The following is a 72,089-nucleotide window of genomic DNA, read 5'->3' as shown; positions in this document are numbered from 1 at the left end:
TGGCTGAGAATCCAAAAGGATATCTCAGCTGCAAAAGTGCTTTCTAAGGAGAGTGGGGTCTCAACCCTACACTGGGCTGACCAACACCCCCTTCAGGAGAGATGCACTAGCCCCCACCTCCAGAACTGTGGCAGCCCTGCTTTGTGGAGCTCACACCGTATAGATAAGTAAGCTGCCTGGGCTCACGATAAAAAGTTCATGGCAGACTTCAGAGGATGTCAGTGACTTAGTTGTGTGGTTCTGGGGTGAGGGCTCTACCCCTTACCTTCCTGAGCCTTATTGGTGCTTCCCTCTCATGAGAGATTCACTAGCTCAGCCCTCCTGATTCCCAGCAGCCCCATCCTTCCAAGTTTCAGCTTATTAAAACAGCCTGGTACTGGCATAGAAACAGACATATAGATCAATGGAACAGAATAGAGAGCCCGGAAATAAGCTCATGCCTTTATGGTCAAATAATATTTGACAAAAAATGTAATAAACTACAATGGTGTAAAGACAGTGTATTTAATAAATGGTGTTGGGAAAATCGGGCTGCTATTGTATACTTAGAAAAAAAATGAAACTAAATCACTTTATTACACCATATATAAGAATAAACTAAATGGATTAAAGATATAAACATATGACTTGAAACCATTAAACTCCTAGAAGAAAATATACTCAGTAAAATCGCATACATTTCTCTCAGCAATCTTTTTTCTGATATATCTCCTCAGGCGTGGGAAACAAAACAAAAATTAAAGAATTGGGACTACATCAGACTAAAAAGTTTTTGCATAGCAAAGGAAACCACCGACAAAATAGATGAGCCACTGAATGGGCGAACATATTCATCAATGCTATTTCTGATAAAGGGTTAATATTCCAAAATGTATAAAGAACTCATACAACTCAACACCAGTAAAACAAACAATCCAATTTAAAAATGGGCAAAGGAACTCAATAGACACTTCTAGAAAGAGGGCGTACTGCTGGCTAGTAGACATATGAAAAGATGCTTGATGTCAGTAATCATCAGAGAAATGCAAATTAAAACCACAATGAGATGTCACCTCACACCTGTCAGAATGGCTATCATCAATAAATCAACAAACAACAAGTGCTGGCGAGGATGTGGAGAAAAGAGGACTCTCATGCACTGTTGGTGGGAATGCAGAACTGGGACAGCCGCTGTGGGAAACAGTATGCAAGTCCTCAAAAAATTAAAAAATGGAACTGCCTTATGACCCAGCAATTCCACTTCTTGATATATATCTAAGTAAATCACAAACACTAATTTGAAAGAATATATGCACGCCTGTGTTCATGGCAGTGTTATTTAAAATAGTAAAGCTGTGGAAGCAACTCAGGTGTCTATCAATAGATGAGTGCTTAAAAAAAAAAAAAACCAGTGGTACATTTACACAATGGAATACTACTAGGCCATAAAAGAGCAAAATCTTACCATTTGACCACTTGGGTGAACCTAGAGGGTATTATGCTAACCGAACTATAAGTCAGTGAGAGAAAGACAAGTACCATAGAATTGCACCTATATGTGGAATCTAAACAACAATATAAATGAACAAACCCAACAGAAGTAGACTCATGGATACAGAGAGCACACAGATGGTTGCCAGATGGAAGGGGTTGGGGGACTGAGTGAAAAATGTAGAGGGATTAGCAAGTATAGATTGGTAGTTACAAAACCAATGTGGGGATATGAAGTACAGATAGGAAATCTAGTCAATAATATTTTAATAACTATGCATGTTTCCAGTTTGGTAGTGAAAATATCAGAGAGAATACTTTGTAAAGTATATGATTGTCTAACCATTATGCTGTACACCAGAAACTAATACAAAATAGTGAATTTAAACCATAATTTGAAAAATTATGAAATTATCTGCATCAGATATATTGGAGATGTTTTTCTAAATTGTTTTTTAACCGTGTTTATTATATTTTTATGCAAAGTAATTAAAAAAATGTCTTTTACACCTGAAACTAACAATATTGTATATCAACTATAATTGAAAAAAAAATAAACATAATAGTTTCATAATGAAAAATAATAATAAAATGACATGATCATTTTTGGCCATCAGGAAGATTAGTTCAGGAAGTGTATACTTTTTAAATTTTTCAATTACAGTTGCCATACAATATTATATTAGTTTCAGCTGTACACCCCAGTGATTAAACATTATGTAAACTTACTAAGTGACCATCCCAATAAATCTTATACCCATCTGACAACATACATAGTTATTAGAACATTACTGACTATATTCCCTATGCTGTACTTATATCCCCATGGCTATTCTGTAACTACCAATTTGTACTTCTTAATCCCTTCCCCTTTTCCAGCCATCCCTCTACCCTCTCCCATCTGGCAACTCTGAAAATGTTCTCTGTATCTATGAGTCTGTTTCTGTTCTGCTTGTTCATTTATTTTTATATTTAGATTCAATTGTTGATAGATATGTATTTATTGCCATTTTATTCCTATTTTTCTCCTCCTCCTCCTCCTCCTCCTTCTAGAAGATCCTTTATCATTTCACATAATACTGGTTTGGTGGAGATGATTATTCTAAATGATATGTGGAGAATCAATTTGCAAGGGAAGAAAGGAGGGGAGCATGAAAGTTGGGGGCTCTTCTTAGTCCAGATGACAAATTCTGAGTTGATGACCTAGAGGTAAAACAAATGAAAAGGGGGGAAGAAATTAGTTCTGTTTATAACCAGTTTGAAGAAGGGGGAGTGGTGGAGTTGTCCAGGATGATACCAGGATTTCTGACTTGAGTGGTTAATGAGATGATCGTGCTATTACAAAGATAGGGGATGTTGAAATAGTTAGAGTTTGAGCTAGAGTTAGAGTTTGAGCTCGGGGTAGGGGAATCATGTATTATTGAACATTTTCAGATGGGGTTGCTTGTTGTCCATTCAGGAGAAGATGTCTCATACATAGTTAGAAACATAAATACAAACCTTAGGAGACAAATCTGAAATTGGATACAGATCAAATGAGAATCTATTGAATGAAAAAGAACACAAGGATGAAGCTATGTGGAACACCATGGAAGGGTGAGCCCATATTGGAAGCTAAACAATAGCTAGAGAGGTGGCAGGCGAGATTTTCTCAAGGAACAGGATATATTTTGATTAGTTGTAAGCACCCAGAGAGGTTAACTATGTTCACGGCTTAAAATCATCTAGTGACTGTAGGATCTAAGAAGGCATCAGTGGCTCTTGTGGGAGCAAGTGGTTGGCATGGAAGTCAAATTACTGTACATTGAGGAATAAGTTGGTGGTAAGAAAGTGGGGAGGTCTAAGTTTAAAAAAAATCAAGTTGTCTGTGAAGGAAAGTAGAGAAAGAAAAAATAAGAGGGCAAGTAGGACCTAGAGAATAATTGTTGATACTACTATGGTTGTTGTTAAGGATGCTGAAGGGAAAGAGACAGTAGGAGGGAAATAGCAAGACTGTCAGGGAAGAAGAAGATGGGATAAGCAGTGGAGAAAAGGAATGATACTTCTTCAGTGAGCTGTTAAGACGAAAGGAGGAGAGAACGGCTACAGATGCAGACAACTTTGTAGGTGTCGAGGCAGGAAATCATGGAAGCTCCTACCTGATGTCCTCTTATTTTTTCTCAATAAGTAGGAGATTATGTCATCTGCTCAAAAGAAACAGCGGTTGTGGGGCTCTTATGGGCCCACGAGGAAGATCGGGAGGCCCCATTTCCCATTCCCCGTTCCCTGTTCCCCATGCTCCTACGGCCCCTTGAGTTGTTCCAGCAGCTGCCTCTCCCCTCCCCACTCCCCCCCTTTTTTCCTCAATAAACCCATTACGTGACCCCCCTCCCAGAAGAAACAGCAATTGTGATGAAGATTCAGAATTGGAATTAGTTATGAGGATAGTGGGAGAAGGAATGGACTGGAAGAATCTCGGAGCCGCACCGAAGCCTTGTTAGGCGGGCTCTTTAGTGGTCACTGTTTTCATGACTGCGCAGTTTTCTGCTTTGCAGCGCTCGGGACCTTGGGGTCAACAACAGAGAAGGAACGTGCTTAGACTGCCTCCGGGACAGGGGTTATAGCAAGGCAGATGTGATTCAGATGAAAGAGAAAGGGAGTTGAGAGTCCTGGGAAGGAGAGAACTCGAGGTCCGCGGTACCCAAACCATATACAGAATACAGAGAGAGACTAGCTGTGCGCTGGCATAAAGGGAGGGGCTAACTGACTGTAGGTCAGAGAATGTGAGTAGAAAAAGCCTTCAGAGAGCTGGAACGGGACTGTCTCAGGGACGCATCGGTGAGATGTCTGAATTTATGTTCTAGAGATGAGGCAGTGTTGCCCTATGACGATGTTCAGATATGGCCAAAAGGTCAGGGCTCTGAAACATTTTGTAAAAATTAATTGTCGATTTAAAGGTTAAAAAATCATCAAGCTAAAACCCTGGCTGCTGTGGCTCAGTGGCTTGAGCGTCGGCCTGTGAGCCAAGTGTCACTGGTTCGATCCCCAGTCAGGGCACATGACTAGGTTGCACGTCAGGTCCCCAGTTGGGGGCGCGAGTGAGAGGCAACCGCACAGTGATGTTTCTCTCCCTCTCTCCTTTCCCATCTCTCTAAAAATAAAGAAAGAAAGAAAACAACAAACATAAATTATTAATAAATAAATTATAAAAAAACTTTTAAAAACCAGGCTAAGGTAGTAGGTGGATTAGGATTAATTGCTTGGGCGTGGAAATATCTCTAGATGATATCAGCATTTAAAGTGGCAGGGTGCTCAGAACTAGTGTCTTCATAAAAGGACTGAGGCCGTGATGGACAGGTAGCAGCAAAGGGGACGGAAAGGGGGGGAGAACTGGAAGGCGTGCATCTCAAAATAGGAAAATATTAGTACCCGAGAAAGAGAGAGTTTTGGTCTGGAAGTGGCAATGGGAACAAGGAAACTGCTTGTGCCGCCCCCGAAGGTGTGTGTGGAAGTCACGGGATGACCCGTCACCTCTCATTAATGGAGGTTTGAGACTGACCTTTCATGTATCGTATTTGTTGATTAGAATTTGTTTTTCTGTTGTTCTCTTTACACACGGATAAAGAGTTTTATTTTGTTCTTCTAAAGAACAAACAATTTAAGCTGATGTGAGATTTTACAAAGATAATTTGACCAGGATTCAAAGATCTAACCTCTTGGTTCTAACATTTTGTGACCTTGGAAAATTCTTTTTTATTCTCTGAGGAATGTATAGTAGAATACCTCTAATGCCTCCTCCGGTTTTGTCACTTCGAATCTATTCCATTGAGTCTTTTTTATTTGAATGTGTTGGATTTAATCGTTATTGTATTTTTTCCATTACCGTTTAGTCCTCTTGTATCCTCTCCCCGAGCAACCACCACACAGTTGCCCATGCCCACGAGTCCTTTTTCCTTTTCTGCTCAGTCCCTCCGCCCCCATAGCTGCCAGCCTGCTCTCTGTCTAAGAGCCTGTCTCTGTTTTGCTTGTTAGTTGTTATTGTTTGTTCTGTTACAATTGTCCCCAAATTTCCCCCTTCGTCCTCCTCTGCCCAGCCCAGCCCCCTCTCTCCCAGTCAGTCCCCTCGCTGTTGTCCGTGTCCTTGGGTCCTTCATACATGTTCTTTGATTAGTCCCTTCCCCTTCTTTCCATCATGCCCCCCTCCTCCCTCCGCTTTGGCAGCTGTCAGTCTGTTCCGTGTTTCTATGTCTCTGGTTCTGTTTTGCTCATTAGTTTGTTTTGTTCATTAGGTTCCTCTTATAAGCGAGATCATATGGTATTTGTCTTTTGCCACCTGGCTCATTTCACTTAGCATAATAGTCTCCAGTTCCATCCATGCTGTAGCAAAAGGCAGGAGGTCCTTCTTTCTCTCTGCCGCATAGTATTCCATTGTGAAAATGTACCACAGTGTTTTAATCCACTCATCTGCAGATGGGCACATTGTATCTTTTTTTCATTTAATTTATCCTGATTTTGTGTTGTTGTTGTTCTGTGGACCCATGGTCCTATTCCTGAAATAAGGTGGTGTGTCTTTAGATGGCCCTAGTAAAATTCAAGCAAATACTAAAATTGGGAAGCGTAATATAGCATTATTATTCACAGAGTACACAGACTTGTAAATTGAAGTTTGGGAGGAGGCAAGAGAAGCCGACGTATATGAATGTACACATGAGGTGTTAGCAGGCTGGGGGGCAGAGGAAGGACAAGCCTAGTTGAGTAGTTTTGGTGGTAGTGGTGGGAGTAGGAGTGGCAAAGCAGCCAGGCTATATTTCCACGGGCTCTCTGTGGTGGTCAGTGTGAGGTCGCTTTGAAGGAAGGGTGATAAACTAAGCGTCTGCTGTGTTCAAGGCATTTAATATTCACCATGGCAGTTGAATCCTCACACCAGCCCTCTCAAGTGATTGTTATTAAGCTTGTTTTACAGCAGAAAAAGTACAAAACATCAGAAAAGTTAAGTAAAATGCTTAAGGTAACACAGCTCGTATGTAGAGCTAGGATTCAAATCCAGATCCATCTGAATTCAAAGCCCATCTTCTGAATCACTTCATCCTGGGATTCTGCATTAATACATCTGAACAGATTAAAGAGGAAGATTATACGGCAAAGGAGTAGAAAAGAAGAGTTCAGTGTGTGGACTCCGGAGCCCGACAGCTTGGACTGGAATTCCTGGTCCGCCACATGAATTACACAAACAGGCAGTCATTCAAGATCTCAGATGTTCACTTTCTTCTGCAAAATGAAGATGTCAGTATCTAGTTCACAGGATTACTGTGAAAATTTAATATTAATCTGTATATCTCACTGGGCACAATAACTTCTAGCTAATAAAAGAATAATCATAAATATTACCTCGTAAAAGAACCAGATCCCCCAGAACATTTTTATTTTAAATGACCAAGGTGTAAGAGGCCCCAGGAGAAACTTTCTCTGCTCCACAATTGTGATGCTGGTCAATACTTTTATAAAATTCGGAGTGCCAATTACCAGTGAGTGCTTCTTCTTCAAGGCATTTTTTTTTTCATCTTACCGTTGATAAACATTAGCAATTTGATTCTTGTCCTCTGTTTATAATAATAGACAGGAGCAAATATAATATAGGTGTCTTTGGTCTTACAGCTCTTATTAAATAATCAATTCAGTAAAGTGACTGGCCCAATTCCTGAAAAAAAAAAATAGTTGAATTGCTAATTTACACATCGAGTACTAGATCAATTAATAAATCAGAAAGGCAATGTGTAACACCCTAATTCTGTTAACTTTTTCACTTTTTATCCAGATAAGCTTCTACCGTGGTGAATTGGCTTCCATAATGTTTTCCTTTACTTTCACGTAATAAATAGCCTGTTAACTTTAGGAAGTCATTATAAGCAGCAATTGCCATATGTCTTGGGAAGAGGATAATAGAAAGAAGGAGGCCTGACCATACTGAAATTTGGACTCTGTGGGTCTGATGTATCTGAGGTCTTCAAAGAGCTCCTAGGGATTTCAGAATGTAAGAGAATTTCCCTTTTCATGTGAAAACAAACTGTTGCCACCCCACTGAGTCTGTGGAATCTGCCAGATTTTGCCAGCACTGGTTTATGATCTGAGCTCCGCACTCCGTGAGACAAGCTGGGACTCTGAGAGGAAAACTTAAAAAGTTTAAGTGTGTTTACCTTTCATTTTGGTGCCTTTGATGTTTGCTCTATATTTGGCTGAGCGCGGGTTAACTGACCTCATTAGTCCTCCTTCTCAGAGCTGATTCCTCCTAGAAACTGAGACCTGTATATGCTCTTTTTTTTTTTTTTTCCCTTGAGTGGGCAGGAACTTCCACAGGTGTGCAGCTCACTCAGTGTTTATTTCCACTTCACACATTTACAAACACTTACTAATTAAAAGCAGCATTTGCTGACTGAGTACAGTTTGAACCAGCCCCAAAATGCTAAGGAGAGATTCCATGGGACTGGTTCAGACTCATTTTCTTGTAGTCGGGTATAGAGGCTCTCCTACCCGATTCTACCTTCTGATTTTTGCTACTCTGCCTCATAATCCATCTTAGATCTACACAGTACTGAGGGATGGGACATATTAAACTTACATGTATGCCTTTCTCTTCAGCTGTACATTTTCTTACTTCAATTGAAGGAAAATAGACTCAATAAAATAGTTTTATCTGATACTTTAATACTGTATTTATTAAGCAGCAAACACTGTTGTTATCAGAGTGATCAGAGTAGATTAACTCTGTTCAATTCTCCCAAGTTCTGCACGGTCTTAAGACAGTTATGGGCCCAAGAAGAAAGAAAATCTTGGTTTCCCTTCCTGTAATCAAATTGGGAAAACGAGAAGAACATATGGACTACCCACAACTGGCAGTACATACTTAAGAGGTTTGGTTTTGACCATAATAAATAGAGTTGGAATAAAGAGAAGGGAGGTCTCAATGTGGAATTATTGAAGATTTCATGGAATAAGCTTCTTGTATAGATACCTCCCACTTTGTTCTTTTCCTTGGCTATTCGCAGTCTTTTGTGGTTTCATATAAATGTTAGGATTAGTTATTCTAGTACTGAGAAGAATGTCACTGGTGTTTTAACAGGGAGTGTACTGAATCTGTATGTTGCTTTAGGTAGTGAGGTCATTTTAGCAATATTAATCCTCCCAATCTGTGAGCATGGTATATCCCTCCATTCATTTATATCCCCTTCAGCTTCGCTCTTCAGTGTTTTATAGTTTTCATAGGACAGGTCTTCACCTCTTTGGTTAAATTTATTTCTGTGTTTTATGCTTTTGATGCAATTGTAAATGGTATTTTCTTAGTTTTTCCTTCTAATTGTTTATTATTGTATAAAAACAACAGATTTTTGTATATCGCAACTTTACTGAATTCATTTATTAGTTCTAATAGTTTTTTGGTGCCGTTTTTAGGTATTTCTATGTATAGTATCATGTCATCTGCAAATAATGACAGTTTTACTTTTTTCTTTAAAACTCAGATGACTTTTATTTCTTTCTCTTGTCTAATTGCTGTGGCTAGGACCTTAATTAGAAGTGGTGAGAGTAGGCATCCTTGTCTTTTTCCTGATCTTAAGAGAAAAGCCTTTAGCATTTACTGTTGGGTCTGATGCTAGATTGGGTTTCTTTCACATACAGTCTTTATGTTCACAGGTGTTCCCTCTATACCTACTTTGATTTAGAGTTTTTATTATAAAGGGATGTTGAATTTTGTAAAATGCTTTTTCTGCATCTATTGAGATATTCATATGCTATTTAGCCTTCATTTTGTTCATATGATGTGTCACGTTGGTTGATTTACAGATGTTGAACCATCTTTGCTCTTCTGGGATAAATCTCACTTGGTCTTGGTGCATAATTCCTTTAATGTATTGTTGAATCCAGCTTGCTAATATTTTGCTGACAATTTTTGCAAGTATGTCCATTAAGGATATTGGCCTGTATTTTTTAAATAGTATTTTTGTCTGGTTTTAGTATCAAGGATTCGCCTGTAATTTAAAAAAAAAATAATGGTTCTATCTGGTTTTGGTGTCAGGGTAATTATGGCTTCATACAGTGTATTTTAAATCATTCATTTCTCTTCAATTTTTTCGGGTCATATGGTAATTTCATTTTGAATTTTTGAGGAACCTCCATACTGTTTTCCATAGTGGCTTTTAAGTTGACATTCCCACCAGCAGTGAATGATGATTACTTTTATCTCCACAGTCTTTCCAACATGTTATTACCTGTCTTATTGGTAATAGCCATTCTAATAGGTGTGAGGTGGTATCTCATTGTAATTTTGATTTGCATTTCTGTAATCGCTAGTGAAGCTGAGTGTCTATTCATTTATCTGTTGGCCATTGGTATGTCTTCTTGGAAGAAGTGTCTGTTCTGGTCCTCTGCCCACGTTTTAATTGGATTGTGTTTTTTTTTGTTGTTGAGTTGTATGAGTTCTTTATATATTCAGGATATTAACCCCTTGTCAGAGCTGTTTACAAATATCTTCTCCCACTTGGTTGCTTGTCTTTTTGTTTTGTTGGTAGTTTACGTTGCTGTGCAGAAGAAGCTTTTAATTTGATATAGTTCCATTCATTAACTTTTGCTTTTACTTCCCTTGCCTTTGAGGTCAAATTCATAATAGTCCCTGAGTGGGCAGTTGGTTTGTCATATATGGCCTTTATTATATTTAGGTATGTTCCCTCTAACACCACTTTGCTGAGAGTTTTACTCATAAATGGGTGCTGGATTTTATCACATGCTTTTTCTGCATCTATGGATATGATCATGTGGTTTTTATCCTTCATATTGTTTATATGGTGAATCACATTTATTGACTTGCGATTGTTGTACCAACCTTGCATTCCTGGAATAAATCCCACTTGATCGTGGTGTATGATCATTCTGATGCATTGCTGTATTTGGTTTGCTAATACTTTGTTGAGGATTTTAACATCTATGTTCATCAGGAATATTGGCCTATAATTTTCTTTGTTTGTAGTGTCTTTATCTGGTTTTGGAATTAGGATAATGCTGGCCTTGTAAAATGAGTTTGGGAGCAAATATTTCAAAAATTTATATGGAATCATAAAGGCCCCACATAGCAACAGCGATCTTTTCTTTTTCTTTTTTTTAAGATATCTTATTATGTTATTTTAGTTGTCCCAATTTTTCCCCCCTATGTCCTCCTCTGCCTGGTATCCCCCTTCCCTCCAGCAATTCTCCCCCTTAGTTCATGTCCATAGGTCATATATATGAGTTCTTTGGCTTCTCCATTTCCCATATTATTATTGACATAACCATGTCTATATTGTTCCTACCAATTATGCTTTTTAATCCCTGCACCATTTCCCCATTTCTCCTCCTTCCCCCTCACAGCTAATAACCCTCCAATAATCTCCATATCTATGATTCTTGTTCTTGTTCTGGTTGTTTGCTTAGTTTGTTTATGTTCTTTTAGATTCAGTTGTTGACAGAGCCTTTTTAATGCTCATAGTTTTGATCTTCTTCTTTTTCATAAATAAGTCCCTTTAACACTTCATATAATAATGGCTTGGTGATGATGAACTCCTTTAGCTTTACCTTGTCCGGGAAGCACTTTATCTGCCCTTCCATTCTAAATGATAGCTTTGCTGGATAGAGTAATCTTGGTTATAGGTCCTTGCTTTTCATCACTTTGAATACTTCTTGCCAGTCCCTTCTTGCCTGCAAAGTTTATTTTGAGAAATCCGCTGATAGGCTTATGAGAGCTCCTTTGTAGGTAACTCTCTGCTTTTCTCTTGCTGCTTTTAAGATTATTTTTATTTTTAAGCTTTAGCATTTGAATTATGATGTGTCTTGTATGTTTTCCTTTGGGTCCAACTTGTTTGGGACTCTATGCTTCCTGGATTTGTATGTATATTTCCTTTGCCAAATTAAGGTGCGTTTTCAATTTTTCAGGTAAGTTTTCAATTTCTTGCTCTTCCTCTTTTCCTTCTAGCATCCCTATGATTTTGATGTTGGCACATTTGGAGATGTCCCAGAGGTTCCTAAGCCTATCCTTGTTTTGTTGAATTTTTGTTTCTTCTTTTTGTTCTGGTTGAATGTTTATCTCTTCCTTATGTTCCAGATCATAGGCTTGTGTCCTGGCTTTCTTCCCTTCTCTGTTGGCTTCCTATGGATTATTCTTTATTTCACTTAATGTTACCTTCATTTCTTCCTTTATTTTTTTGCCATACTCAGGGAGTTCTCTGAGCATCCTGATCACCAGTGTTTTGAACTCCGAATCTGATAGGTTGGCTATCTCCATTTTGCTTAGTTCTTTTTCCGTTTTTTTCTTTCCTGTTCTTTGTTATTTCTTTGTCTCCTCATTTTGGCAGCCTCCCTGTGTTTGCTTCTGTGTATTAGGTAGAGCTGCTTTCACTCCCTGTCTTAGTAGCATGGTCTGTGTAGAAAAAGCACCTACAAATTGTGTGGGGCATAGTCTTAGGTAATTGACAGGGGGCGAGGGGGCCTGCTTCACTGTGGGTTGATAATACTGTATTGGTATTTGAAAACTGTTAAGAGAGTAGATCTTAAAAGTTGTTATGAGACAAAAAATGTAACTATGTGCAGTGATGGATGGTAACTAGATATATTGTGGTGATCATTTTAAAAAATGCACATATACTGGATTGTTATGTCATACACCTGGAACTAATATAATATAACATTAATTATGCCTCTGAAAAAATTGTACAAAAAAGTGTGAATGTTAGAGAGAAAATGAGTGGGTATGTAAGCTGTGATGGTGAAGCTGGTATATGTTTCAATAGATCAGTAAAGGATCAGTCCAAAGTTCTTTGGATAACACAGTAAAAAACAAATCTGTCCCCTCCTTTTCATGATAACAAGGACAAAACAAAAATGTACTCTCCCGGCACCATGGCTGTTAGAGCAGAATTTCCTCGGCAGAGTCCAGCCTAGCACTCTCTGGTTTCGACTCTCGTGATTCCACTTGGGGCATCACAGCTTTGTTGGAGTTAGCAGCGCTCATTAAACCTGGATGATAAATATGCAGTCAGGGTAAGTTCTGGAAAGGAAGGGGTCCAGAACCAGTGTTTCTGCTGAGCTGATCCAGTGAAAGAACTCGTTAAAATAAGTTTCCATTCTGTTGAAAAGCCAACATAGTCACTTCCTTGCAAGTAAAAAGAGGTCTTTATGGTGAGGCGAGCTTTGAATTGAACCAAGGTAAACGTTTATTCTGGAAGCTTCTTGAAAATGCTTGTTTTTCTAAATCTGAATCGGTGGGGGAACAAAGGTGAGGATTCAGAAGCTTTGACCCCAAATTTGTGCTCAGTGCATTAGTGTGTTTCCCATCACATATTTTTTTTTTCTCTTTGTGGAAAAATAGAATCTTTGAACTTCCTGAGGGAAAGAGATAACTTAGATATTTAACTTTAGGGGGCGGGGGCTCTTGCCTGAGGAGCAGCTCTGTGTATAGGGTGTGGTAAGTGAACAGCAGTTGCAGGATAAATGGCTGGTCATAAACTATACTACATGGCAAGACCCAGGGATAAACGACAGAGTGAGAATTCCCTGCCCCTGAATATGAAAGCTGGTGTCATACGGCATTGGGAACCTCTGAAAGGAACGTGAATCACTTTCCTCAGCCAATTGCTCCACCCCCTGTTTCTGTATCTCACATATATTGGTGTTGACTTAGTTATACTTTCACTGCTTTGCTCTGAGCTAAGCTTTCCTGTTGTCTGCATCTAATTCCTTGATCCAGATTTCTTCATTTTTCTTACAAATTTTAAAAAAGTTTTTATTTATTTATTTTTAGAGAGAGCAGAAGAGAGAGAGAAAGAGAGAGAGAGAAAAACATCAGTGTGTGGTTGCCTCTCACACACCCCCAACTGGGGACCTGGCCCACAACCCAGGTATGTGCTCTGACTGGGAATCAAACCGGCGACCCTCTGGTTCATAGGCTGGTGCTCAATTCACTGAGCCATGCCAGCCAGGGCCATCCAGATCTATTCATTGGAATACATAGAGATATAGCCCAGTCCAGTACAACACATTCAAGGCAAGAGGTTGGAAGACCTGCAATATAGTACTACGTAGTTCTTTCACTAGCTGTGTGATCTTGGGCAAGTGATAGAATTGCAGTTATATATCTCAGTGGCTCCTAAATCTGAGCAATATGTATCATTGATAGGTTTGTATGAAATGTGGACCATTGATAGGCTTGTAAGTCCATTAAACTTGGTACACACAGGTAAATATTTTTAATTTGAATATTAATTTGAATATGTATTTAATTTAATGTTATAAAATTTATAAATACAACAGTAAGTTTGTGAGTTCACAGATACTCTTACTTAGGACAGGCTGAAATATGTACTGAGTTTAAAAAAGGAATACATTGACTTAAATAAAAGTATGAACAATCATGGAGATGACATGCTAAGGTAGCAGGGTAGATGAAAGCTGAATTCAGTTTCTCTCATGACCATATCAAATTACAACTAAATCATAGAACAGTCAACCTGGTTAAACATCCGAACACTAGCTGAACAGGAGTCCTATAACCGAGGACTTACAGAAGAAGCCACGTGGAGACTGGTAGGAGGGCAGAGATGCAAAATAGGCTCACCTGGCACCCACATGTGGGGGTTGAGAAGCGAGGGGTGTCCGCTCCCCAACTCAAAACACTAGTGCCAAGAAGATCCCACATTAACATCTGGTAGTGCCAGTCCACAGGGATTCTGTCCATCTGGTGAGATAAAAGACTGCTGGAAACCTAGGTCTGATCTTAAAGAGACAGTGCGCAAACTCTCGCTTACAGCCCTTGAACCTGGGCTTTGGCTGAGAGACAGTGGCTCAGAGGTCCCAGTCATACAGGGTAAACGTGAGTGGCATGGTTTAGGGGACAAAGCTGAAATAACAGCCACCAATGCACCTGTGTTGAGTCTTCTTCCCACATGGCCCACAGTACCATTTTTACTGACATTTAAAAAAATTTATTTATTTGTTTATTTATTTATTTAATTTTTAGAGAGAGGGGAAAAGAGAATGAGAGGGAGAGAAACATCACTGTGTGGTTGCCTCTCACTCATACCCCCAACTCGGGACCTGACGTAAAACCCAGTCATGTGCCCTGACTGGGAATTGAACCAGAGACACTTGGCTCACAGGCTGATGCTCAATGCGCTGAGCCACAGCAGCCAGATTTACTGGCATTTTTAATGCCATATCCCCGCATGAACTCCACTAGCTCAACCCTGGCCACTCCTTGAGGCCCTGTCCTACCCAACTTGCGCAATGCTTGCGGCTCCATTGGCGGCAGTCTGCCTGCGTCCACATTGCACTTTGTCTTAAAGGAAAAAACTGTGGAGGAAGACTGTACAAGCTTGGGGGAAGGGCCAGCCAGAGACCCAGGAAATCTGAGTTGTGTGACTGCAGATCAAGGGTCATCTACCTGCACGGCCAACAGGTGCTGAATGCCTTGTGTTAAATCCTCCCTCTACAATACAAATCTTCATTTGCTGTTAGCCTGGTAAACTATACTAGCTACACCCTGTCCACAGACTCCAGGCAGGTGGCGGCTGGCCTCAGTGTACCTGGGTGCTTTGGCTGATTGTCCTCACATCTAGCACGGGTGCCATGTTTTAATCTGTATTCACCTGGTGAACACCACTTTCCACCCCCTGGTGACTCCCTGAGACCCTCTCTCATGCAATTCATGGACTGTTCAAGGCTCCTTTGCTGGCTGAGCCTGTGGGCAACCAGCAGGCAGTGGCGATGCTCAGGGTACCTTGGGCCTTCTGCTGACCTCCCCTGGGCTCAGTGCTCTTGGTAGCTAGAGTTAGTTCACAGCTCGGCCTCTGCCACACATGCCCAGGCACCTCACAGGGAGCCACCAACTGTGGATCACATTGTGACTCCTAACAGATAGCTCTGAGCCACTCACAGGCAGTTTCTAATATACATTTGCACCAGATGACCTCTCATGAGACCCCAGAACCAGAAAAATCTGGTGGCTGGCTACAGACCACAACAGAGTACCACATGATTAGCTCCACGAGTGACACACACAAAGGGAGTTCTTGACAAGCACCAGACCCTCTGGGGAAAATCCCACTTCATGAGGTCTGACTCTGCATTAAAGCTCATATACTATGGTCATGGCCAGCCCTCACACCCAGCTAGCCTGAGGGTCAACCCACACGATGATGTGCCAACAGCAATAAAGGTACAACTACAGCGGGAGGTCACACATAAACCCACATAAAGACACTCCTGAAGCACCCACTTCATGTGATCAAAGAGACTGTGTCACTGGGCCTCACAGGACTGCTACTACATAAGGACACTTTACCAAGCCTGAAAGACATAGCAGATCAACCTGATACATAGGAAGAAACACAAAGAGGCAGCCAAAATTGGAAGACAAAGAAACATGTCTCAATGAAAGCAAACCAAAAAAACTATAGGAAAATAACTAAATGAAATTGAAGTAAGCAAGCTACCAGAGTTGAAAGCAATGGTAATAAGGATGTCCAAATAACTTAGTGAGAGCTTCAACAAAAGGATAGCAAGCCTGTAAAAGACATAGGAACCATAAAAATAATCAGTCATAAATAAAGAATACAGTAACTAAATTGAAGAATACACCAGAAAAAAATCAAGAACAGAGAGCAGATTAGATGAAGTAAATGATATAATCAGACATTTTGAAGACAAGGTAGCAGAAAACAGAGCAGCAAAAAGAAAAAATAAAAAAAAATGAGGTTAGCTGAAGGAACCTCTAGGACAATATCAAGCATAATATCATCTGTATCATAAGGGAACTAGAGGAGAAGAGAGAGAGAGGGAAGATTGAGGACCTATTTGAAGAAATAATGACAGAAAACTTTCCTAACTTGGTATGGGAAGAAGACACACAAGTTCAGGAAGCACAGAGAGTCCCAAACAAGACAAACCGAAAGAGGCCCACATCAAGGTACATTATAATTAAAATGGCAAAGATTTCAGACAAAGAGAGACTTTTAAAAGCTGCAAATGAAAGGCAGTTACCTACAAGGGAGCTCTCATAAGAATGTCAGCTGAATTCTCAACAGAAACACTTAAGGCCAGAAGGGATTGGCATGAAATATTCAAAGTGATGAAAAGCAGGGACCTACAATCAATACTACTTTACACAGCAAGGCCATCGTTAAAAGTGAAGTAGAGATAAAGAACTTCCAAGACAACAGAAAGTTAAAGAATGGATCACACGAAACCAGTATTATAAGAAACATTAAAGGTCCTGGAAATCCAACCATTGTTAATATAACAAGAATAGTTTCATGACATTGATGTAACCTGGAAGCCAAGGAGAGTGGACTGGAATGCACATGTGTGAACAATGACACCTTCACTGTACTAGTCAGTGGGGGCGGTAGATGCCATTGAGGGAGTATGTGTACTGTGTGGTTGTTGCATTCAAAATGACTGAGTGAGTAGAGCAATGAATCTGTATCAAATTTTGCATTAAGCTTGAACATTCCTCTATGGAAACTATTTGGATGACTCAGAAGGCCACAGCTGTGGGCACCTAGTGATTGGCAGCTTCATCATGACTATGGGTCTGCTCATGCATCATGTCTCTGTGCAGTTTTTTTGTGAAACACCAAATCACTCAGGTGACTCAGCCCCTCTACAGCCCAGATTTGGCACCCTGTGACTTCTGGCTTTTCCCAAAACTAAAATCACCTTTGAGAGGGAAGAGATTTCAGACCATTGATAAGATTCAGGAAAATACAATGGGCAGCTGATGGCAATTTGGATAGCTATGTGAAGTCCCAAGGTACCTGCTTTGAATGGGACTGAGGCATCATTGTCTTATGTACAATGTTTCTTGTATCTTGTGTCTTCAACATCTTTATTTTTCATAGTACAGGGATGGATACTTTCTGGACAGACCTCGTATACGCTGTCTATAAGAGACCCATCTTAGGTTGAAGGAAACACATAGACTGCAACTAAATGAGTGTAAATATATATTTCATGCAAATGGAAACAAAAAAAACTGGGGTAGTAAACTTACAACAGACAAACTTTAAACTAAGGCTATTGTAAGCAAAAAAAAAAGAATATTACATACTGATAAGTGAATAAAATCAACAAGAGTATATTATCCTTGTAAACATTTATGCACCCAACATAAGAGCACCTACTTATATAAATCAAATCTTAATGGACATAATGGGAGAGATTAACAGTAAAACAATCATAGTAGGGGACTTTACCACTCTATTGGCCTCAATGGACAGATCTTCCAGAGAGAGAATCAACAAGGAAACAGTGGCCTTGAATGACACACTAGATCAGACAGATTTAATTGATATCTTCAGAGCATTTCACCCCAAAGCAGTGGAATGTATAATCTTTAAAAGTGCACGTGAAACATTTTCCAGGATAGATCATGCGTTAGGACACAAAACAAGTCTCAATAAATTTAAGAAGATTAAAATCATATCAAGCAGTTTGTCTGACGACAATGGTATGAAACTTGAAATTACATACAGGAAAAAAAACTGAGGAATACACAAACACAATGAAACTAATTAACAGATCACTAAAGGATAAATGGGTTAACAATGAGATCAAGGAAGAATTCAAAAGATATCTTGAAACAAATAAAAATGAAAAAAAACAATAACCCAAAACCTATGGGACGTAGCAAAAGTAGTCTTAGGAAAACATTTCATATCAATACAGGCCTACTTCAAGAAACAAAAAAAAATCTCAAATAATTAATCTAACCTTATACCTATAGGAATTAGATAAAAATGACAAACAAAGCCCAAAATGAGTAGAAGGGAGGAAATAATAAAGATCAGAACAAAAATAAGCAAAGTAGTTTCTAAAAATATGATACAAATGATCAATTGAAACCAATAACTGTTTCCTTAAAAAGATAAAAAAGAGTGACAAACCTTTAAATAAACTCATCAATTAAAAAAAGGAACCAAATAAATAAAATCAGAAATGGAAAATAAGTGACCACTGATACTACAGAAACACAAAGGATTATAAGAAAATATGAGAAATAATTACATGCCCAAAACTGGACAATCTGGAAGAAATGCATAAATTCCTAGGAAAATACAATCTTTCTAGACTTGAGAAGAAACAGAAAATTTAAACAGATTGATTATTACTAACAAAATAAAAGCAATAATAAAAACTCCCCCAAAATGAAAGGCCTGGTCCAGATGGCTTCACAGGTTAATTTTACCAAACATTCAAAGAAGAACTAACACCTATCTTTATTAAATTATTCCAAAGAGTTCAAGAGCAGAAAGGCTCCCAAACTCATTTCATGAGGCCACTATTATCCTGATTACAAATGCAGACAAAGGCATTAAAAATTATAGGCCAATATTCCTGATGAGCATACATGCAAAATTCCTCAACAAAATATTAGCAAACCAAATTCAGCAATACATTAAAAAGATCATGCTATGACCAAATGGGAATTATTCCTGGAATGTAAGATTGGTTCAATATCTGTAAAGGAATTAACATTGATAGACCATATAAACAAAATGAAGGATAAAAATCATAGGAGCATATGAATAGTTGCAGAAAAAGCATTTGGAAAAATTCAGCATCTGTTTATGATAAATACTCTCAACAAAGTGGGAATAAGGAAAACAAACTTCAACATAATAAGGCCATATATGATAAACTCACAGCTAACCTCATACTCAATGGGGAAAAACCAAAATGTTTCCCTGCAATCAGAAGCAAGATAGTATGTCCACTTTCACTACTTTTATTCATTATAGTATAGGAAGTATTAGGCACAGCCATCAGACAAGAAAAAGAAATAAGTGCATCCAAATTGGAAAGGAAGAAGTTAGTAATCAAAAACAGCATGGTACTGGTACCAAAACAGACACATAGATCAATGGAACAGAATAAAGAGCTCAGAAAATAAACCTACAGTTTGTAGTCAATTAATATATCACAAAGGAGACCAGAAACATACAATGAGGTAAAGACAGTCTTTTCAATAAATGGTAATGGGGAAATTGGACAGATACATGCAGATAATAAAACTAGACCACCTTCTTATACTATATTCAAGAATAAACTCAAAATGCAGTAAAAATAAATGTCAGATTCAAAACCATAAAACTCCTAGGAGAAATCGTAGGGAGTAAAATCTTGGACATTTCTCATAGCAATATATATTTTTTCTGATCTATCTTCTTGAGCAAAGGAAACACAAGAAAAAATAAAGAAATGAGATTATATCAAATTAATTTTTTTTTTTCACAGCAGAGAAAAATATCAACAAAACCAAAGGACTTTCTACTGAATGGATGGGCATATTTGTCAGTGGTACATTCAGTAAGGGATAAATATCCAAAATTTATAAAGAACTTATACAAATTAACACACATACACACACCACCACCACCACCACCCCCTCCCCCAGTCAATGCAATTTAAAAAATGAGCAAAGGACCTGATTAGCTACTTCTCTAAAGAGGCCATGCAGATGGCCAATAGACATATGATAGGATGCTAAAATTCACTAATAATCAGAGACATACAAATTAAAACAACAATGAGATATTACCAATAAGTCAACAATCCACAAATGTTGGCAAAGATGCGGAGAAAAGGGAACCCTAGTGCACTCTTGGTGGAAATGCAGACGGGTGCAGCCACTGTGGAGCTTCCTCAAAAAATTAAAAATGGAACTGCTTTATGATCCAGTGATTCTACTTCTGGGAATATATCCCCCCAAAGCAAAACACTTATGTTTTATATACACCCACCCTTATGTTCATTGCAGTGCTGTGTACGATTGCCAAGATCTGGAAACAGCCCAAGTGCCCATCAACAGATGAGCGGGTAAGAAAGTGGTGGTGCATTTACACAGTGGGATACCGCTCCACTGTAAAAAAGAAGGAAGTCTTACCCTTTGCAACAGCGTGGGTGGGCTTGCAGAGCATTATGCTAAGTGAGATAATTCAGAGAAAGACTAGTACCATATGATCTCACTTGTATGTGGAATCTCATGAACAAAATAAATTTAAGAAACAGAATAGAAGCCCTGACTGCTGTGGCTCAGTGGATTGAGCGTCGGCCTGCGAGCCAAGTGTCGCTGGTTCGATTCCCAGTCAGGGCGCATGACTAGTTTGCACATCAGGTCCCCAGTTGGGGGCATGAGTGAGAGGCAACCGCACAGTGATGTTTCTCTCCCTCTCTTTCTCCTTTCCCCTCTCTCTAAAAACAGATAAATAAAATAAAATTAAAATTAAATTAAAAAGTAACCCTGTTAAAAAAATTAAAAAAAAAAATAGAAACAGGCGCATGATACCTAATAGAGAGAACAGACTGACAGCTGTTGCGAATGGGGTTTGGGGAGCTGGGTGACAAAGTTGATGGAATTAAGCAGAAAAAAACAAAAAACCAAAGATCAAAAAACCCAAAACTCATAGATACAGACAACAAGGCAACAGTACGGTAATGACCACATGGAAAGAGGGATGGGGGAGGTAGGAGAAGGCAAAGGGGGAATAAATGGTAATGGAAAGAAACTTGACTTGGTAAACACACAGTATAGATGATGTATTATAGAACTGTACACCTGAAACATATAATTTTATTAACCAAGGTCACCCCAATACATTGAAAAAAATAAAAGAGAGGATACACAAAACATTCACAAAATATTCTATAAATCCATAGTGGACTGCACCGAATTATGATAAGAATTTTTTTTAAATCCTCACCTGAGGATATGTTTATTGATTTTAGAGAGAGGGAGGGAGGGAGGGAAAGAGGGAAGGAGGGAGAGAGAAAGAGAGAGACATGGATAAGTTGCCTCCTGTACGTGCCCCGACCTGAGATCGAACCCACAACATAGGTATGTGGTCTGACCAGAAATCCAACCTGCAACCTTTTGGAGCACAGGGGGACACTTCACCCAACTGAGGAACCCATCCAGGGCTAATAAAAAATTTTGACCAAAAATGAAGCTTTTGCAAACTTTTGGACTCACTGCAAATACATTTTTAATGCCCACACACTCGCAGACATACTTACTGAAATCCTACTAGATCTTGAAGGGGCTGTAAAAGATCACTTAGTCTCTGCCTCTCTTTCCAGGTGATTTCCTAAGTCCTGCAGGGATTTCTTTCTATCCTGTGCTACTCCGATACACAGTGAGTTAAAATTTTAACCAGCTGCCAAGTTAGTGGTGTTAAAGCAAAAAATAGAAGCAATTTTAGGTGGCGTCCTGGGAAAGTACGGACAGGATGTTGAAATTCAGAACGCGGAGCCAAAATGAAATTGAGCCCTTGCCAGGCTCAGCTACCAGGTTAACAGAAAAGGACATGACAAATTGGAGTGTGTTAAGTTTAAGAGTCTGTGGGTAAGTGTAATCCAAGGCAGCAGTGAGTTTTGGGGGAAAGCTTGACAAGAGAATTTGGAGCAGTTAGTGACCAGTCTAGACAAGTGTCTGTGGATGATATTCTGCTGTGGTGGTAGTGGCGGTGGTGGTGGCGGTGTTGAGATTCCTCTGCCAATCTCAAAGGCAGCGTTCTCCAAACTTTGCCCGTCTTGTGGTCTCTCTCTGTGTTCCCTGTTCACGGGCCTGAGCTGCTCTGTGGCGATTGTGAGGGTAGAAGACTGTCATAATGCCTTGGGGCTGCAGGGGTTGCTCCTGCCCGTTGAGTGCATATGATTAATCTGGCCTAGTGGCGGCAGGCGATCCTTAGGGCTCCACAGCGGCAGGGACAGTGCACCATGGTGCATGCTGCTCTTCAGGATCCTGTTTATTTGGGCAGAGAAAGGTTGCTTGTAGGAATGGGAAGTATTATATCAAAACTAGACAGAGCCTGCATCTGTGGGTAAGGGTCCCAGGATAGCAATTTCTGTGATAAGCTAAAAACCCAAATAATAATAATAATAATAAATTCAGGTAACATGAAGTCCCTGGAATCCTTGGGGTAGAAAAGAGGTTCCTATCGCCCATTCGCCCCCCCCCCCAAGAATTTGTATTCATTTTTTTCAAATCAGAATATTGCTTGCTGGAGGGTGTACTTAGGATGCTTTTAAAATGCTTATGCTCTGAGTTTGGAAAGAAATCAAGCCCTCTTGGCAAAGATCTGTACCCAGGGAGTCAGAGTGATGGTGCAATTAAAATCATGTTCCTGCTTGCTGAAAGCCTTGCCGAACAGTGCATATTTGTAGAGAAGCCCAGGACAAGGGGATCCTGGATGGCTTTCCCCAGAGTTGTCATTTCGGCTATCTGCAGGCTGAAGTGTTGCATTAGTCGAATGAGAATTTCACAGCTCAAATATTCCACGTGTGATTCCAGCCAGAATCCTGAGCAGAGTGATAAACAGAGGGACAGGAAAAAGTAACACACTGGAGTGTTTTCACCAGGTCTTGCATCCCGACTCCCAGTGTTTGGGAACTGGAGGGACGGGGCCGTCCCGGCGACGGGTCCCAGTATGGTATTTTAGTGTTACAGGAACAGAATCGTGGCTAACTGTGGAGGGTATGTATTTTGAAAGACCAAAACACTGAGTCAAGTTTTCAGAGCTTTCTAAGTCCATGTGGGCTTAGAGAAGGATCTGCAGAGGAAATGATTGCAGTCCGCAGTCCAGGGCCATAATCTGATGACGGGCTAAGGTGTTATGTCCACTGCCTAGCAAACTGAGGTATTTGCTCTGGATAAATGTGTCTCAGTTTCCTGATTGAGAAGTTCTTACGTTGTAGGTCATTTTGTTCACGAACATGCTTTGCTTCAGCCAATTGCCTCACCAGCCTTTTATGATGTGAGACCAAATCAGGGAGAGGAAGACCTTTAAATGCACTGAGTGCCATGTATCGGGCGCTGTGTTAATCTGTCCACACAGATGATCTCACTTACTTTTCACAATTCTTTAAAATAGGTACCCCCTTTAATGTAGCCCCCTTTATGTATAAGAACGAAGACCTTGACCGAGGACACATAGCCAGGGAGAATGAGAGGAAGGATCGAAGCTCAAGTGGTTGCACTTCAGACCTTTTGTCATTATTGTCTACATTTGCTGACGTTGGTTGGGTTGGGAGGAAAGGCGCAGGAGTATGCATTTGGGGCATTAAGCTTATGGTTAGAGTAGCTCTCATTAGGGACCGAGCCACTGTTCCAGCTGCCTGCTCGTGTATGTCTGGAAGGGGATTGCTTCTCCCAGGTCAGTCCTTCTGAATGGTCTTGGAATTGACCACAGAAGGCAGCTGTGCACTGTTCTGAATCCGAGCACTGCTATGGAGTCTGTGCAGGGAGAGTCACTATAAAGCATTAGAAAGAATATTTTCTTGTTGGTTCTCACTTCTTTATTGGGCTTCTTGGGAGACTGCTACAGTTTACATCTATAAAGCTGTCTACCTCTTTTGGTTTTCCAGGGGACTTCTTGTTTTAAAGGACACTGTAAAGGTGCCATAAGACTTTTGTGACATGTTTAAATGGTTTGAGAAGCTTCGTGAACCCCCCAGGCAGATGCCAAATAGTGCAGTGGGTGTACCTGCTAGTTCAGTGACCTTGGTCTGCTACATTTTTCTTCGCCTAGTTCTGTACCTGGGCCAGGAAGCTCTGTTCTCCAGGTGGAGGGTGGAGTTTTCTGCCTACACGATGAAGAAGCTCTGAAATCTCCCTAGCGTTCCCTGGATGCAGGTGTGATCCAGAAGAATAGATTCTTATCTGGCCTTGTAACAGGGCGGGACCTGCCAAGCTGTCAGCTCTGAGAGGGAAATATGCTAAGCCTCAAACAGCCAGGCTGAATTAGGGTGGCTTGAGAGTCTGGGTAGCATACCAAAATCAAGTGTGGAGAGCCAAGAGCAGTCTGGGTGTACGCTCTGTGTTTAGACCCCAGCAAGTCCCATGAGAGATGACGAAGTCGCCCCAGCAGCTCCTCTGTTGAGAGCGTCTTTATGTAGAGCAAGTGCTGGGGACCCGGAGCCGGAATGAGAAGCAACTGATTTGTGTCAGCTATTTTCACATGTGTAGGACTGACAAGGGACCTGGAGAGTTAGGGATTTTAGCTTCAGTCATAGCCGATAGGCTTAAGTGACCAATTCATGTGGAAAGCTGTGATTCCAGGAACTGGAACGCATGGCCATGTGACTCTAAGAGGGGGACACGCAGTTCAACCTTTGTGCTCCAGGGGGTCTGCAAGTGGTCAAGATGGTGTCTGAGCCATTGTGTTCCAGGGAGGCGGATAAAGAGTTATTGATCAGGCAGAGATAGTGAAAGCAAATCGGTCAGCTGATCAGTGTTCCCTTCTCAAATTTGTGGAAATCTTACTTAGAAAACCTAGCGCCTATGTTATGGGGCCTGAAATAAAGAGTGACAAGGCACCCTGGGATTTTGTGGGCTTCGAAAGAATATGTACTGGCACATGTTCTTTATTACAATTTGTAATGTAAAGTATTTGTTGTATATGACTGAGGTCTAAGTTACAATATTTAATACTATTCTGTTAGACGTTTTTTTTGAAATGAGTAATGATGCATTACTCCTCCAAGGCTTTCAAATTTTGTAGGTCATAGTATAACTTTATATGGTGCTGAGGTCTTTATGTCAATGATTGAAACAAGCAAGAGCAACAAAATTAATATTAGTAAAAGGTAAGTATAGATAATATTTACCCCATTTTAACTTTTTTAGATTTTCATTATTTTTTAAGTGCAAGTGTCAAGGAGAAAGTTGTATGCATAAGAGTTCAGGAAACCAATCTGGACTAGAGTTAGAAATTTGGGAGCCATTAGTTATTTTTATTTTTATTTTTTAAGTATATATTATTTTAGATTTTAGAAAACTTATTAAATTGTTTTTCAATTGTTATTTTATTACAGTTATCCCAGTTTTCCCCACTTTGTGCTCCTCTGCCTGTCCCAACCCCATGCTTCCACAGTCAGTTCCCACACTGTTGTTCATGTCTGTGGGTCACTCATACATGTTCTTTGTCTAGTTCCCTCCCCTTCTTTCCACCATTTCCCCCCTCTTTCCTCCCCTCTGGTCACTTTCAGTCTGTTCCATGTTTCCATGCCTGTGGTTCTATTTTGTTCGTGGGTTAATTTTGTTCATTAGATTCCTCTTATTGTCTGGTTCCTCTGGTTGTCTTCCGTATACGCCCCAACTGGGGATTGAACCCGCAACCCAAAAATGTGCCCTGACTGGCAATCAAACTGGCGACCTTTTGCATTGTGGAATGATGCCAAGCCCACTGAGCCACACTGGCCAGGGCTCCCATTTTTATTTTTTAATGAAACTTTTCTTTCAACTATTCTTAGTGAGGAAAACAAATTTATATAAAGGTGTATTCCCTATTTTACCCAAATAAAGCAAATTGTATAGAACATGCAGTTATGCTTATCTTTTCAGACATCCTGGAATATGTCCTTGCTCTTTAAAGATGATTGGAAAATGTTTTATTTACAAATATTATGAGCTAATCATTAAAAATGCTCAATTATAGTTTTACAACCAGTAAGACCAGTGACTACCTGGCCCTGTTCCCTACCATATTCTAGAGCAGCAGAGGAAAATTTCCTTCTGGATGTCTAGAAAAAAGTGGTTTTCAAATAGGCAAATTGGTAGAATTTTGGTAATATTTTGGTGGTTTGCTGGGAAAAAAAAAAAAAACCTCTTCAAACTTGTTTCATGTAAGAAAGGTACTTTAAATGTCGCAGTTTCTGACATTTGCTTTTATTTAGGGGTCTGTTGACTTTTAACCTACTTAGCCTTCAGTTAGAAATAGGATAGAATGAAAAAAACTCAGGACTGTCTATTCTCCAGATACTGCTTTGGCACGGGGACAAGAGGAGCTAGAAGAGTTCAGTATATGTGGGCAGACACATAAAATAATGTGATACAGAAACAAAGGGATCATGATAATTATTTTTTTAGAGACCCACGATAATCAGAAATAACATCAAAATAAATAGAAGCCAGCGTTTTGTTTTGTGTTCAGAATTCCAGGTTGCTTCTAATACAGTTTAGTTGGATATTGTATGTCAAATGAAGCTTTATGACAGAAAAAGAATAGTTTTTCTTTCTTTCTTTTCTTTTTGCTTGTGGATAAATTACTTTATTTATAGACCTAGCAGAAATCTGGCCCTGTTACATCCCGTATTATAGAGCAAGGGGGCCAAATTTCTTTCCGGATGTATAGAAACAAGTAGTTTTAAAGCCTACTCAATGTTTTCCAAAATAGAAACGATCAAGTTAGAAAATAATGAATTAAATAAATGCTATGATTTTTAAAATTCAGATAGTACAGAATGGTACAGAGAAAAGAAAATATCACATAATCTAACCACTGTTGCCATTTTGGATTCTTTTAAAATGCTAAGTATCAATAGATATAGCTTACTCTTTATTTATTTTTATTGAATATATTGGGGTGGCACTGATTAGTAAATTGTATAGGTTTCAAGTGTACAATTCTCTGATGTATCATCTGTACATTGCTTTGTGTGTTTACCACCTAAAAGCATGATCATACTGTATCTACTAATGTATAATTTGATTTTTAATCCAAGAATATGTTATACATAAGTTTACTGATCCATAAACAATTTTACATTATTCAACAAAAAAACAACAACCAAGAAATTCCTTGATGAGGAATTTCTCACAGCTATTGGGGGTGCTGGGTGTTGTGGAGTGAAAGGACTGAGCAAAAAAGAAAAAAGAGAAAAAACTCACGGACACAGACAGCAGTGTGGCAATTGCTGGGAGGGGGGAGGGGGGAGACAAAGCAGGTATAGGAGGGTATATGGGGATAAATGGTGATGAACGGGGACATGACTTGGGGTGGTGACCACACAATACAGGGTACGGGTGTGGTGTTGTACAATTGTACCTGAAATCTGTAGAATTATAAGAAAAATTCCTTGATTTTAAAAATAGTTATAGGTTTCTTATTTTGGCTTACTTAAGCACCTAACTCTCCTCCATCATTTAGCCTGAGCAGTCACCTTTTAGTAAGACTTGTAAATTTTATGCCTCTGAGCTTTCATATCTGGTAGCACAGCAGTCCCTCTCTGTATCATGGTTCACTTATCACGGCCTCACTGTATCGCGGGATTTAAAAAATATTATATTTAATTATTTATCGCGGATTTTTCGCTATGTCGCGGGATTCTGCGGTCCTGTATACGTCTGTTGTTAAAGTGACGTACGCTTAAGAGTGTTGAATAGGTTTAAGAACATAAGTAGTGTTTATAAAAGTGTGGGAAAGGTTAATAAGGGAGTGGGAAAGGTTAATAAGGGACTGGGAACGGCTTATAAGTGTGTGGGAAGGGTTTCTAAAGCCTTAAAATACATATAAATACTAAAATAAATGTAAGGTTCCTACTTTGCGGATTTTAACCTACCGCAGGGGTTGGGGGTGGGCCTAGAACGTAATACCTGTGATAAGTGAGGGAATACTTTACTTGATTCTGGAAATCTTTTTCCTGCTCTTTGTCCATTAGTCAATGATTTAGTTTTAAATGTTTTTGCATCCTCAGTGCATAGCATATAGTGCCTATTAAATTCTTGTTAAATAATTAGGTGAATGAATAAAAATGGAGCATAAAAATGAGGTAAGATTTGCAGTCTCTGGATAGACTGGAGATCAAAGCAAGCAGGCACTTACAGACAAGAGAAGATATGCGGCACTGAGAGATCATGTCGTTGGTCCAGAGAGTCAGGTGAACATAATAGCATTGTAGCTATGAGTCTTTCGAAGAGTTTTACCCATTCCGGTAGTTCAACAGGGGAATCATTTCACACAATGATTCCATCAGATAAACAATCAGAATGTGATTCTTAATTTAAAATGTGCTCATCTTTTCAGAAGCAGCTGGAGTTGTGAGTTGTCAGATAACACCTATTTTTTAAAAAAAGGTTATTTATTAATAATTTATTTGTTTGTTTATTTATTTATTTATTTTTAGAGCGAGGGGAAAGGAGAGAGGGAGAGAAACATCACTGTGTGGTTGCCTCTCACTTGCACCCCCAACTGGGGACCTGACATGCAATCTAGTCATGTGCCCTGACTGGGAATCGAACCAGTGACACTTGGCTCACAGGCCTACGCTCAATCCACTGAGCCACAACACCCAGGGGGATAACACCTATTTTCTTATAACACATCCTATTCTAAAATATAGATCTACTCAGTAATTAGTTTACATACTGCTATACTGTCAGACTTAGACATTGAAAGGTGACCTTTTTTTTTTTTTTTTTTTGGCCATTTGACTTAATAGCTGTATCCTAAGTAACCAATTAAGCTTTGTGTAGCATTTCATAATTTCTTAATTCATTATGTGATTTCATACTCACAAAGTTGTGAGAGGGAGAACTAGTGATGTGCACAAATTTTACGACAGGAAATTGTGCTGAAAATGATGGTTACAATTTATTAAGAGATTAATATGGGCTAAGTACATAAGTTATTTGATCTTGTTTTCCCATTTTGGCAACTCCGCAAAACAATTACTACTCTCCCTCCCCCTTTTAGAGATATGTAGATTGAGAATCGAAAAACTTAAGTAAATTTCAAAAAAACATCACAAACAAATAAGGGGCAGGGCAAAATTAACTGCATGGCTTCTGAATCTGTGTCCCAGTATCTTTCCCTTATACTAGGCTGTGTTTTTCTTACCCACCGATAGTACAAATGGACTTCGTAACAAGAAAACGGTTTACTTGGCCCAGAATATCTCTCACCGGAGCTTTGTGCTGTTCCTGAAATCTCCCTAACCATCTTAATTTATTTGGGTTGGTAAGCAAGGATATCCTCTCAGTTATTTTCAGCTATTTGACTCTGAGGGGTTGGTTGATTTCTTAACAGAAAACAGAGCCCTAAAATGCATGAAACACAACAGAGTTTTTCCCCCCACCCAGAAAACAAAGACAAAGAAGAGCAGGAGAGAAAAAATACAGTTTTTGGAAATACCAGCATAAGGCGATCTGGGCTGACAAAGAGGCACATAAAAGGAGAAATATGAAAGAGGTCTCTGGGAATCTATTCATTTAACAGTTAGTAATTGAGGACCTACTCTGTGCCAAGTGTGGTTGTCATCCATTAAGTGGACGAAACAGACAAAAATTGTGCTCTGCCTTGTGGAGCTTTTATTGTAGTAGGGAAAGACAGATACTAAATGCTAAACATAATAAACAACTAAATCATATCGTATTTAGAAAGTGAAAATTTTGCAGAGTGAAAAAAATTACACCTTCATAAGAAGGGAATAAGGAGTGCTGGGGATGGGAGTTGCAATTGTACATAGGTTGGTCAGGGTGAGCTTCATTTAAGAAGGTGACACTAGTCCTGGCTGGTGTGGCTCAGTGGATTGAGTGCTGGCCTGTGAATCAAAGGGTCGCCAGTTCGATTCCCAATCAAGGCACATGCCTGGGTTGTGGGCCAGGTCCCCAGTTGGGAGTGCGTGAGAGGCAACCACACATGGATGTTTCTCTCCCTCTTTTTCTCCCTCCCTTCCCCTCTCTCTAAAAATAAATAAAGCCTTAGAAAAAAGAAGGTGACCCTAGAGCAGACTTGAAGACAGTAGGGGAGTTAATCTTATGCATATGTAGGCACAAAGCAGTCCAGGTGAGGGAGCTGTTAGTGTATTGGTCCTAGATCTGGATCATGCCTGAAGTTTTCATGAAACAGCATCAAGGTCAGTGTAGGTAAAATACAAGGGGTTGAACAGCAGGAAATGAAATCAGAGACATTGAGTAAAACCCGTAATATAGGCCGTTGCAGGGACTTTGAAATGATTGGAGCGTAAGCTCCATTAAGGCAAGGGTCACGTGTACTTTGCTCATCATGAATACCTAGTTGCCTATTCCCAGTGCATGGTACAAAAAGACATTCAGTGATTATTTTATGAATGAATGACAGTTACGTACTCTCAGGGAGCTCCTTTTTTTCCGGTGAGAGGTAGACTAGCACAGGATACAACGCAATGGATTGTCATAGATTATGTGGCCAATGTTATTATTATCCCAATTTTACCAGACAAAAAGACTGATGGCCAGAAAAGTTTTAATAGTCTAGCCATTTTCAACTTTTGAAAGCATAATCCTTTCCCCCCACAAGATTTACGTAGAACTCAATGTAGAAAAGAGATCAAATGAAGATGCTTTGGTTGAAAGATTGTGTAATTGATACTTGGTCTCACTTTTACCTTGTGAGGCCATCCTTTAGGAATTGCCTCAAGTTTTTGGTGGTCGTATATCCTTTAGTGTAAAGAGTGACCAAGAGGCATCTTGGCAAAAAGTTGTGATTAGAATATGGGTTGCTCTTGAGAGGTGCATTTATATATGTTGTCTGTTGTCATGTTTTTACTTGACAATCTAAGGGAAAAGAGGTTAGTGTCCCTGTCTCCATAGCCAGGTACTGAATTTTTAAACAATTTTTTATTCCATGGACACGGGCTTTATTTGGGGACCCCAGGAGGAAAGGGAGGAGCTAGGACTGGTGGGTATGTCGGGGGAGAGGCTCGTCAGCTGCTTTTTGACTTACGGCATACTGCCTGGAGGTTAGGATGAGTGAGAAGAGCTTCAGAGGTGAGAGGAGAGAAGAGTAGGTCCTGCAATGGACTCTTCCCTTGGGGAAGGAAGCCAGGACCAGGGTATGGGGACTTGGGCTAGGGAGGGAAGGTACGTACCCTTCATGCACTGAGACTCGAGGTCGCTGCTTGAGGCCAGCGTCCCCAGCCCCCTGCCCTATTGCAGCTCCTGGCCCAGATGCTGGCCCTGCCAGCTCTCTCTGCTTCCTGGGGAGAGCAGTGGGGGAGGATGTGGGGAACGTTGGCTCCCTCTGCCTCTCGGTCTCTGGCCTAGAATTGCTCCCTCGGCCTGCCCTGAAGTCCCAGGCTGAGGCTGGAGGTCAGAAAGCCAGGGTGAAGGCAGGGGAGCAGTGGCGTCCTTCACCCCCTCCTGACACTCGGCCCCTCTCGGGCTCCTCACATGAGGTTGCAGCTCTTGGCTGGATCCTTGCGTGTCTCGCCTTGGCTCCCGCTCCCCAGTCTGGCTGTCCTGCCAGCTGAGCTGATCGCTGCAGTCCCTGGCGGGAGTCAGTATCGTGCAGCTGCCTATGGCCATGGCCCAGGGAGGCCACTGTGGCCACGTGGAAGACATCCCAGACACTGCACTCAGAGGACTGGGAGGAGCACTCCAGCAGGACGGGCCCCACGTGCTTGGCCAGTACAGTGTCCTGCTCACGTGTAGCGGGGATAAGCTGCTGCTGACACAGCTCCCTTGGTGTGGCCAGGTCATCCGCATGTCCAGTTTGAAGCCACCCAGCACGACCTTGGCACTGGGGCAAAACTCTTGGGTCTCCCCTTGCCACTTCTTGAGGACACTGCCCAGTGTTTCTCCTAGGCTAATGTGGAAGCAGACGAGCACAGTGCGTGAATCAGGCTAGGTCAGGGGCCAGAGGTTGTCATTGTTAAGAGGAACTGGAAGTGTCCCACCGGTTGAGCTCAATGCAGTGCATGTCTCTCAAAGCTCCCGTGTGGTTCTCAACATGGTGGGGACATAGCTTCTGGGGTAGGCATCCCTGGGGAACACCTACAGCAGCGTCGTTCATGTCCCCCACCACCAGGATCTTGAGTGGCCGCTCTGCCCCTCCATGGTCCCAGCTATGCCATGGCTCCTCACACAAACTCCTCCCAGGCCTTGCTGCCAGCACCGGCATTTATGGCCCATGCCAAGTCCGCAACCCGGTGGCGGTGCCGCCTCTGCCCATCCTGCAGGGCCTTACAAATTGTTGCGGCCTGCTGGTGTGCCACAGCCCATGGGGTGGAAATCGCTGACCTGACTCCTAGTGTCACAGTTCTGCTTGCTGGTTCTTTTCTCAGTACCCCTCAGTCAAACCCTCCTACAAAAAGGTGCTCCAGTGGCCTCATTGGTTGTATCATTGTTCCTGGGATTGATATTTTGCTTATACCCAGACCTGAGATTCTCATTGAATGACATAATGAAATTGACTTCATATACACTCAAATAAGCTAAATAGGTTATGCAAACCTTCATGCTGACCTCTGTGACTGTTTATAAAATTACCCTTTGAAATCATGTAATACTGATTTTTAAACACTTCTCCTTTGCAATGTGTTGGCAGATCCCACAGAGAATGTATAAATAAAATGGGAATGTAACTAGGAAAGGGGGAGCACAGTTTTCAGGAGGAAGCAAAAACTAAGTCTCCTTTCCTGTGGGTAGCAATACAATCTTCCCAATCGATTTTTTTTAGTTAAGTGATATAATCATGTCTTTATAAAAATATGTTTTAATTTTTTAAGGAAATGGCCAGGATAGATGGGGCAGGAGGTGGCTCGGAGTTTCAACTCTGTTCACTGTTCGCTGTTCACCTTGACTGCAAGTAAGCAGCTGACCGTTAATTCTCTTCTGATACACAATTCCTGGAGGACAAAGAAGTGGTGGACTGGAAGGCTAAAGATAGGTGAACAATGCAGAATGTGCAGCCTCTGGGACAGAGAGCTATGGAATGAGTGGCGACTCTAGAAACAAAGCCAGATCCGGCCAGTCTGCCCAATGTTGATTTGTCTGGGATTTCACTCCTTCTCAGGCTTAATGGGTCTAAAACACCAAACAGTACCGGAGCGTGGGTAAACTTCTTGAGGCAGGCTTTTGAGATTCACGTCTTCTGTCTATGACCAGTAGCTCGTTGATTATGGCTAGTTCCCTGCAAATTTGCACATGCGACTTTTTTTTTTTTTCTCACGTTGCAGAATTTTTCTCTGTTATGTGGGTAATTTAAAGGGAATTGTGGACTTTAGAAAAGATTCTCCCGGCTTTGGGACTTTAGCAGCTCATTTAATCCTCTTCCTCATCTGTAACATATACTCACACTAATAAAAAGGAGTGTAAATGAGGCTGTCTGGACTCCCCTGGAAAGAAAAGACATGATTTACACACACACCCCAGGAAGGAACTCACATCTGTTTCCTGTCATACTTCAGTGCTCAGAGGCCCTGGGGGAGAGGAAGAGAGAGAAGCAGATATTTCCCAACTCAAAACCACTGACCTAGTTATCCATCTTAGGAGTGTAAATGTATTTGTGCAGCTTGTGTCTGGACTGGAATCAAACAGAAATCTGGTCTTCCTAATCACACTCTAATAAATTACCAGGCTAGAGTAGGTCAAATGTTTGTGTCCGGCACTTGGAGATGTAAACAGAAATGATGACCCCGGGGGTGCTAAGCGGTTTGCGGCGCCTCCCCTACCTTGGACCTCAGCACGCAGTATCACTCTTGGACTGTTGTTTTGTAAGTGCGCTTCATTTTCGTGTTCCCGGAGCCCAAAGGAAAGGCCAATGGGTCTTAATTGCAGAAACAGACATTGGATCTAAATATTTAAGCAAGCAAAAAAAAAAAAAAAAAATTAACATATAAAAAAACCCTTCTAACAATTAGTGTGATGGCCAATACTAAGTTGCCCATTCTCAAAGTTATTCAGGTTTAGCCCCTTGGAACTCTTTCTACTGCATCTTCATGAAAGGCGTAATATATGACTCTGACCCTTAAAACAGATTTATTTATCCCTGGGGAGACCTTACAGAGAGTAAAGGCCATCTGCATTAGGCAGAAGACTGCTTCGATCATCAGCTCCTTGCTAACATTGCTAAATTCTGTTCAGTTTAGAAAGCCTTTTTCTAAAAAAAAATGTTTTATTTATTTATTTTTAGAGAGAGGGGAAGGGAGGGAGAAAGAGAGGGAGAGAAACATCCATGTGTGATTGCCTCCCTGCACCCCCAACTGGGGACCCAGCCTGCAACCCAGGCATGTGCCCTGACTGGGTGCCGAACTGGCAACCCTTTGATTCGCAGACCAGTGCTCAGTCCACTGAGCCACACCAGCCAGGGCTAGAAAGCCTTTTCACTAAGTACATGCTTTATGCCAAGCCAAAGAAAGACCATACTGGGGAGACAGGTAAGAAATAGCTATCTCTACCGAGCAAAAGCTCTCAATCTGATAACAAGTCTACAGGTTTATAAAAGTTCAATGTGAGTCACAGAGACTAAATATAGAAAGAGATAAAAAAAATAAGGGAATTTATTCATCTAATTATGCCTGTGCCATTGGTACCATTCTTTCCCCCTGCTCACTCTGCTTTACCTGTTTAAATCAAAACCTCAGGTCCCATTTCCTCCAGAAAGCTTTTAATAATCATGCCAGTATCAGCCATCATCCTCATTCCTAATTCCTTACTGTTACGGGTTGAACGTGTCCCCCTGAAAGGTATATTGAGATCCTAACTCCAGGAATCTGGGAATGTGCCCCTTATTTGGAAACAGGGTCTTTGCAGATGTAATCAAGTCAAGAAGCGATCATGCTGCAGTAAGGTGGACCCTAAACCTAACATGACTGGTGTCCTTAGAAGAAGACAGAGCTATGAATATGAGAACAGAGACACACAGGGAGAATGCCGCATGAACACGGAGGAAAATATCGAAGCGATGAGTCTACAAACCGAGCAAGAGCGAGCATTGCCAGCAACCACCAGAAGCTAGAAGAGAAACATGGCACAGAGTCTCCCTCACAGTGCTCAGTCACACTTGTCCACACCTTGACTTCAGACTTGTAGCCCCCAGAACTCCTGGAGGCCAGGTTTCTCTTTTAAGCCTCCAAGTTTGTGATACTTGATGGCATCCCTGGCAGACTAATATATTAACCTATCTCTTGTTGGTATTACACGCTTCAGCGCTTCAGTAGCACATAAACTAGGAGCCTACCAGAGGAATATCAGCGCTAGAAAACATGGGCCACATTATTGAGCACTTACTTATGTGTTCCCGGTACTGTGCTAATCGTTTTGCATGATGATTTAATTTTTATAACAACCTTATGATATGTGTACTATTGTTATCCCTATTTTTGAAGTGAGGAAACTGAGATTAAATAAGTGACCTAAAGGCTAGTGAGGATTGAAGCAGGAACTTGAACTCACTTTAAATCCTTATGCTGAAATGCTTTCAATAATGCCTCGAAAGCAGGGAATAGCTATTGGGTTTTTTACTGTGAGCTCCATGTTCTAGCAGTTTTCAGAGAATTGTTGGGGCTCAAAATATATTTTTTTAATAATAACACTATCGAATAATTAGAAAATAAACAACAATAAAAGCCCTCAAGTCCTATCATTTATAAACAAACATTATTGGGAATCGGGGGTATTGCTTTCCAATTAAATGAAATAAAATTGGTAGCATCCACCCTGTGTTAGGATAGTGTCTGTGTGAAGACATTGTCTGCTCACAGGGAGTTGCAGGCACCAAGAAGCAATGTCTTCTAGGGCATGGGATATATGCAGTCATGCAGGGCTTGTGGTATATATGCATACAATCTTTATTTTGAAACTTTTTGAGATGTACATGAAGTTGCAAGAAATCACACAGAAGAATCTCTGGCATACTTTGCCTAGTTCTGCCCAGTGGTAACATATTGCAGAAATACAGTATAATATCAGAACCAGAAATTAACATGGATATGAGCCACCCATTCTTTTGTAGAGATCCCTAGTTTTACTTGTAGTCATTTGTGTATTTATGTGTGTGTGTGTGTGTGTTATACGTTTTCTACAAGTTTATATCTGTGTGGGTTTCCTTATCAACCACAAAAATCTAAATACAGAACTGTTTTATTTTGGATATCTAGCAAGACTCTCTCAAGCTATGTCTTACAGTCACACCAGCTTGAATCCTTAACTCAGGATAACTGCTAATCTGTTCTTCTTTATAATTTTGTCATTTCAGGAATTACATATAACTGTAATCAACCATTATGTAACTTTTTGACTTTATCTTTTTTTCACTCAGCATAACTCCCTTGAAGTTCATTTAACTTGTGGCATGTATCAATAGTTTATTCTTTTTTATTTCCGAGTACTCTTCCAAGGTATGGATATACCATATGCCTACGACGTACCTACTTTTTTAACTATTTGTCTGTTGAAGGACAGCTGGACAATTTCAAGTTTTTGAATATTATGAACAAACCTCCTATGAATATTTATTTACAGGCCTTTTCCTGTGAACATAAGTCTTGATTTCTCTAGCATGAATGCCCCAGAGTGCAGTTGTTGAGTCGTATAGTAATTGCATGTTTAGTTTGATAAAAAAAACTGGAAATCTTTTTTCCAGAGCGACTGTACAATTTAACATCCCTACCAGCAATGTATGAGTGGTTCAGTTTTCTCTGCATCCTTGCCAGCATTTAATGTTGTCACTTTTTAAGAAAAATTTTAGTCATTCTGATAGGTGTGTTGTAATATCTCATTGTGCTTTTCATTTGTATTTCCCTGATTCTTAATGATTTTGAATATATTTTTATGTTATGTTTCTATACATTTTGAAAGACCCCAGAGGAGATAAAATGTCAGAGAAAGGATAAGTTTGGAGCTAAGTGAGTTCTGATTTAGAACTACAAACACGTGCAGGATTCAGAACCCTGGGAGCAGAGGGTTGGGAGGATGCCATTACTCTGACTGTAGTTACAATGTATGAGTTAGATAAAACGAAAATGGTAAACTAAAGTTTAAAGAAGGAAAAACATACCTACTCTGTGTAAGTCAATAAACAAACAAGTTCATTTAATTTTCATAGCCATCCCGCTATCATGTAACAGAAGTGCTATATTGTCCTTTTTTTTGTATTTTATTTAATCTTTATTGTATTTTTTCCCATTACCTTTTAGTCCCTTCATACTCCCCTGCCCCAGTAATCACCACAGTGCTGCCCATGTCCCTGAGTCCTTCTTCCTTTTTGTTCAGTCCCTCCACCCCCTCACCTCCCCCCACCACTGGCTGTCACCCTGCTCTCCGTCTCTGAGTCTGTCTCCATTTTCCTTGTTATTCAGTTTGTTCCTTAGATTCGACATATGAATGAGATCATATGGTATTTGTCTTTAGCATATTGCTCTCCAGGTCCATCCATACTGTTGCAAAGGGTAAAATTTTCTTCTTTTTTTTACGGCTGAGTAGTGTTCCATTGTGTAAATGTCCCATAGTTGTTTTATCCACTCATCTACTGATGGATACCTAGGCTGCTTATATATCTTGGTGATTGTAAATAGGACTTCCATGAACATAGGGGTGCTTCTGTTCTTTTGAATTACTGTTCTGGGTTCCTTCAGATATATTTCCAGAGGTGGGATCACTGGGTCAAAAGATCCATTTTTAATTTTTTGAGAAAACTCCGTACTGCTTTCCACAGTGGCTGCCCCAGTCTGCACTCCCACCAACAGTGCACTAGGGTTCCCTTTCCCCACATCCTCGCCAGCACTTGTTGTTTGTTGATTTATTGATGGCAGCTATTCTGACAGGCGCGAGATGGTATCTCATTGTGGTTTTAATTAGTAATTCCCTGATAATTAGTGACACTGAGCATCTTTTCATATGTCTGTTGGCCATTTGTATGTCCTCTTTGGAGAAGTGCCTATTCAGGTCCTTTTTAATTGTTTTTTTTTGGTCTTGAGTTTTGTAAGTACTTCATAAATTTTGGATATTAACCCCTTATCAGATGTATTGGTGAATATGTTCTCCCATTCTATGGGTTGTCTTTTTATTTTGTTGATGATTTCCTTTGCTGTGCAAAACCTTTTTATTTTTATGTAGTACAACTTGTTGGCTTTTTCTTTTGTTTCCCTTGCCTGGGGAGATATATCCAATAAAAAATTGCTATGAGCAATGTCTGAGATTTGCTATATTGTTTTGATTGTGAAAATATGATTTTTGTAGTGTTTGTTTTGTAATTGCTTTCCAGAAACGTTATGCCAATTTACATTCCATCAGTATAAAAAGATGCTCATTTGCAAATGTTGCATTATTATTTCTGGAATCCTGGGTAATTTGGAAAAGAGAAAAGTGACAAAAAATATCAAAGGCTTCAAATAATTCATACTCTATAACCTATGACAAAGAAATTTCCCTTCTAAGAAGTTGTCCCAACAAACATTAATTTGGAAAACCACTCATTGCAGAATTATTTATAATAACAACATTGGGAACATAAAGGACCAAGAATAGGACAAAGCTCAAATAAATCATGATGTGTTCCTTTAATGGAATATTATTTATTCTCCCTACTCTTTGCTTCCAGTTCCATCACATTTAATATCTATTTTTTTTTGTTGTTATTAGTGAGGTTGGAAAATTTCATACTTTTTAGTCATTTAGATTTTGTTTTCCTTTAAGTTTCTTGTGCTCTTTGTTAATTTTCCTTCGAAGTTGTTAGTGTTTTTCTTATTTTCTTATTGAATTAAGATAGGTTTGATTATTCCCATTTTGCAGATGAGGAGCCCGAGACCGAGAGCGATTATATAACCTCGTCAAGGTCACATTTATAGTAAAGATAGATCAAAGTCAGTTGTGCCTAACTCTAAAAGCCTGTTCTTTCTACCATGCTATGTCTCCTTTAAACACAGCTGTCTTTGCCAGTGAGGGACGACTGAATTGTCCAACCTAGCTGGCTTACTGCTTAGTAGACATTTCCACAACTCATCATGTACATACATGTCCAAGCCACACAGTTGTTCCTGTGTACTTAACCAGGATGGCCCATATTATTGCTGGCCTTGTTTAAAGCCCAAACACTGAAAAGAATGGGACTTGAATCCAGTAGTGACCAGAATTAACTTTCTGGTTAGTCATCCAGGACTTTGCCTCAACAGTTTTCTATCCACACTATACATTCTCTTGCCGACCAGAGTAATTAAGTTCAGTTACAAAAACAACTCAGAATCCAGGCAGAAAGTTTGGAATGGCTTTTGTTGTATTTGATCCCTAATCACTAGTTTAACTGAAGTTTTCATGTTTCAGTCTGTTTTCTGGCGTAGTGCTTAAGCAGCTGGCGTTAGAATTTGTGGTTGAGAACAATGAGGAAATTTGAATTTAACCAAAGTCTTAAGGTTAAGATCGTGTGTTAGACAGACTAATGATACGCTTTAAAGAGTGACGAGTCTTTGGATCCAACAATGCTATCAATCAGCTTGATGCATAGGAAGCTTATAAAATAAAAGATAGACTCAAATCTTAAACTAAATCTCAAACAACTACCCTCAATTTAATGCCTCCCCTGGTATGTTTTTGAGTCCACTGTATATGAAACAAATATATACACATGGAAACAAAACCAGTCATTGCATTGAAACCAAAACTCCCTATCAAATTTCCTGCTAAGGGGGTACAATAAATACAATATTTGGTTATCCATTACCACATCAAAAGTCCACTGGCTAATTCTCGCTAACTGAGATTTAATTAATATCTAAGGAAACAAGAAATTCCTGTTTGAAAAAATATCAAATAAAACGGAAAAAACAAATTGCAATTAGTGTGCACATTTTTCCTGGCACTGTGTCCTCTGAATAAATGTGGTGCTATGACCGAAACCTCTTTCCTCCTTGTGTATGTCTGTCTCTCTTTCCTTCCTTTCACTGAATACAGTTTAAATAAAGAAACATGTACTGGAACCCTGAAATGGGGAGCCCTGCTTTCAACAGACAAAGGAGAAAGAAATTAACTACTTGCACAGATGTATACAGTACAGCATTCAGGGTCTTTGCCAAAGAGAGACTATAGGCTGGAAGTTGGGCATCCTTAGAAGGAAGTTACTTATTTTTACCCTCAAGAATAGAGAAAGTACTCTAAATATTACTTAGTCGGCGGAGGATTGACCTGTGACATAGAAGGGCGTAGGGTTATTGAGGAGAGGTGCAAATAAATAAGTAAACAAACAAACCTCTAGTGAGCACTGGATGGAAATCATGCTAAATACAGTATAAACATTATCTCATTTAATCCTCACGAAACTCTAAAAGGCAGATATTAGTAGACCCATTTTCATCCTAGGAAACTGAGGCTAAAAGAAGTTATTTGACCAATATCACCCCCGTAAGAAGGGATACAGCTGGAAATCGAACTCAGGATTGCAAAGCTTGGCTTATTACACCGTACAATTTTATTGCAGGGATGACTAATTTTACTTTCAATTTTATTTATTTTGAAAAATAAAAGAAATATCATCATTAATGCTACCCGTCATTCTATAGTACTTTTCCTTTCTTTTGACCATTTTTTAAAAATTAATATGGAGACTTCCTGTCAAGACAAGATGACGTAGACCCATTTTCCCCTTTTCCTCACTAAGCAAAATTATAAACCCTGGAAATGATCCAAGAGACAACCATAAGAGAACTCTGAAATGCGGAAAGAAGAACATGAACTACATCTAGTGTCCACCATGAGCAAGAAGACAGTGACGTAAACTAGTGTTTCCCTTCCCATGGCCGAGTGAGAACAGCCCTGGTAGGTTCATTCCATTCCTGGAGCTACCTGGAGTCCATCTGCCAATGTCAGGTGAGCCTGATGCTTTCAGCGAGGGGTATCAAATGGAAGCCCAGCCAAAATCAGAGAGCCATGGGAGGCATTGCTGTGAAGTCTGGGACTGTCCTCCCCACCTGCCATAAAGAAATATCGAGGCTGGTGGCTAGTGACTGCAGGAGAGACGCAACTGCAGCTAGCAACATGGTCCAGAAAGCCTCTTAATTCACCTTAACCTGAGACTCCCCTCCCAAGCCCGGACACCAGGGCTGGCAGGCAAAATTGGTGAGAAGGATGTAGCCTTACTAACTGGCTGCCTGGAAAGTCCTTTTGTCCTCAGGGGCCAAGAGTCTTCTTCTTTCAACCAAAGAGACCGGGACATCTCGAGAGGGGTCAGCCTGCAGACGGATCCGACCACATCCTACTCCCATGAAAAAACATTCTGCCCAGATGGTCAGCCTGGGTAATCTTTAGTCTCTTCAGGCAGCACCAACTAAACCAAGCAGACCAAAATAACCCAGCAGGCTATGAAAACTGAATAGCCCTCAAAATTGCAGCCCACGAATAAGGACCTGCATATTAAACCTACACAAGGTGATTTTCTTCTAAAATAAAATATTGCATTTGGACCCAGAATATCCTAAAATAATAGACAACATGTCCATGATACACTCGGAAATCACCTGTCGTACCAAGAACCAGGAAGAACACAAAACTGAGTGAGAAGAAGCCACAAGCTTACACCAAGAGCAAGATGGATCAGATTTAGTTGACAATGATTTTAAAGGATCTGTGATAAAACACTTTCAAAAGTAACTGCATGTCATAGCAGTACTATTTAAATTTATATGCAAAGTTAACATACTTCTCATGTAAAAGATACATAATTTTTAATTTAAACATTTTACATATAAGTAGATACTAATACAGAAAAAAGGATCTGTTACCTTAAGTTATATATCTTGGTAATCACTATAAAATTATTTTAAAATATATAAAACAGCTACAACTTAGTTAGAAACAAATGAAAAAATAGAAAGCCTCAGCAAAAAACCAAATGAATTCTACTAGTTATTAAGTATATACTACTGCACAGAGTCCCTTGCTTTATCTTCATAATTTCTTTTGATTTTTAAGAAAACTTCAAAATTCAATTTTAAAATCCCATTCGAAGTACAAGAAAACTGAAATTTATCATAAGCTCTAGCGTTCTGTAACTATTGTACTACATCTGATCGGCTTTGCTCATTTCTATCACCTGCCTGATCTTTGTAGGCGCTTGAGTTTGCCATCTCTAGTGGGAATAAGAGGAGAACGCACTTTAAGTAAAGAGTATGAGCAAAGACAGAGGAGTGGAAATGATTAGAGGACATTTAAAGGCAGTTAAGAGAAGTCTATCTAGAGCAAAGAGTATGTGTTGAGAAGTAACTGGAGAAAATGGTGAAGAGGTAAAGGGTCAGATTATGATGGACCTTAATAAGCAAGTACAAGGGCAGGCATAAGGGACTATTATGGGTTCTTGAGTAACATGATGAAAGGGATCAGCGGAAAGGGAATAAATGGTGACGTAAGGAGACCGGACTTGGGGTGGTGACCACAGAATACAGTGCACAGATGATGTGTTGTAGAATTGTGCATGGAAACCTATGTAATTTTGTTAACCAATGGCAGCCCAATCAATTCAATAAAAAAGAAAGGGATCATCAGAAAACAGAAGAAAAGTAAGGGAGAGGAAAGGATGAAGAGATGGTGGGAGGTAGGGCGGTAGGAGAGAGAGATGGGGGGCAGAAAGAGAAGAGAAGAAAGAGAAATGAGAAACTAGAATGTTACATGCCTACTATGGATTCCTAACTCTCCTTTAACGCCAGTTCCCTACATGCACACAGTATCTGAGCCAGTTTCCAAAAGTACCATCTCTGGGCCTTTCAACGTTCTATCCCCATTGCTTAGAATCCTTGTTCACCACCCACCAACCTCACAACTTATTTCTTTTTCTGGCTACCTCCTATTTACCTTTCAAGAATCAACTCAGGAATAATGTCAACTATTCCAGAAAGTCTTTCCTGACACCCTCTTCCCTGTTGTTCCCTCCTGTGTTAGGTGCTTTCTGTATGCTCTGATGTCCCATGATGCATACCTCTTTGTCAGCACTATCTTGTTGTATTTATTTATCTGTCAGTTTCTTTTAAAGTATTCCCAGGTCTTTGAAGACAAGGACCAGATTGTATTAATTTCTATAATCTAAGCATCTAGCAAAGTGTCATGCATGTGGTAGAAGTTCAATACTTTTTTGTTAAAAGAATGAATGAATGAATGAATGAATGAGTAAATGACCGACTGCCGAGTACTGTGCTTGGTGCTTACCATGTTATCTCATTGAAATTTTTTAGCGTTTAATTTTATTTTTGTTTTTTTTTAAAGATTTTATTTATTTATTTTTAAAGAGGAGAAGGGAGGGAGAAAGAGAGGGAGAAAATATCAATGTGTGGTTGCCTTTCACATGTCCCCCACTGGTGACCTTGCCCACAACCCAGGCATGTGCCCTGACTGGGAATCGAACCCGTGACCCATTGGTTTGCAGGCTGGCACTCAATCCACTGAGCCACACCAGCCAGGGCTGAAATTTTAATCTGACACATTTCTAATTCAACAGGGGCAACAAGCTTAAGAGAGAAGGACATTCCGGGCAATAATGCAAAGCCAGGGATGGCATTATAGAACATGATGCATTCAAGGAACTTCAAGAAATGTAGTGTGGCCCTGGCTGGGTGGCTCAGTTGGTTGGAGTGTTCTCCTGTACACTGGAGGGCTGTGGGTTCAATTTCCAGTCAAGGCACATGCCCAGGTTATGGGTTCTATCCTCAGTTGAGGTGCATATGGGAGACAACCAGTTGGTGTTTCTCCCATAGATGTTTATCTCAGTTCTCTCTCTCTCTCTCTCTCTCTCTCTCTCTCTCTCTCTCCTCCTTCCTCTCTCAATAAATAGACATATCCTCAAGTGAAGATTAAAAAAATGAAATCATTAAAAAAAGAAGTTTGGTGTGATTAAAGTGTACAGTGTGAGGTAGGGAGTGATGAGAGATAAGGCTGAAGAAACAGAGCGTAGCTCATAAAGGAACTTGCGTAACTTGTGAAGGAATTTGTCCTGAGGGCAATGGGCTGTAAGCAGAAAGGTGACAGGATGCATCAGAGATCATCAGAAGCACATGGTATCTACCCATGTTGAGGGTTTCCATTGCATTTTAAATGTAAGAAACTAAGGGTGAGAAATGGAGGGATGCCTGAAGAAAAGTTCAGAGGAAAATAACAGCTCCCCCTCACGTGGGTCATTAAAAAGGCTCAGAGGGGACTTATGTTTTCAGTCTCGTAGAATTCAGAACAGAGTTTAAGCATTGGTCTAAGCCGACCAATCTGGGGCCGCGCTAATCATATTGTATAGATTCACCTACTGTCCTTATGTGAGAGCTAATGCTAGCTAATGCCTTACTGTCAGGCAGGGACCTTTTGAATAGAAAAAAGGAAATCGAGGTCCAGTACATGGAAAGCTCATATTCAGCACTGAGTTCTGTTCAATAGTATTAATTCCTGCTCATGTGAATTACTTTGTCATATAGTAGGTGGAGTAATTGACATGATCAGTGAAGAGGAAGTGCTAAAGGCTTCATTAACAAAAGGAGTTTCCAGCTAATTGATTTCAAGACTGGCTGGGCACTGAAACCAAATGGGTGATTGGCAGCGCCTTATACGTATCCACTCCTCACAACCTGCTCTATATTACAACCTGAAGAAGCCAATATTGTCCCCTCTTCTTCAGTAACTCTGATTTTGATCAGGGGAAAGCTTAAAAACACTGGCAGTGTCTATTAGGCAGACATGGCTTTTCTAATCACTTCATTGAGTTTGTGATGAGCGAATGAGTTGTAACGGAGAAATGATTGTCTCCTCTGGCGTGTAGGCGAGACAAATCCTAAGCGATTAGTCACATCTTGTTCGACTGGGCTCATAAGTAAAAACAATGATGGAAGAAATGATAACAAAACAACAACAACAACAATGACCGATACTAATCAAGAGGCCACTATACATCACACAATAAGCTAAACACTTTACAGTATACAATCTTTATGGTTCCTCAGTGCTGACTGGTAACAAAACGAGAGAAAGAAGGACCATATTTGGTTTTCATGAACTAAATTGAATTTTTACTCTGCTTCTATTTAGGATATAGAAATCTTCAAAAGGACACCACTGCAATTCAAAGAATTATAAAAGTCTGGAAAGTTTACCAATTATGAAAGTGTCCATCAGTATATGAGCAAATCAAAGAGCTGTGGTACATTTAGAGAATGGAATACTATGCAGCTGTAAAAAAGAAGGAACTCAACCTTTGTGACAGCATGGATGGTCCTGGAGATTATTATGCTAAACAAAATAAGCCAGTCAGGGAGAGACACCATATGCTCTCACTTCTATGTGGAATCTAGTGAACAAAATAAACTGATGAACAAAGTAAACCACAGGCATAGCTACTTGGACCAGACTGACTGACAGATCTCAGAGGGTCAGAGGGTGCAGGGAACTGGAAGAGATTACCCAAAGAACACAAATGTGTATGTGTTTAGCCCATGGACACCAACAACAGTGTGGTGAAGGCCGGGGGGTGGGGGCTGGGTGGAGGGGGGAAACTGGGAATGGGTCATTGTAATATTGTTAACAACAACAACAAGAACAATTAGACAAGGAAATATTCCTTCTCCCTGTCCTGGAGTGAGGGCTGGCCTTGGGTAAACTTCTGCAATGTGGGAAGTTGCTCTTCGGCATTCTTTCTTTTGAAGTCCTCTCCTGCAACTTCCTGCCTCATTCCTTGGGCATCCCATATCTTTATACTACTCTCTGTGGGTTGGGTGTGTGGGATGGGGAGAAACAAATGGGTCTTCTGTCCAGACTTACGGTTTTCATATTCCAGAGTTCTATTTACCCCTCTCTTGAATTTCAAAAATTCACCCACACTTCCCTAACTTTCCCACCCTCAGGGTGGTGGAATTCCATGAGAAAAAGCAATGTGATTAAATGCATTCAGAAATGTAAGTGAGGAATTGCTTCCGAACCTTCCTAGAAGTAACCGCAAGAGGATGCTTTGTGAAACCGTATGACTTTTCATTTGGTGGGATTTAAAAAAATTAATTAGTTAATTTTTAGAGAGAGAGGAAGGGAGTGAAAAAGAGAGGGAGAGAAACATCAATGCTTGCCTGAGAGATACATCAACTGGTTGACCAGTGGCAATTCTACCTGGGAGTGGGTCTCAGTCAACCCCCTTAATCTGTTTGTATTTTTAATGGCTTCTTTCTCTTTTTCCCATTCTCCACTTAAGAACTTACAGATTTCCCCAAAGCAGTTACATTTCTAAAAGAACAATGGCAGGAGGAGATTCTCTAGTGGGGTGACAAGGGGCCAAGTCAACTCCAGTCAGGGCTTTTGTTTATGTCTAAATCAGGGTCCTTTGTAAGCAGTGTATAAAAATCATGGAGTGCTGTAGAGTCTTGGGGACAATGAGTAACAGGATTGGAAGGCTCAGGCTAGTGGAATGTCTCGGGAGGTGTTCTAGAGTTGGGATAGGGGAGTTGCTATCATTGCAAGGATTATTTTCTTCAAGAGGAGCAGATTCCATGGTGAGCCTGGAGTCTTTTACGTTAGCGGTGACAGCTCTTTCCCGGCTGAAGAGTTCCCATACTCTGTGTATGCCCAGAGGGGAAGAAGAAGTGTGAGGCATCAGGGTAGGGGTGGGTTTAATTGTGACTTCATAGTTAAATTACTTTCCGTATCAACACAGTAAAGTCATCCTTCTGCTCAAATTTGTGATGGGAGTGTCCTAGTCCAGAGCCTTAGATCCAAAAGTCACAATGGCAGAAGGGTCTCTGACCTTATGACCTCACTTATAACTGGAATCTAACGAAGAAAATAAACTAACGAGCAAAATGGAACCAGAGACATGAAAACATGGAGCAGATTGATAGCTGTAGGAGGGGCTGGGGGGAGGGGGATAATGGTGGAAAGAAGGAGAAGGGATTAGTCAAAGAACATGTGTGAATGACCCACGGACATGGACAACGGGGTGGGGATTGGCTGTGGGAGAGGGGTAGGCTGGGTGGAGTGGGGGAAAGCGGGAAAAATTAGGACAATTGTAATAGAATAAACAACAAAAAATCCCAGCTCTCTAACTTTTGCAGAGGGTGAAAGGCCTGCTACTTGGGAAGGATGGATGCAATCTAAGAGAGAGGATCAAGCCACCGCCAATTAGTTGCCTAAGTCTATAGTTTATTTAGGAATGGGGATTGGGGCATTTAAGCTTAATAAAGACAGTTTAACCTAGCCCTATCCTCCACGTCCTCAGGAATCTTGCCCATTTATATGAGAAGAGTGGTTATATAGAATAGTGGATGTAGCACTGAACTGGGTGTAAAAAGAACCTGCTTTCTCATGATAGGTTTGTCATTGATTAATAAAAAATATTAACGGTAATAAGTAATCTTTAACACTTTAGAGCATACATTGTCAGTTAAGTCACTTCTCTTTTTTGGACTTCACTTTCCTTTTTCAAAGGAGATTAATAGATGGATTTGGTTACTCTAAGGGGATGGTGAAAGCTGATACTGTAGAATCTTGAAGATTACATTATCTGAATGTGATTGTGTCAGGAGATATGCAAGAGTAAGAGAAAATTATAATGTATCACCCAGGGCCTACATAATTATATGATCTAGTTATTCTTGCTTACTAAATAAACAGTTGGTAAAATGTTAAAGAATTTTGCATTTTAACAGAACTCCAGAAAACATACCTGACATCTATGCATAAACCAATTAATCCGGATTGTTTAGGCAGCCCGAGAGAGCTGAGGAAGGATGAGGGGAGTGGATAATTTAGGGAAGGCTACCTACTCAGAGTTTCTCACATCAAAATATATAACCACCTATTTTTTGTTTCTGTACAAAGACCAGCTTTGGATAACACAGTGTATATGTATAGGCAGGCATCACTCATTCTTCCTTTCTGTTTCTTTCTTTCTTCCTTCCTTCCTTCCTTCCTTCCTTCCTTCCTTCCTTCCTTTCCTTTCCTTTCCTTTTCTTTCTTTCTTTCTTTCTTTCTTTCTTTCTTTCTTTCTTTCTTTCTTTCTTTCTTTCTTTCTTTCTTTCTTTCTTCTTTCTTTTTCTTTCTCTTTCTTCTTTCTTTTAAATTTTTTAATTTATTTTTATTATATTTCAAATAACCAGAAACATAAAAGGTCTTTTATTAATCCTCATGAAAAACCTGCATCATCAGCACAGATAAAGTCACTGAAGAATCTTTACTCCTTCTTTTTGCCAGCAGCAACATTGGCCTTTGCGGTCCCCCTGACTTTCTTCATTCTGTTCTTGCGTTCCTTTCTCTGTTTTCTTAAGGTCTTCTTCTTCTCATACAGGCCATGTCTTGCAAGTCTATGGGTTCATTTTTCTTTGCATAATCCAAGGAATCAGAAATCATGCCAAAGCCAGTTGTCTTGCCACCACCAAAATGGGTTCTGAAGCCAAACACAAAGATGACATCTGGTGTGGTTTTATACATTTTGGCTAGTTTTTCCCGAATTTCTGTCTTGGGTACTGTTGCCTTGCCAGGGTGAAGGACATCATTGACCATTTGTTTCCGCTGAAGTAGTCTGTTGGCCATGAACTTCCTGGTCCGGATAGTCACTGTGTCGTTCATGATGGTGGCCAATCTTCAAGCAGCAAAGGAGGAAAAGAACTTTCTTTCTTTCTCTTTCTTTCTTTCTTTCTTTCTTTCTTTCTTTCTTTCTTTCTTTCTTTCTTTCTTTCTTTCTTTCTGTCTTTCTTTCTTTCTTTCTTTCTTTCTTTCTTTCTTTCTTTCTTTCTTTCTTTCTCTTTCTTTCTTTCTTTCTTTTCTTTTCTTTTCTTTTCTTTCTTTCTTTCTTTCTTTCTTTCTTTCTTTCTTTCTTTCTTTCTTTCTTTCTTTCTTTCTTTCTTTCTTTCTTTCTTTCTTTCTTTCTTTCTTTCTTTCTTTCTTTCTTTCTTTCTTTCTTTCTTCCCTTCTCTCTCTCTCTCTCCCTCTCCCTCTCCCTCTCCCTCTCTCTCTCTCTCTCTCTCTCTCTCTCTCTTCCTTTCTTTCTTTATTCTCTCTTTCTTTCTCTTTTATTGAACTTATTGAGGTGACACTGGTTAACAAAATCATGCAGGTTTCAGGTGCACAATGCCACAAAACACTTTTACACCATATTATGTGTTCACAACCCGAAGTCAAGTCTCCATTCATTATATATGTATTGAACTTCTACTATGAACAGGTATTGGGCACACACGAGGGATAGAGAGGTGACTCATAAGTAGACCCCACCTCAAGAAACTTAAAAGTTAGTCCAATTCTTACTTATTACCAGAGCAACAAAAAATCATGATTTTATTAACAGCTGAGAATTGGGATTGTTGGTTAGTTACTCTGACAAGTTGCTAAGGTAACTTCAACCCATCAGCCTACTTGCTTTGCTTAAGGTACTCAGCAAATAGACTGCTTTTAGCTCAGCTTTTCTGAATGTCGATTAAATGTCCAGAAAAGAAAAAAAAAAAAGTAAAGCCAAGGTGAGAACATAAATCACATACAACAGGATCTTTAATTATTCTAGGGCGTCAGGTTTCTCTAATTAAACAGTAACTTTATGTGGACAAAATCTGATCCAACATCCAAACCTATAAAACAGATATTAGTTCTCAATGCCAACATTTTAAAAGGCAGATGTATATATATTCAGAATCTTTCTTAAATAGTTGTGTTTCATCGTATCTGAAAATAAGGAAGAAAGAATATTACTAATTCCTTTCATTTATCTAGTTCTTTATAGTACCCAAAGCCCTTCCACATTTATTTTCCAGGGGATTTTTATGGTAGCCCTGTTGACGTAGGTAGGGCAAAGATTGTTATCAGTATTTTATAGAAGACGGAGCTGAGGCTCAGAGAACTTATGTGACTTGTTCAGGGTAAGTAAATTATTTTTTCTGTCTCTTGCTTGCCTGGACTTTATTTCATAGCACCTAGAAATGCCATTGAGTTCTCTTCTGTTTATTAAGCTCTTTGTGGGGAAAAAAAAATCTCTTATGTTTACAAGCATGCTAATGAATATTCTAAGCTTGTCCACTGTTGCTTTTCAGAGTCCTAGGGACAAATAAGTGGTTTGTAACATTCAAGAATGAGCTGAACCAAAGGGTGTTGGAACACAATAAGTAATTATGCCCTCGGTACACTATTTCCCAATAGGAACCAGCTTGAAACTCTAGCTTGCCCTCATCTTTTATTATTTCTCTTGCAGGGGTTGTGGAGGTCTAAGTTCTCCACCCTCCCACCCCCACCTCCTGTCAAGTGCTCTCTCATTCCCTGCATAGTTCTCTCTCTTCAGTCCAACCCAATCTAGGTTTCAAGAATTAAGTGAAGTTCTGCCTTTCCAAGGAAGTTTAATACACACCTCAGTGTTGCTTGTATATACCCGCACTCAATAAGCTGTAAAGCATGCTGTCAGAATTATAGCGAAATTTTCTAATAGTTCTCCTTTGTTAGTGTTGTCTTCCAATGCAATGACGGTAACCAAGCATAATCCTTACCCTATATGCCCTCCTCAACACCTGACATCAGAAATATTTGAGTGCAGAGATCAGCCTGTGGATTGATTGGCCAAGATTTATTTGTGCCACTTCATAAATCTCTTCTGTGGCCCTTAGTCACCAGGTATTATAATCATGCTTTGTGTATTTTACCTGCTTAGGAGCCTTGTATGGAATGCATTGGTATCTTGTACTTACCCTTGCCCAGATTTAGTCTTCCCGTTTCTGAGGTTGCTTTCAGGACACGGTCAATGCATATTCTGTGTACTATAGCCTGAGTAGTTCTAAAGGGTCTCCTAATGCTTTCAAAATTGCCTCTTATTCTGTAAATCCGCCATGCTTTTATCTGTGGCAGGACGGTTTAGAACAATCACATAACAATGACGCAAGCATATTCCTGGGTGTGGGGAACTTGGTAGCAACTTTATGTGGGAGATATATGAAGGACCATATAGTGTAGATAAAAGTAATAATTTTTTTAGGAGAAGTATGGAGAGAGAGAGAGAGAGAGAGAAAGAGAGAGAACACTTCCAGTTTTCCAGTTTGTGGAAGATGAATAGAAATAGAAATAGAAAAAACTAGAAAAGGCTTCACGTAGATGGTGATGATAGAGCTGTGACATTAATAATAGCAGAACTTGTGACTGCAGAAACGGGACAGAGGGGCAAAAATGAGATTTGAGGCAGAAAGAACAGCCTTAGTAAGGAAAGGCATGTAGGATTAAAAGTTTAGAGAATGTATGGAAATGAATAAATACTTCAGTTTGGAATAGGCAGTCTACAAGATGAAATAGAGAAGTGGAAGCGAAGGTTGAAAATTGTTTAGCCAGAGAACATATATGCAACTATGCAGAGCCCATGAACAACAATGTGGTGAAGGCTGGGTGGGGCAGGGTCTGCGTGGAGGGGGGAAAGGTGGAAGAAAATGAGGGACATCTGTAATAGTGTCAACAATAAAAAAAAAAAAGTGTTTTGGGACCTCATGGTGAAGGCCTTTGATTTCCAGGCTAATGTCCATGGGCGTAGAGGGCCACTGAATGCTTTCAGCCCGGCAATGGTTGAGATATTTTCATCAGGCCAGATTAAAATAAGCATGACTGGTTGGGCACCTGATGCAGTGTACAGAAGATGTTTTGTTGAGTTTTACACTGGAAACCTGTATGGTTCTGTGAACCAATGTTACCCCAGTACATTCAATAAAGTAAAATAATCATGATTAGACAGCGAGTCTGACCTTCATAAAATGGAGAGGATTAGTGTGTGCATACACTGTTATCTCAACCTATCAGTGCCTGTCGGTGTGGTCTGAGGAAAATCCTGCCATGGGAGAAACATTGGCAGTGTATTCACACACCTACCCAAATGATATTTCTTTCCATAAAGTTGTAGACATATAAATGCATATTTACTGTGCTTTTTGTCTAGGATTCAGTGGCGGAAGATGACTGAGGTGGAAAATACGGTTTAGGAAATGAAGGAGAAGAGCAACAATCAACTAGCAATCTGAAAAATTAGGAACACCCCCCCCCACACACAAAAAAAACCCAAGCAGACTTCTTTTCAAACGGTGAGCTTTTGAAATGTCCTCCCAAGTATTCTCCGGGGATTGCCCACACTGGTGCAGATCTGAGAAGGGTGATGAACACACCTGCATTCCACTTAGAAAGCGTGCCAAGTGTTTCTTTCTGCCTGAGCTGTACAGTGCTAATTGAGTCTTTTTGGACTGGCTTGTGATTCTCTTTGATATATGCACTGAATTACTATACAGAGAAACTTTATAAATAGTGTCCTTTTATATAAGTTTCCAGCAGTTGGATAACCTTTGTTTTTTCCCCCCTGGGCATGCACAACCCGTGTTCCATTTGAGCCAAAAATGAGTGGGTAAAAGTCATTATTATAAGTTGGGAGTACCAGTAAGGCCCTTTGCTTCTCTGTGTACACCTGCCTTATTGTGGCTGGCTACTCCTTCTGAGACTGAGCACCCAGGCCTAGCCCCTTCTTTTTGATATTTGGCTATTTTCTTCTGGGAAGACCGGGGCCATTTGATGTAAGCTTCTCTGTTGACTATTCCATAGAAACATCATTTTAAAATAACCCTAGTATTTTGTCTTTTGATTCTACACTATTCCCTTCTTCTTCCAGAATAATATTTTGAGCCGTATCTTCAACCTCATCCCCTATTTGATTCCACCCACCCCCCCTGAAAAATACTTCTTGGCCTCTGCCCTCTGTACATGCTCAATTGCCCCACATTCTGGAAAGTTTTCACTTTTCTTATTTCTCTTCTCTTGCTAGACCCCTTAATTATTTCATCCCCATAATTCTCATTGTTTCTATTTGCTCACTCCCCAAAAGACTCAACTGAGTTCATCCCCTTGCTGTCCACGTAATACAGTAATCATCATTACTGCTTACTGACCGCTTTACATACATTAACTAATTAAATTTCCATAACTACTCAGTGGGGTGGTTACTATTTACCATGACCTACCTTCCCAGTTTTACAAATGAAGAAAATTGTTATGAAGAAGTCAAGAAGCTTGTCCAAGTCACAGAGATAGTAAGTGGTGGAGGCTGGTTTCAAACCAATGATGTCCGGCGTCAGCATTGATGCTCTTTACCACTATGTTATTGTGTCTCTCAGTGACACTTCCAGGGATCAGTGACCTTTCAGTACAATTGAAAAGTGTTCATTTAGTGTTTCTGTACTTGTTCTTAAAACTATTAAAATCCATTTCTAACTTGCTTCCTGTGACTAAACTCTATCTTGGGTTTCCTTTTCCTTCCATTATTGTTTTTCCTCGATCTTTTGTGTTGGTTTCTCTTATTTCTGTTTCTCTACCTTCAGTGTGACATGTTTCCCATTAAGTAATTCAGACCTTTGAATGGCACATTTCCTTTCACAGTTTGATTATCATATATGTGGACAAATCCCAACTTGCTTACTCCTGACTCTTATAGACTTAGTAAGTCTCATTGTTGCAAAGAATGTTAAGGGTCATTTGTAACCAGTCACTGTGAACTAGAGAGATCCTGCTGTTATCACAGATAATACATTTCAGAGTGGGACTAATCCCTCTCCCCCGCCACCCCGTCTTTTACTATCTTCTTTCTCATTACTTTTCTGGTTTGGGCAAAGGTACTGCCGTTCACCAGAACCCCAAACCTTGGGTTGATTCTCTGACTGACTTTATTCTTGAATCCCCCTTATAGCTAGTTAATCAATAAATAAGCACTGAACTATTTATTGAGCATCTACTATGTTAAAGGCTCTGTTTTAGATGCTGGGGATGTGAACAGGATATTTGCCTTCTAAAGCTTAAAATACATTTTACATCTCTTGCCTAACTTCTTACTAGTACCTTCCCCAAGCTTCTGGGGGTATTATATAGCTTCAAAGATGATGGCAATTTCTGCTGCTGTTTATGCAGGTTCAAGGGAGCAGAGATAAAGTTATGAGGTATTAGCTACGGGTAAGACAGGCTCTTTGCCAAGTAACATAGATTGACTTTTCAACAGATATCTATTCTGTTAGAATAATTTTGAACAAGTTAGCGTGCTGTCATTGTAAGTATGTAAACACTGATGAGATTCACTCACTCATGTAACAGATACGTACTGTATGCCTACCATTACCAAACTCTGTGTTAGACTCTGGGAATACGTAAATGAAAAAAATGTCCTTATATTCATGGAGCTTGTTTTCTAGTAAAGGTGACTATGTTTTGGTCAGAAAGGTGATAAATATGATTCTGGCACTTGTTGGGAGGCTGGACTAGATAATCCCGAACCCCTGTCTAACTCTAAGAATTTAGGATTCTGAAGTCTCCCTGCCCCTGGCTACTTATTTCCATACATCCCCTCCAGTAACACCAGAAAAAAAATTTCCTAAATAGAGACTTCACAATATTACTTCCTGGATCAGCTGATTCAAATAGCTTCTAACTGACCAAGAAATATTTATTATCCTCTGGCCAAAGCACCGAGGTCTTCAGTGATTTCATCTCACTTTCTTCCCCACACCTCATTTCATTGCTCCCTTTTACAAACTCAGCTTTAACAAGGTGGCCTGGATTTTACCTGCTGGGCACACCTTGGCGTGGCCACAACACAGATCTAGGTCCGTTTCTCTCCAATAGATTCAATTGATTCATTCATTTAACACATATAGTTGATCACTAACAGTGTGCCAGGCGCTGTTCTAGATTCTAAAACAGTGAATGAAATTGACAAAAATTATGTCCCTCAAATCACTTATATTATTATAGGGACATGCACACATTACATGGCTTCCTGCTGCCACCTTCTGTTTCATATAAAGGTCATCCCTTTGCCAGAGAGCCCTCAACCTGCTATAGGATAGTTTGATAGTATTGGACAACTAAGCAGAGATACACCAAGAGGAATAAAAAATGATTTAAAAATGGGAAGTCACTGTGAACCACATACATTTCTTCTACTGTCTGAACCTATCTTAATATATAGATAGTGAAGAGGGTCAATAATGATCACGTGGGTCATGATCATTAGTTGCTAAAAACAGGCCAAGAGAAGGTTATTTTTAATACATCAACAAGGCTTCTATTCTTTGATTACACCTGAGATAGATAATGCGTGCTTTTTGTTTTCTAACTGCTTACTTAGATCATGGGAGAATAATTATGTTGACAGCCTGGGACATTCCTTAGGAAAGTTATAGTATTGGTTATGTTTTGTTTTTAGCGGTCCCTACTTCCTTCTTTCTTCTCTGGTTTACTTGTTCTTGCTTGTAAAAGTAACTTTAGACTTGCAGTTAGTCTGAATCTTTTGACCCCAAGTCTTATGTGACACATTTTCATGAATCAACAGACAATGAAATACTAGCTTCCTCAGGATCCTTGAAGAAGCTGCCTACCCCAGGCCTCTCACTGGCCTCTGTAATACCTTATTTCCTCTAGGGCATGGTTAGACTTAATGCATGTTTCTAAATCATCCTCTGTCCTCTGAGAATAAAGAATCGTTGTACCGAAATGCAGTGTAGTGTATGTACTGAACTAGGAGCTAAGAGACTTGGGTCTTGTCCTAGTGCTGCTGCTAACTAGATCTATGAACCGGACTGGATAATCATTCAGACTCTGTCCCAACTTGACATCCCAGGATTCTAGTGGAATGGATCATTGATTGAGTTCTCTATGGCTTGGTATCACTGTGTACCAGTTATCCACGGTCACAAAAAACATCACAAACTGTAGAAATGATATGTTGCAATTTTTACCATTAAGATATTCTTTATTCCTTTTGAAGGTGTGCTGGCTCTTCTGGGTTAGAATTCAGAGTATGGAGTTAATGAGGCTAAGGTCATGGGGGTCATTTACCATATGGGCCAATTCGTTCTGTTTCCTGCCTGCAGCCTATACCTTAATAGCCTTCCTCCTCTTCCTCCAAGCCCTTTAACCAATATAACCTCCAAGGTAAACTCAGCATGAATTTCTATGGCCTAGTACTGCTTATCTTCAAGACTGGGAAGAAAGCTCAGGAGATATTTGGGCAATGGGATCTTTGCACATATGAAGGTAGCAGAATCAGTAGAGGTCACCATAATTTCTGGAGGCAACCTCCTGTCTTCTATCAGCCAGATACAACACATGGCAAAGTCAGTCAGCTAAAGACCAGCCAAGTTTTGTGCAAACGCCTCTGCTTTGTCAGTTCGATGTCGTACCTCTGACAACTATGAGCCAAGTTATGGCCTGGAAAAGTACACATGAGAGAACTGTTTGTAGTGAAAGCCATCTGGGTTTTGTTTTTGGGTTCCAGCTCAAAACTTAACATTCCCAGGCATTTGGGATGGGTCTGCCACATGTTTGGGACTCTTTTTAAAAATTTATTGTTTATGCTATTATAGTTGTTCCCATGTTTTTTTCCCCTTTTCCCACGTCTACCCAGCCCCACCCTCGCCCCTCCGTCAATCCCCATGTCATTGTCCATGTCCATGGATCTTGCATAAATGTTCTTTGACTCTTTTTAGGTTTTCACATAAGATAGCGAACGGGGATAAGGAATGGAGTCTTCATTACTCTGTGCTATAATATATTGGGTTGACTTAGAACATTGTGGGTACTGCACAGTCACCCATAACAGTGCAGTACGCACCAGTAATCCTCATATGTGACAAGTGTGGCTGCATGAGGCCATCAGAGGGCTTCTTTGTGGCCGTGGTTTACTTATGGCCCTTAAAACGTCCCCTGGCTGGCCTACCATGTACAGCTAGTACTTAAGAATAAGTAGTAGTGGCTCAAGCAGTGAAGCGTTCCAACAGAGGCATAGCCAAAGCACAGAAGAGTGGGGAGAGCAAACAAAAGGGTAAGAACGCCATAAGAAGAGTAGTGCCGCCAGAAAGAGTAGGTACCTCCAGGGAATATTCAAACCAAGGCTGGTTGTATCATAGAGGAGCTGCCTATTCAAGGAAAGATGCTGGAATAGATAAGCCATACATCCAAGGAATAAAGAGATAAGAGGCCAAGCAGATCTTGTTTTAAATCTTGTCCCTGGGACTTCTGGCCAAGATGGAGGCGTAGGTAGGCACGCTTCACCTCCTTGCACAGCCATAAGAAGGATCACAACTACCCTCAAAACAAAAGACACCCAGAACGGCCAGAAAATTGAACTGCATGGAAGTCCGACAACCAAGGATTGAAAGAAGTCACATTCATCCAGATAGGGACTGCGCGGGCAGGCTCGGAATGTACCCAAACTCACCCACTCTGGGAACCACCGCCAGGGCAGCAGCTGCAGGGGTGCCGGTCCCGTACAGGAAGTGGGTGAAGTGACTGGGAACGGAGAGAGTGCCAGGCGAGTCTCCAGAAGGCAGGCAGCAGTGGCGCTGTCCCCTTTCCGGAACCCCCCCCCCCGCCCCATACACATGGAGCCACAAAGTGGTGAAGCAGGATGCCCCTCCCTGGCGAATACCCAAGTGTCTGCCCCATGTAAATTCACTGGATCCTGAAAATAACTCTGTGAAGCGGGCAGGTAGAGATTTCATTATCTTCGTTTGACTGCCTTCGATTTTGGAGACAGAAACGTGGAACTGAGAGGTGTGTAATGACTTGCTACAGTAAATTTCAAAGCTAAAATAAAACTTCGGGTGCTTCTCCCTATTGCTCATCACCCTAACACTGATTGACCTCCCTTCCCAGCCTGCGGGCAATGTTTACAAAGCTGTAAGCATAGCGCACACGGGTCTATTCCCCAAGGTACATGCTCTGGCGGATGTTGGGATAAGGATAAACGTTTAGTAGATGCTAAATAAAGTGGTGTCAAACCCACAAGAACTGCCTGGGGAATCCCTGTCTTGAGACCTCGAGCCGTGAATGTCCACATTTTTTGAGTCATGCACTCTCATAAGGATGTGATGGAAGCAGTGGCCTCTTCCCCCAGAATGCACATGCACAACACTCTACAAATGCTTTCAGGGGTTCGAAATCAGTGGGAGACCATCCAATGTACAAACTGTTATCTTAGAGTAGTGATTTTCAGCCTTTCTCATATCATGGCACACAAGCGAATTACTGAAATTCTGCGGCACACCAAAAAGTATCTATTTTTTGCCAATCTGACAAAAAAAATTAGGTATAATTTTCGTTCATTCACACTGGATGGCTATTGTTCTGCTGGCTGTTGTCATTTTTTATTTGATAATTAAAGGGAAAAGAGGTCGGCGCCCCTGACTGGATAGTCAGGCATTGCAGATTTTAAAAATTATTGTGGCACATTGGCTGAAAATTGCTGTCTCAGAGAAAGAAAAATTACAAGGCCCACAGAGAGGTGTTTTTCAATAGACCTTACTCAGAAGCTGTCTCTGAGTCACCTTGCCATCACTGATTTCCCTTACCTTCCAGCATCTAAATAATTAACACCGCGTCCCACAGAGTTTAGCACTAAAGGCTGCGTTGAAAGTGCACTCAATTCTCATTATTCATCACATGTGAACATTTCTGTTTTTTTTTAATATGCTTTATTGATTATGCTGTTACAGTTGTCCCAATTTCTTTTCCCCCCGCTCCCCTCCACCCAGTGACACCCCTCCCTCCAGCTGTCACCCCCTTTTAGTCCATGCCCATTGGCTGTGCATATAGTTCTTTTCAACGTCTTCCTGTCTACTCCACTCCCTCCTACTATGCTTCTTAATTCCTGCACCATTTTCCGCCCTTTTCCCCCTTCCCCCTCCCTGCTGACCTTCCCCTAAAATATTCCCCATACTTATAATTCTTTTTCCACTCTCGTTGCCTCTTAGTTTGCCTTTGTTTCGGTTCCCTAGCTTCTGTTGTTGGTTGTTGGGATACAGTTTTCATTTTCATGTTCATAGTTTGATCCTCATTCTCCTAAACCAGTTCCTTTAACCCATGTGAACATTTCTCAGCTACCTTACTTTATTGTGAGTGCCTCAAGGGCGGAGCCCCCATCAAAGCCGTATCTGTATTCTCTGACATCATCCTGTTGCAGCCTACCTTAGCACAACACTCGCGCCGAGTGATGCATGTATATATTTGGACTGAACTCGCCTTTTCCTCAGCTTCACATATAAATTCTTCCTTCTGTGTACAGAAATGTGAAATAGCCTGGCATGAATAGGAAACTATGCAATGTCGTATTGCTGTAATAGAGTAGTAAGGAGAGAGCTCAATTCAACAACCCCCTCCAAAAAAAAATGGGGGGGTTCTAAGGCTGAGGAGATTTCAAGAAAAAGTTTGCAAATGATCCTGTATTATTTCTGGTGGATTTCCCTGCAAGAGGTAAAGTAGTATAACACAGGGGTGAGAAAAAGTAGTTTTAAAGTTGTAATGCAAATAAATAATACAATAACATAAATAATAATACAGGAATAAAGTGTGTTTCACATACAACTGTAAGCATACTTTTACCCACCCCTGTACTGGCTGGTAGTTGATAAACAGCCTAAACCCTGCCAGCTACTTGAGTATAATATTGATCTGTGAAGCTCAGGCTTGTACATTATAAAACAAGAAACACGTACTTTAGTTGAGGTGACGGCTAAGCTAATAGTTGTCCAACTTTGAGAGGTGTTTTCCTTTTAAGGCTAGAATAAGCTACATTTAAGCCCAACCACATGCTACTTCATTGGTAGAATTTATTAAAAAGAATGATTTAGTATGGATCTGAAATACAACTGATGTATGGCATTCACAGGACTTAGTTACTGATTTTATATACAGTATTCCTTCACTTATCGCGGATATTATGTTCCAGACACCCCCCGCCCCCGTGAAGTAGGAACCTTACATTTATTCTACACTCTTAAACCTACGTAACTTTAACAACATATGTACACAGTACCGCAAAATCCTGTGATATAGCGAAAAATCCGCGACAAATAATTATATATAATATTTTAAAAAATCCCACGGTACAGTGAGGCCACCGTAAGTGAACCGCAATATAGAGAGGGACTACTGTATATAGTAAGTGGGTAGGCAGAAGAACAGGAACAGATTGAGCAAAACTGAAGTTTTGGGCTTGGGTCACCTGCATTATTAAGATTTGTAATACAGCAGAAGGAGCAAGCTTCTCAGTGGATAGTTGAGTTTGAAAATGCCTATGGGACTGTCTGATACAAATATAAGGGCCTGGAACTCAAGGGAAAAAGCTATACATTTTTGGAAATAATCATCATAGAGGATTTAGCAGAGTCCATAATTGTAAACGAGGTAATGATAGTGATGATGATGATGGTCATAATAGTAATGGTGAAAATAATATTCTTTGCGTATCTACTGTATGCCAGGAACTATGATAAGTACTTTACATTCATTATGCGATGTATTTCCCATGACACTCTATGAGAGGAAGCAATTTTCCCAGGGTAACGGAGTTGGTTAATGGTGGGACTTAGATTTAAATTCAGGACTTCTTGATTCCAGAACTCAAGAGATCACAGAGAATGCTGACATCTGAGGTGGGCAGGGGAAAAACTTCAAAGAAGACTGAAAGAATGCAGCCAGAGATAGAGGAATAAAATTTGAAAGAGTCAAGGACCACAATATGGGGACTGGCTTGAGGAGTGCAGAGGGGGAGGTTGGGTGGGGGTGGGGAGCGGGAGAAAAAGCGAAAACAACTCTAACAGCATAAACAATAAGATTGAAATGTAAAAAATTTGGAAGAGTCTGATGGAAATGAAGGAAAAACAAAGCTTTATGAAAGAAATGGTCAACAATATTGAATGAAAAAGGAGTCAAAATGAATAACAAGAAAGTATCTGATGGATTTAATAATGACCTGATGGAACAATTTTGGTGGGAGTGTTGGGGTAGTGTCGTCCTCAGTTGAAGTGAGCTACCAACGAAAGGGCAGTAGTGAAGTGTAAATAGTGAAAATACACTGTTCTTATGAAAATTCGGGTGTAAAAGGAGGTAAAGAGAACACGACATTGGAGGGCTTTGACAGCATAGCATAGCGATCCTTAGTACAGACTCTTGATCCCGACGCTATAGATTTGAAATCCAGCTTTGCCATTTACTAGCCGTGCAATCCTGAGCAAGCTTCTTGACCTCTCTGTCTCTCCCTTTTCTCATCTGCAAAGTAATCACAGTAGTGACTTATCTCACAAGGTGGCTGCTAGGGTTAAACTAGTTAGATTAGATAAATCACTTAAAAAGGTTCCGGGCACATTGTAAGGACTCTACATGTTTTATGGCTTGTTAACCTTATATTAGGGGAGAAAAATATAATAGCTATGGAAACATGAGTAGGCCACATGGTAGGAGACAGAAAAGAAAAAAAAAAAAGAAAAGTTGGGAAGAGAAGAATAATGATGAAAAAAGGGCCAACTTCTGGTGGAGGATTGAAGGGGCAGAGGTGAGAAGCACAACTGGGGCATTACCTGCGTCTGGGAGGAGGGCTGTTTATTTGAGACCGGAGGAAAGGAGGTAAGGTGGGCCCAGTCATAGATAAGCAAATGTGTTCATGATGACAAGTTCTTCCGTGGTAGCTTTATTTTTCTCTCTGAAGAATGAGGTCAGGTTGTCTGAAGAAAGTAGGGGCGTTTGAACCCTGAGGGGTAGTTATTGATTTTCATTGTGATTGGGAAAAAAAAAAAAAAAAAAAGGAAACTGCCAATAGGCAATGAAGAGAATTCCCATTTAGCAGCGGGTATCCAGATAAAATTGGAGCCTGTACATTTTTGTAAAGGTAAAATGTATACTCTTGGTGATTTTCTCCAGCAGTATTGGAGATAGTGCCAATGTAGATGTTGAGAAGGTATGGGAGAGCAGACGGGTAAGGGAACGAGAGCTCGGAGGATGTTGGCAATAAAGGGGATCGGGCTTGTTTGGGAAGGAAATGGAACCCCGAGAACGGAGGGGGTGAAACAGAGAGGCTGAGAGGCTGGAGAGATGGGGAGGTGGGTGCTGGCTGGGTGCTGGCACTAAATAGCTTGTGACTTTGGAGAAGCTGCCTCCTTAATGGGCCTCAGGTTCTTCTTTTGTTAAAGTAATGGTGCTGAAGATACGATCTCCAATTCCTCTTCGGATTCTGAAAGCCCCCCCCCTTCTCCTGTCGTTGTACTGCCTCCTAGTGTATGTAAAGGGTATAAAAGAGAGGCTGTAAGAAAGAAATATAAAGCAATCAGTTTAAGAAAATAAAAATTGCAAGCAAGTGTGTTTATGGAAGAATAAGGGCAGAGCTGAATAAATTATGTCTCAGATTTTCCAATATTTGCTTGAGTTTCTTCCTGAGATATATTTTCCTTCTAAATTAATCCCGTGCCCTGTTTTTCCCAGGCTATAATTCTACTCAAAGAACCTCAATTTCTGGCTGCAAGAGGGAAATAATTTCATATATTCCTTATTTCCAAGTCTCAAAGAAAATAATAAAAAGCCCTTTAAAGTCCAAAAATTGACGGTCTAATGTTGAAATTTCGGATGATATTAAACTTGGTACAGGAACATATTTTTGACTTGTTAAACCTCTTCAAATCATCTAATGGTGGCATTTAAGAATAAATGTGCTGGAAAGGCAGGCAGATGTTAAAGAAAATGATACAGGCAAATTAAATGAGAACATAGTACAAACATGACATTTTCATCAAATAAAAAATAAATTTTGGAGCGCCTGCAATATGGGGCAGTTGGGAAGCCCACAAGAGGTTAGATCTTGTACTTGGATCGGGTGCTGTGCTAAGGGAGAAATTACTTAGCTTAGCTAGTGTATTTGGAGGATTTGTGAGGGGACTTTCAGTTCAAGAATGGTTTCTGTGAGGGGTGAGCCAGGATTTTGAAGTAAATCACACCTGTGCACAACAGGAAGCCAAAATCTGTTTCAGTTTTGTTCTGAGCGTTCGACTCAAGTTTGTTTGAAAATAAGTGAGATTGTATCTCATCAGCCTAAAAGCCTTCGTTCTCTTAATTTATTTCTTTCAATGCACGCAAATAGTCCCAAGAATAAGCAATTGCATGAGTCTCTTGCTTTTTCCAGTAAACATGCTTTTTATCTACTACCGCTGTACAGATAATGGGGTCTATAGCTCTTGCTTTTATTACTACTCATACTATTCTTAACCCGGTATCATTTTTGCCCTAATCACTTCCCTGAAGTTTTCTTTATGACTACCTTTCAAGCTAAATCCAATTATTTCCTTTTTCACGCGCTTTGACCTCTGTGTTTCATTTTACAAAGGTGATTAACCTCGTCTTCATGATACCGTAGTCTTCCTTTTAATTTTTTTATAGATCACGTATTCTTGTTTCTCCTCCTTTTCGATCACCATAACTTTCTATTTTTCTTCTTCTAACTTATCCTCCCATCACCATATAGTGACTTTCTCCTGATCCCCCCATCACTACATAGCGACTTTCTCTCGATGCTTTATTTATTTATTTGATTTATTTTTAGAGAGAAGGGAAAGGAGAAAGAGAGGGAGAGAAACATCACTGCGTGGTTGCCTCTCACTCGCGCCCCCAACTAAGGACCTGACCTACAACCCAGGCATGTGCCCTGACTGGGAATTGAACCGGCGACAGTTGCTTCGCAGGCCAACGCTCAATCCACTGAGCCACAGCAGCCAGGGCTCTTGATGCTTTTTTACCACTCTCCTACACATGCCTTTATTCTCTTGGGCTCTCAAAAATCGAATGCATAAAATAATCCAATAAATAAAATAGCTTCAACTCACTGATTATTGCTGATGGCATCAATATTCCCATATCTAGTTGTAAACATGGGTCCATTAGTAACAACCAATATATACTTGACTGTTTCTACCTGAAAATATCATAATCAGGGGTGAAACTGAAGTTGTTAGCTTTTCCCTTACATTAGATTCTTTTTCTGAAATTTCCATAATTTTCAAAGCTCTTAGGTTAAGATTCTTGAGATCATCTTTCACTCTTTACTGTCTTGTGTGTTCAGATGACCTATAATACCCCATTCATACCATGCATTTCATAAAATACACCTCATATTTGTTTTCGTTTTGCCATTGCAGGTGCCATTTCCTCTTTAAAGTGGCTGTTGTCTTCTGTGGTTGAAACTCTATCTCAAATTTAACCTCTTTGGGGGAAATCTTCCCTAATCATTTCAACTAGAAGTATTCTGTCTACCACAGATGATGCCGATACATATGTAAGCAAGAATACATTGCTATTACTTGAACATGTGTCTTAATTTTCCATCCAATTATATGAACATGGAGGGCAATGACATTGTCTTACTTTTATATATATCTCTCATCTAACATAAATATAATTTTTAAATTATATAAATATTTGTTTAATAAATGTACTATAACACCACCATATGATGTTGGGGGGAAGTTCTCTTGATTCAGAGAGCACCATGGAGACAGAGAGGAATGTGAGGTTTTGTGAGAATAAAAAAATTCTATATTTATAGCCAGATATCACAATTTAAAGCCTTTCATAATTGTTTCTGAAGACTGTTCATTAGAGAACCACCCTGGCTTCTTTCTTTCTGAAAAGCAATGAAGCACTTTTGAAGAAAAAATATAAATCTGGCCATCATAGCTACATTTCCTTATTCAAATACAACAAAATACATTTAGCTTTAAAATATTTTTGAAATTATAAAATAGTTCAAGTTTGTTATAAAAAATGAAAACAATACAGAAAGGTAATCATGAGAAAGTTTTAAAAATCACTCAAAAATCCTACCACATTTTGGTGATTCTTCTGAAATCTCTTTATGTTTATGGAATGCACAGACATACACACATACAGATTTATCTTTTCTATAAGTGGTATAATACTACTCAAATATGTTTTCAAATCTTTTTTTTTACCCACACACTCTTGATTAACAGAAAAAAAATCATGCTCTCCTAGAGTTCTATTTGAAATTTCTCAATAAATTAAAGAACATGACCAAAAACAATTTTAGACAGTGATAGTTTAAAAAGGGGAAAACATTTGAGTTTAATCTTCAAAAATTACATTTATTTTTTAATCTTCAGGTGTACATTGGCTTGTTTCTCATAAATTTATTTACCCTAGGTAATATGGAACATAGACTATAGCTTAGGTATTTTAGAAAATTGATTAACATTTTGCTGGCAGAGAAGCTGAGCTGCTTAGGAGGCAGAGACTTGCTATGGCAGCTGGCTTTCCCCTGTGGCCTTGAATAAGTTCAGCTCCTGGTTCCAAATCTGTATATTCCTCTCAACAAAATAAAAGCCCTGCAACTGATTTGCCCATTCTCCCTTCTCTAGAAAATTTAGAAAATATTCATTTTATTTGGGTATGCTATTTTGGGGGGGGGGCAGTATTACTGTCCCGCCTCTTAAAACCAAGTAAATGGTCTTTCCAACAACATAAAGTGCAATCTCTAAGGGGCATTTTGGTGAATACATATTTTCCCTATCCTCTCAGAGGTGTTTAGTGGTCTCTCACAGGATTGGGTAGCCATCTACTACTTTGGTTCTGTTTCCAGATGTGACTGGCACCTCAAATATCACACTTTACATGTTCCGTCTCCCTGCCCTTCCTCTCCTTGCTCCTACCTTAGTTTTCCAAATTTAGTAAATCTATTTGTGGACAGCCACCACGCTTCTGCTCTAGCCCATTGTCTTTTGTGCTCAAAGTGGTTTCCTACGGGTGACCCTGTTCCATCTTACTGCCTTACAGCGTGTCCATACAACACAATGGTCTTTTAAACACAGAAAATCAGATAACATCACACTTCTGCCTAAAATTATTCTCCGCGCGCAGAATAAAAACAAAATATATTGTCATTGCCTACAATGCCCTGCATGATCTGTCCCCTGCATTTACCCTTCTGTCTGGATATATTTTATTGTTCTTGGCTATGTATATTTTTAATTTAAAAATTCAGTTACACTTTACACTCAATATTATTTTGTATGAGTTTTAGGTGTGCAGTATAGTGGTTAGACAATCATATACTTTACAAAGTGTTCCCCCTGATATTTCCAGTACCCCTCTGACACCATACTTAGTTATTACAATATTATTGACTTAATTCTCCATGCTACACTTTACATACCCATGAGTATTTTGTAACTACCAATCTATATTTCTCAATTTCTTCACCTTTTCTACCCAGCCCCCCAAACACCCTCCCCTCTGGCAAGCATCAGTCTGTTCTCCTTTGTCTATGAGTTTGTCTCTGTTTTGCTTGCTACTTTATTTTGTTTTTTAGATTCCACATATAAGTGAAATTAGTATTTCTCTTTCCCTGACCGACTTATTTCACTAAGCTCAATACCCTCTAGGTCCAACCATGCTATCATAAATATTTTGAGTTTATGACTGATTTTATACATGCCACAACATTTTTATCCACTTGTCTCTGATGGGCACTTAGGTTGCTTCCATATTTTGACTATTGTAAATAATGCTGCAATAAACATAGGGGTGGATATATGCTTTATTTTTCAGTTAAAAAATTAAGTTTATTGAGGTTACACCGATTAATACAATTACATAGGCTTCAAGGCTACAAATCTATAATATATCATCTATATATTGTATTGCCCCTTTACCACACAAATTCAAATCTCCTTCCATCACCGTATAGTTGACTTACTTTACCCTTTCCTACCTCATCCCACTCCCACTCTCTTCCCATTTGGTAACCACAATATCTTGCCTCTGTCTACAAGTTTCTGTTTGTCTTGTTTGTCCATTTGTTGTTTTTTACTTTTACATCTCACATATGAGTGAGATTATATGGTTCTTAAATTTCTTAGTCTGACTTATTTCACTTAGAATTATATTCTCAAGGTCCATCCCTGTGGTCACAAATGGCAGTATTTCATCATTCCTTATGGCTGAGTAGTGTTCCATTGTATATGTGTACTGCATCTTCTCTATCCAATCAGCTATTAAAGGTCACTTCAGTTGTTCCCATGTCTCGGCCACTGTGAATAACGCTACAGTGAACATAAAGGTACATATATCTTTACAAAGTAAATGTTTTAAAAAATTTTGGGTAAATCCCCCAAAAGAAGGATTGCTGGGTAATATAGTAACTCTATCCTTAATTTTTTGAAAAACTCTACACTGTCTTCCACAGTGGCTGCACCAGTTTACATTCCCACCAGCAGTGAATGAGGGTTCCTTTCTCTCCACAACCTCTCCGACACTTATTGTGACTTGTTTTGTTGCTAGTTGACATTCTAACAGGTGTGACGTAGTGTCTCATTGTAGTTTTGTTTTGCATTGTTCTAATAGCTAGTGCAGTTGGCTTCTGTGAGTTGAGGGTACACCAAAAGAGAAGGTTGCAGTCAGAGCTTAGGGGCTGGCTGGTTCTAAGTCAGACCCTCAGACAGCAGCTGAGAAGGTATATACTTAGGCCCTTTCCATGGAGAAACTACGAGGTGGACGTTTTTGCCTGAGCCTATACGTCAGGCTCAGATATACAGCTGTGAGTGTGGTGATTCTTAGCCCACTAAAAATGCCTTCTTTGTTCATTACAGGCCTGTGGAACTCCTGAACGCAAGCCACATTGGCTATTAGAGCCAGATGAACGCAATACTCTTCCCTCAGGTGGAAGCCATAAAATCTGGGGAGTCAGATGGATGTGCTAGCTCTTTCCAGGGAGAAACGTACTGGCAACTTGAAGTGACCTAGGAGAGGGCAAGAGACAGGCTTCCCTTGTTTCCGGGGATGATTAGAGTAAGCTCTTAGATCTGTGCTAAATTAGCAACCCGACCCTCAGATAACAGCTTTTGAAGTATGCAGACAGACCCCTTTTGGGGAAAGACTGGGAGGTAAGCACTTCTGCCTGCTCCCTCTGTGCTGAGCCCTGGGGAGATAGCCAGTTAAGAAATGCTTTTTTGTTTGCTCTGATTTGGGGGGCTTTTGAATGGAAGCTCCATTGGCTATCAAAGCTGGTGATCTGGGGACCCACTTCTTGTGTGATAGCCACAGAAGCTAGGCAAAGATGTGTACTAGCTCGTTCTAGGGAGATACTGGCAGCTTGGAGCTGCCCATTTGGATGGTATTTCCCTAGTCACCGAAAGTGTATAAATCACTCAGCTAGTTTCTGGATTTCTTTCAGAAGGAACTGTTTTGTGTATAGCTACACACTTAGTGTATTTACGGAAGAAGGGAACTCAAACATCCTATGTCTTTCTTAGACCAACTTTTTGAGGAGAGTATTTTAAAACAGAGATTGGCCAACACTTTGGAAGGATGCAGAAAAAATTGTATGACATTTATTAATTTTCAAATGTTAATTGACTTGCCATTCCTGGGGAAAATTCCACTTAGTTATGGTATATATTCCTATGTTGTTTTATTTAGTTTGCTCGTACTTTGCTGAGATATCTGCTGTTCATCTTCATATGTACAAAGTAATTGGCCTGTAGTTCTATTTTTCTGTGAAGTTTTTTTCTAATTTTAATATGGGGGTAATACTCTTCCGTGGAAGTAGTGACAAAGTGTTTCCTCCTCTTCAATTTTCTCAGAGTTTGTGAAGAATTTTTGTTGAATCTTTTTTCTGAATGTTTGGTAAAGTTAACTAGCGGGGCCACACGGTCCTGAGGTTTTCTACGTGGGAAGTTTTTCAAATTACGAAGCCAGTGTCTTTACTTGTGATAGTTCTATTCTGATTTTCTGTTTTTTATAGACTAGGTGTCTTAACTTTATTTTTATTGTTACACTATTACAAATGTCCCCCGTTGCTCCCCTTTGCCCCCCGCCACCCACCCCCCTCTTGCCTTTCCCTCTGGCCTTCACCACACTGTGGTCTGTGTCTCTGGGTTATGTATATACATTCTTTTGTTAATGCCTTTTGTCCTGTTCCCCTGGCCCCTCCCCTCTGACAGCTGTCAGCCTGTGTTTCTGTTTTGTTCCACAGTCTATTATGTTCATTTTATTGTAATTTCATTTTTCTATGAATTTGTCCATTTTACTTAGGTTACCTGATTTGTTGGCATACAGTGGCTCATAGAACTCCTTTATAACCTTATTTAAAAAGATAAGATTAGTAGTGATTTCCTTCTCTCTTGGTTTCAGAAATTTGGGTTTTCTGTTTTTTATTTTGGTCTATATAGTTAAATGTTGGACAATTTTGTTGGTCTTTTCAAAAAACTAACTTTTTATTAAATTTTTTCTATTCTTTTTCTATATTTTGACATATTTTGACTCTAATATTCATTATTTCCCTTTTCTACTTACCTTGAGTTTAGTTATAGCTCTAATTTTAATAATTACCTCAATTTTTGTATCCTTGGACATGTTTTAGCTTTTTATTTATTTTTGAAAGATGTTTCTGGGAATATAATTCTTTTTCGAGTTGTTTTTATTCAATGCTTTGATATGTCATCTCAGTGTTTTCTGTTCTCTATGGTTTTTTGATGAGAAGTCAGGTTTTCACCTTATTGAGTATTCCTTGTACTTGATAAGTTATTGTTTTCCTGGGACTTTCAAGAGTCATTTGGCATGTCACACATTGATTCTGAGTGTCTATATGTGAGTATATTTAATTTTGTCCTACATAAATATCATTAAGAATCTTGGATTTTTTAAAAAAGATTAAATTTGGGAAGTTTTCAGCCATTATTTCATCATATATTATTTCTATTTTTAAATTTACTTTTTCTACTCCTAGGATGCCCATTCAATGCATGTTGGTAATTAGCAATGGTGCCAATTTACTTGATATTCTGTTCAGTATTCTTTTTTTTTTATTGTTTTTTTCTATTACAGTTGTCCCACTTTTCTCCCCATTGCTCCCCCCCCCACTCTGCCCACCCCTTCTCCCACAGTCCATCCCCACTCCGTTACCCCATTGTCCCTGTCCATGGGTCATTTATACTAGTTCCTTGACTAGACCCTTCCCCTTCTTTCCCCCTTTCTCTCGCCCCACTTCCCCCTGATCATTATCAGTCTGCTCCTTGCTTACCTGCCTCTGGTTCTATTTTGCTCATTTGTTTGTTTTGTTCATTAGTTTCCTGTGTTAGGTGAGATCATATGATATTTGTCTTCCACTGCCTGGCTTATTTCGCTAAGCATAATTCTCTCTAGTTCTATCCATGTTATTGCAAATGAGTGTAATGTATTCTTAATGAATTTCCCCTTTATCATTATAAAATTCCCATTTTATCTCTTGTTCCCTTTTTTATTTTGTAATACATTTTGTCTGATATAAGTACTGCTACACCCACTTTTCTCTGGATGCCATTTGTTTGGAGTATCGTTCTCTGCTCCTACACTTTGAGCCTATGTTTGTCTTTGGAGCTCAAATGAGCCTCCTGCAGGCAACATATAGTTGGGTGTTTTTGTTTGGTGTTTCTGCTACCCTCTTCCTTTTGATTGGTGAGTTCAGTCCCTTTGCATTTAGGGTGATGATTGCTATATGAGAACTTACTATAGTCATTTTATCTTTGTTTTCTGGTTGCTCTCTATCTCTATTTTTTCCCTTGCAGTTCTGTCTGCTATATTAGTTTGGCAGTTTTCCATGATTCTTTTCATTTCCCTTTTTTTTCTGTTTGCTGTCTCAACTCTGGATATTGTAATTATTATTATGTTTTTGGTTACCATTAGATTTGTGTAAAATGTCTCATACATACAATAGACCTATTTCTACTGATTGCCTCTTATCTTCATTCACCTGTACACGTTCAGCCCTTTTTCTCCCCTCTTTTATGATTCTGTTTTCACAAAACATCTCTTTTATGTTGCATATTCATTACTAGGTTGCAAGGTATAATTATTTTTTATGCACTTTTTCTCCTTTAACCTTTATGTTACAATTACATGTTTAGTAACTTATGTTAGTCATTTCACTCAAAGTTTTATTACACATTTGTCTTTTTGTTTCTGGTAGAAAAGCTTCTTTTAACATTTCTTGTAATGAAAGTCTCGTGATGGTAAATTTTCTCAGCTTTCGTTTGGGAAAGCATTTATTTATCCTTCTATCTGAAGAATAACTCGGCTGGATAGATTTTACTTGGCTGATGCTTCCTTACTTCCAATATTTTGAATATTTTCTTTTACTCTGTCATGGCTTATAATGTTTCTACTGAATAATTTGATAATAATCGAATAGTGTTTCATTTGTAGATTTGTTCCGCCACCACCCCCGGCCACCCCAGATGCCTTGACCATTCTTTGTCATTAGTTTATGCCAGTTTGAATAAAAGACGTCTTGGAAAAGGTCTTCTTGTGTTGATATAATTAGGTGTTAGCTTCCTCTATTCTTAAGTACAGTTCACTCCATAGGCTTGGGATGTTTTCATCAATTCCTGTTCCCTTCTCCATCTCTTCTTCTGGAATACCTATTATCTTTTTTTTATAATTTATTTATTCATTTCTTTATTTGTTTGTTTATTCATTTATTTTTAGAGAGAGGGGAAAGGAGAAAGAGAGGGAGAGAAACATCACTGTGTGGTTACCTCTCACTTGCGCCCCCAACTGGGGACCTGACGTGTAACCTAGTCATGTGCCCTGACTGGGAATTGAACCAGTGGAATACCTATTATCTTTATGTTGCTCTTTCTAACGGAGTCAGATGGTTATCACAGAATTATTTTTTAAAACTTCTTAGTTCTCTCCCTTCCTCCCCCCCAGGCCATTTTTATATTTCTATCTTCAAACTTGCTAATTCTCTCTTCCATCTGGTCTGTTCTATTTCCAATGCTTTCTAATGCATTTCTCATCCTATTTGTTGACTTCATCTCCAGAAATTCTGTTTGGTTATTTTGTATGGTTTCAATCTCTTTGGTAAAGTAGTCCTTTTATTAAGTAACTTTATACCTGAACTCATTAAACTGCCTTCTGAGTTCTCTTCTTATCCTGTTAAACTTCTTCATAATTACATTCTTAAATCCCCTGTCATTTAAATTGCAGTCTTCCATGATTTCTGGAGACTTTTAATTTTCTCTCTGCGCTTCCATGTTGCTTTGCTTGTTTATGCTATTCGATGAGTTGTTTTTCTGCCTGGACATTTGAGGTAGAATACTCTTTTCTTATTTAAACAATATCTGCTCTGGACAATTCAGCAGGTAATAGGTAGGGTGTTTTCTTTTATTTTCCAGTAGATGGTGTTACAGCACAAGTTTTTGTTTTCTGGGGTTGTGGCAAAGTGTCCTCACTTTGGTTAAGGGTGGTGGGCATCTCCTCTGTAGCTTGCACACATCAGTTATGGGGAACTGTC

At 39.8% G+C, this 72,089-nt stretch overlaps 2 pseudogenes; both read right to left on the bottom strand.

Moving 5' to 3' along the window:
• Positions 1-31,446: 31,446 nt before the first annotated feature.
• On the bottom strand, positions 31,447-32,056 carry LOC149990392 (rho-related GTP-binding protein RhoN pseudogene; annotated as a pseudogene).
• Positions 32,057-48,096: 16,040 nt separating this feature from the next.
• Positions 48,097-48,576, bottom strand: LOC149990391 (small ribosomal subunit protein eS24 pseudogene; annotated as a pseudogene).
• Positions 48,577-72,089: the final 23,513 nt, after the last annotated feature.

Source organism: Furipterus horrens, unplaced genomic scaffold, assembly GCF_987537825.1.
Source record: "Furipterus horrens unplaced genomic scaffold, mFurHor1.1.pri manual_scaffold_17, whole genome shotgun sequence".
NCBI lineage: Eukaryota > Metazoa > Chordata > Mammalia > Chiroptera > Furipteridae > Furipterus > Furipterus horrens.
This window is presented reverse-complemented; position numbering and strand designations above follow the sequence as displayed.